Genomic DNA, 72,089 nt, shown 5'->3' with positions numbered 1-72,089 from the left:
ACACTTTATGTGCATTATATATATATATAATGCACATAAAGTGTATTTACTGTGTATACACTATATATATATATATATATATATATATGTATATATATATATATATATATATACACATACATATTAGTGTGTATACACAGTAAATACACTTTATGTGCATTATATAAATATAATGCACATAAAGTGTATTTACTGTGTATACACACTAATATATATATATAATGCACATAAAGTGTATTTACTGTGTATACACACTAATATATATATATATATTGCACATGTTTAAAAAAAAACAGTATATGAAGTGTGTGTGTGTATATATAGAGTGTATACACAGTAAATACACTTTATGTACATTATATATATATAATGCACATAACGTGTATTTACTGTGTATACACACTAATATGTATATAATGCACATAAAGTGTATTTACTGTGTATACACACTAATATATATATATATATTGCACACATTTAAAAAAAACAGTATATAAAGTTTGTGTGCAATATATTATATATAAAGTGTGTGTGTGTATATATATATAAATATATATATATATATATATATATATATATATATATAAAAATACTTGAAATCCCCAGCACTCACGTTTATCATAAGCCAATGCCGGGCGCCAGGCCAAGGCTCCAAAGAGATAAAGATCCAAATGAAATAGGCTGCTCTCCGGGCTTAAAAGTTCCAATTTTTATTTAAAGTTGATTAAAAATACGACCAACGTTTCGGTCCCCGTTCGGGACCTTCTTCAGGGTCAAATTCAACAGGACAATACATCACATTACAAATACTGACAATATATACCATTAATAATTAAGGAAATAACTCACCAGAGTGTTTGCCGCCGAGCCCGCCAACACCAAGTGTACTTCCGGGTATGCGCGCGCAACTCTAAACGTGCCCCGCCTCCCGTCACGTGATCGTGCGTGCTTAGCAACCTGGGTAGCCGGGGACTGCGGTTTCCATAGTAACAATAAACAATGTGAAATATGAATGAATCAGGATATGTTCCCATATTAAAAATAATGTAAGGGGAACATAGATCTTAAGTGCTTAAAGTGTATAGGATTCATGAGAATAAAGTTTATGCTTATCTAATATAAAGTGCTTAAACTAAAGTGTTCACCTGGTAGCCGATATTTATATATAAAGTGCCCAGTGCAAAGGAATGTTAAAAACTACAAAATCAGTGCTTAAAGTGAACCTCACTAATTAAAGTGCTACCAATTGCTATATACATCTAAAACCCAATATTCATGAATATACAAATGTTAAATACTATACATAAATACATATAAACTAAAGACATTTTGACTAAAAACATTTTGGCTAGCTGGATACTCCTACAAGAAAGAATGGTAAGTAATGTTTTCATTGAGTCCCAGAGGTGACACTGTGTTTAATTGATTGATCCAAAACAACTCTCTTTGGAGCAATAGTCTACCTCTGTTACCCCCTCTCCGGGGGGGAGGAATATGGTCTATCCCAATGAACTTTAGGGATGCCAAAGGGTGCTTTTTGTCCAAGAAGTGCTGAGCAACAGGTTTATCTGTTTGTCCATCCCTATACGCCAACCTTATACTTGATCGGTGACCCCTAATCCTCTCGCATAGGGGTGTTTCAGTCTTTCCCACGTAGTGTAAACCACATGGGCATACCAATTTATAAACCACGTAAGGAGTTTTGCAAGTAATGGTGTGTCTTATGTCATAGACCTTGTTGATGTGTGGGTGGTTAAACTTTTTTGCTGCAATCATGTGTCCACATGTCACACACCCTAAACATCGGATGCATCCCCTTATGTTGTGCTTGTCCACTTTGGAGTAACTTTCCACTGGGTCGGTGTGCACCAACATGTCCTGGAGGCTTTTACTCCTCCTGTAACATATCAGTGGTTTCTCTCTAAAGATCTTCGGTAACGTTCCATCCAAAGCGACCATTCTCCAATTCTCTATGACAATTGCTGTCAATTCACTTGAGGTATTATGAAACGTCATAGAGAATACCCTCCTCTGTGCGGGATCCTTTGTGGTAGGTACCGGAGCCATCTTAGCGTTCAACAGTGCCTGTTCCAACTCCCGACGGTCATAACCTCTATCCAGAAACTTTTCAGTCATGGCTTGCAATTGTAACTCAGCTTTGTTTTCATCCGAATTATTGCGAATAACTCTTTGGAATTGTGCCTTGGGAATGGATTTTTTCAACGGGGCTGGGTGTGCACTATCTGCATGCAGCAGAGTGTTGCGATCTGTTGGTTTTGAAAATAACGTATGTTGTATTTCCTTAGTTGCAAATGTAAGTTCCAGATCCAAATACTGTACGCCAACTTCACTGACATTGGCTGTGAATTTGATAGGTGTTTGAAGTGAATTGAGCTCCTCTATCATGGAATGTGCTTCACTACAACTGCCCCTCCAGATGATCAGCAGGTCATCTATGAAGCGGTAGTAACCAATGATCTTATCCTTGTAGGGGGTCAAAATATATGTTTGCTCGTATACGTACATGTACGCATTAGCGTACATTGGGGTCATAGCTGACCCCATCGACGTCCCCGCAACCTGCAAGTACCACCGTTCCTCAAATCTGAAGTAGTTGTTGTACAGCACCAAAGATAAAAGTTCCAATGTAAATTCAATCATAGGACCTTGGTAAACCGTAGAACCACATAACACTTGTCGCATTGCTTCAATGCCATCTGTGTGGGGGATAACCGTGTATAGGCTTTTGACGTCCATAGTGATGAATATAGGAGGTTGGTCTACAAATTCCAATGTCTTGATTTTACGCAAGAGGGTCTGTGTCTCCTTGATGCAGGTGTCTAACTCTTCCACAGGTCCCTTAAACATATGATCTAACCACTGTGCTATGGGCTCTAAGATACCCCCTATAGCAGACACTATGGGACGGCCTGGGGGTTTATGCATACTCTTGTGGATTTTTGGTATACTGTATATAATAGGAGTACGAGGGTGTTGTTTATTCAAAAATTTATGTAGATCTTGACTGATATATCCAGCTCTGAGGCCCATGTCAATAACATCAGAGATCTTCCTTTGAATTTCTACAGTAGGATCGCCTGGCAAGGGGCGATAGGTGTTAAAATCTTGGAGTTGATGATTGAGATCCTCCGCGTAATCCGTGTAATTCATAAGGACCACCCCGCCACCTTTGTCCGCTGAACGGATAACTATAGTGCGGTCTTTATATAAACTGTCAAGGAGTTGACGCTCCTTTTTGCTGATGTTATGTCTCTTATTGTGCCGTTTGGATATTACTTCTTGTGTCATCTTGGATGTAGTGGCAAGAAATGTCTTAATGGATGGTTTATTAGTTTGTGGATCGAACATGGACTTGGCTTTAAATTTCTCCAAGCCCCCTGGCGTTGGCATTGACTTATTTTTATTAATAGTGTGAAAAAACTCTTTGAGCCTCATGTTCCTGCCGAACTGTAATAATTCAGTATTCCACTTGAAGGGATTCGCCGCGTTAGTAGGGACATATGATAGTCCCTTGCTCAAGATCTTCATCTCCATGTCATTTAATTGTCTGTCCGAGAGGTTGAAAATAGGGTTTACTTCCGATAGGGGGGTTTGCCTCTTCGTGCCATGTTTGACCTTGCGCCCTCTCCTGTTTCTGTACCCTCTTCGCCTCTGACCCTGCTCCGGTTAACTGTAACCGTCTCGACCTGGCCTAAAAAAGCCGATGTTTCATTAGGGTTCTCTGTCTCCGACGTAGATTCCCCAGAGGTGACGTCTATAGTCGGAATCTTGGGGCGGACAATCTTTCTGCGGAATCGCCTTGGTCTTGATGGACGATCACCCGATAGCCATCTATATACACGATGGTCCTTGTAGTCTTGTTGGACCATCTCGAACTTTTGCTTCTTAAATCTGACCAATTCATTTTTATATTTGAGCAATTCCGATTTAAGTTGTTGCTGTAGCTTTACTCCATCCACTGAAGCCAGTAGAACCGCTTGTTCCATCTCCAATGTTACAATCTGCTGTTTGATTTCTGCAAGGTCGGCTTTAACATCCTTGATTGTTATGAGCATCAGATCTAAAGAGGCTTTATTTAAAACATGGGTCCAATCTCTGCACACTGTTGCCTTAAGTCTGCCGATTGTCGGTATATTCAATAACCTGAATCCACGCGGTATCATCTTAGCTTTAAAGTAGTCTGATAAAAATAGACCATGCAGGTCCAGATCCACACTTTTCTTGTGTAGCCGTAGCAATTTGAAATACACATCTCTAGATGTCGTGTGGTTAGGCAATTCTTGGCCAGTTTCTTCCCATAAAATTTGGGATGCTTCCTCTGGGGTAAATTGTAATACTTCTGCATGTTCTATGTAGGTGCCAGCTTGCACAAGAAATTCATCCATATTATCAAATAAAAAGTTTAAGTATACACAGAAACTTTTAAAGAATCAATTGACAATATTGTAAGAGCTTAACTTGCTCATATAGGTTAAATTGCTTTAAAAATAGCACTGCAGACGGGTGCATGAAGGGTTAGGAGGTAGAGCCCCACTCTCCCAGAAAATTACAAAAATACTTGAAATCCCCAGCACTCACGTTTATCATAAGCCAATGCCGGGCGCCAGGCCAAGGCTCCAAAGAGATAAAGATCCAAATGAAATAGGCTGCTCTCCGGGCTTAAAAGTTCCAATTTTTATTTAAAGTTGATTAAAAATACGACCAACGTTTCGGTCCCCGTTCGGGACCTTCTTCAGGGTCAAATTCAACAGGACAATACATCACATTACAAATACTGACAATATATACCATTAATAATTAAGGAAATAACTCACCAGAGTGTTTGCCGCCGAGCCCGCCAACACCAAGTGTACTTCCGGGTATGCGCGCGCAACTCTAAACGTGCCCCGCCTCCCGTCACGTGATCGTGCGTGCTTAGCAACCTGGGTAGCCGGGGACTGCGGTTTCCATAGTAACAATAAACAATGTGAAATATGAATGAATCAGGATATGTTCCCATATTAAAAATAATGTAAGGGGAACATAGATCTTAAGTGCTTAAAGTGTATAGGATTCATGAGAATAAAGTTTATGCTTATCTAATATAAAGTGCTTAAACTAAAGTGTTCACCTGGTAGCCGATATTTATATATAAAGTGCCCAGTGCAAAGGAATGTTAAAAACTACAAAATCAGTGCTTAAAGTGAACCTCACTAATTAAAGTGCTACCAACTGCTATATACATCTAAAACCCAATATTCATGAATATACAAATGTTAAATACTATACATAAATACATATAAACTAAAGACATTTTGACTAAAAACATTTTGGCTAGCTGGATACTCCTACAAGAAAGAATGGTAAGTAATGTTTTCATTGAGTCCCAGAGATGACACTGTGTTTAATTGATTGATCCAAAACGCCTCTCTTTGGAGCAATAGTCTACCTCTGTTACCCCCTCTCCGGGGGGGAGGAATATGGTCTATCCCAATGAACTTTAGGGATGCCAAAGGGTGCTTTTTGTCCAAGAAGTGCTGAGCAACAGGTTTATCTGTTTGTCCATCCCTATACGCCAACCTTATACTTGATCGGTGACCCCTAATCCTCTCGCATAGGGGTGTTTCAGTCTTTCCCACGTAGTGAAAACCACATGGGCATACCAATTTATAAACCACGTAAGGAGTTTTGCAAGTAATGGTGTGTCTTATGTCATAGACCTTGTTGGTGTGTGGGTGGTTAAACTTTTTTGCTGCAATCATGTGTCCACATGTCACTTTAAGCACTGATTTTGTAGTTTTTAACATTCCTTTGCACTGGGCACTTTATATATAAATATATATATATAAATATCGGCTACCAGGTGAACACTTTAGTTTAAGCACTTTATATTAGATAAGCATAAACTTTATTCTCATGAATCCTATACACTTTAAGCACTTAAGATCTATGTTCCCCTTACATTATTTTTAATATGGGAACATATCCTGATTCATTCATATTTCACATTGTTTATTGTTACTATGGAAACCGCAGTCCCCGGCTACCCAGGTTGCTAAGCACGCACGATCACGTGACGGGAGGCGGGGCACGTTTAGAGCTGCGCGCGCATACCCGGAAGTACACTTGGTGTTGGCGGGCTCGGCGGCAAACACTCTGGTAAGTTATTTCCTTAATTATTAATGGTATGTATTGTCAGTATTTGTAATGTGATGTATTGTCCTGTTGAATTTGACCCTGAAGAAGGTCCCGAACGGGGACCGAAACGTTGGTCGTATTTTTAATCAACTTTAAATAAAAATAGGAACTTTTAAGCCCGGAGAGCAGCCTATTTCATTTGGATCTCTCTCTCTCTCTCTCTCTCTCTCTCTCTCTCTCTCTCTCTCTCTCTCTCTCTATATATATATATATATATATATATATATATATATATATAGAAACTAAATCCTAAGCCAGGCACTCCTCCTTATAGAAAAAACTCTCAGATATAAATAAGCCTAGGTGCAATCCCGCGTTATACATATGAAAAAGCAATAAAGGGAGCACACTGGGTCTTGATTATAGTGCAAAAATATTTACTGCATTCCCAATGAATACATAGCTGTGGTTTCAGCAAAAAAAATCAACGTTTCGACCCTGCTGGGTCTTTATCAAGATCACAGTGACATATACCAAATACTTTCTTTATATACATACATGTGTAATAAGCTTACCAGTAAGGTGATCGGACAGCCGGCAGACTGAGAAAACCCGGAAGTGTGAACCGGAAATGTGAACCACCACGTGAGATCGTGCGTGTGACGTGTTACGTAAATAGCGTAGTTGCTAGGCAACTACGTAAACGGAGTAAAAACATAGCGTAGTTGCTAAGCGCCTACATAGAGGAAGTAAAAACAATCACCCGGTATATATGAAACCGGAGAGAAAGCACTACACATGCCTAGAGAAGTGTGTAGAGAGGAAGATTGAGCCAGTATCTCCAACGCTCTACATACATAGATCTGTATATGTGCCAAATGTATGTGAAATAAAGCAAGTGCACAAAAAGCATCAATGTGAAAGTAAACAGTGTGAAAAATATATATAGAACATAGATGCAGAACGGGATTAGGCTATAGCAGATACAATAAGTTAAAGAATCATTTTATATTATATATCAACATAAGTTATGTACAGCATATTTTTACTAATATGTCATAATTTAGGCATAGAGCTAGAGGCATAGATTTATGTTGTAGCTGGACATAGTGTATTTATACTAGTATGTACAACCACATCCAATATTCCCATTCATATTATGTGGACCTGGGCATCACTGTGCCCTATATATATCTGCTAGCTATATATTAGAAATTGCTTAGAGACTTTTTTTGAAAAGTTCCCACATCATTATACTTTTTACTCATTGGTTTGTTAAAAATGTGGGAACTTTTCAAAAAAAGTCTCTAAGCAATTTCTAATATATAGCTAGCAGATATATATAGGGCACAGTGATGCCCAGGTCCACATAATATGAATGGGAATATTGGATGTGGTTGTACATACTAGTATAAATACACTATGTCCAGCGACAACATAAATCTATGCCTCTAGCTCTATGCCTAAATTATGACATATTAGTAAAAATATGCTGTACATAACTTATGTTGATATATAATATAAAATGATTCTTTAACTTATTGTATCTGCTATAGCCTAATCCCGTTCTGCATCTATGTTCTATATATATTTTTCACACTGTTTACTTTCACATTGATGCTTTTTGTGCACTTGCTTTATTTCACATACATTTGGCACATATACAGATCTATGTATGTAGAGCTTTGGGGATACTGGCTCAATCTTCCTCTCTACACACTTCTCTAGGCATGTGTAGTGCTTTCTCTCCGGTTTCATATATACCGGGTGATTGTTTTTACTTCCTCTATGTAGGCGCTTAGCAACTACGCTATGTTTTTACTCCGTTTACGTAGTTGCCTAGCAACTACGCTATTTACGTAACACGTCACACGCACGATCTCACGTGGTGGTTCACATTTCCGGTTCACACTTCTGGGTTTTCTCAGTCTGCCGGCTGTCCGATCACCTTACTGGTAAGCTTATTACACATGTATGTATATAAAGAAAGTATTTGGTATATGTCACTGTGATCTTGATAAAGACCCAGCAGGGTCGAAACGTTGATTTTTTTTGCTGAAACCACAGCTATGTATTCATTGGGAATGCAGTAAATATTTTTGCACTATAATCAAGACCCAGTGTGCTCCCTTTATTGCTTTTTCATATATATATATATATATATATATATATATATATATATATATATATATACACACACACACAGCTGTGTGTGAGGGTGCCGTGTGGGCTTGGTAGTGTGCTGTGTGTATGTAAGGGTGCTGTGTGTGGGGTTAGGGGGACAGATTAGGAAATAGCCCCCCTCCCTTCTTACCTTTTGCCTGGGAGGGGGGAATCCTTGCTGCCATCCCTGATCTCTGGTGGCCCTAGTGTGAGTGAACTCTAGCCTGCGGGGCTACAGTTGGTTGCCACGGCAACGCTCCCAACTCGCAAGAGGGACCCCACGGAGCTGCTGGAAAGAGCTCCCTGGGTCCTCTCCTGCCTCCCTCCCTGCGGGCCGATGAGAGAGATCTTACACATAAATATTATGTTTTTTCTTTAATTAAACAAACATCAGTTAATGTTATTTTATTTTAATTACTACTTACAGTTTTATATCAAAATGGCAAGTGGTCAGGACCTGTACGAGGATGAGGAGACACAGAGAATGGTAAGTGAAATGGTTTTAAAAAGTTTATAGAGCTATAATATATAGTTAAAAACGTTTTATGAGGGGGCGTGGCCAGCGACTAAACCGAGCGGACGTCTTCATGCAGGGCTCCGCTCGGAATATAGACAAAACGGCAAAAACCGAGAGAAATTAAATACAAATCCGGCTGGAAAAGATATCCCCCCACAGAGAGAATATGGGGAAGAAGCACAAGAAATCTCAGGGCATGCCTACACCAAGACAACCTGATATACGGCAAGCATTTACTCCCCCCCAGAGAACCAAGATGGCGCCTGCGGCTTGCTGTACCTCAGAATCCTCAGCTGAGGAGGAGGAAATCCCCTCACCCCGATCGGAAGGGCGATCCACAACGCCAGACTCCGGGGACGACGGGACCCCAGCCACAAAGGGGGATATCAGGAGGCTGCTGGTAGAAATGCGGCAAATATGGAGAGAGGACCTCCAAAGGGTCCAAACGGAAGTGGTAGATGTGTGCCGTGCGGTCCAAGCCCTGGAACACAGAGAGGCATCCAGTAACAACAAAATCTGCGCTATGGAACAGGCTCAAAAGGATCTTACAACCCAGGTACAAGACCTAAAACGCACAGTGACCACCTTGGAGGCAAGGCACAGGATAAAAAACCTGCGCCTTAGAGGTGTACCTGAGACGGTAAATGATGCACAGCTCCTGACCTACACCCAAGACCTCATAGCAACCATGGGCATTAACCCTGCTCCGACCGGCACTCTGATCACCGCAATATTTAGGGTGCGCAAATCAGCGGCGGCACCCAAAGAGGCACCCAGAGACATCATAATAGTCACACGTGGGGGCGGGGCCGGACCGCCGAGCGGGAAGGTCGCATGTGAGACCGGCTCCTGCAACTCACTAAATCCTAAAGCAAATAAACATGGAAAACAAACTAACCATGGATCGACAGCAATGGTCCTCAGTGCTAAGGGGACGCTGGATCCAGGGCGAGGCAGGCTCCTCGAGTTACAGTCCCCTGGAGGTGAGGTCTTTGTCGTCTCAGTCGAGGCCCTTGCCGGCGGTGAGTGGGGTGGACGGCTGCTGCCACACTATCCTGCCTGAAGGCACCCAGCCAGAGGCCCAGTATCGGGCGGACCTGGCCCTGTCCCCCCCCCCTATGGACCGGCGGGGGTGATCCCGGTCCTCACCCAGTGGCTATGCAGACCAGGCCTAGCAACACCGCCGCCCCGATCGGGGGCCTGGGTGCAGCGCACAAGATGGCGGATGCCAGGTGCCACGAGGCCGATGAGAAAGGCTATTCCCTCATTGAGCTCATAACGAACAACGAGGCTGACAAACGGAGACTCAAGGGGTTGCAGGAGTCTGCGACTTCCATACCCTACATCGCAGCCAACCACAAGTGCTCTTACCCACCCCACCAACGAGCCAAGCCAACGGCGAGCAGAGGCGGCGACATAGCCGAACCATTACCGGCTGTGGCGGAGGAGGGCCGTGAAGCTGCAAAGCGACTACTCCTACCTGAAAATGAGAACAACAATTTTGCAACAAGCACGGTACTCCCACAGCGAGCCCGACCACGTACCCGTCGTCCACACGACCTGCAGCGCGACAGCCCCAGAGAGGGGTTGCACCCGGCAACAAGCTTTCCTGGACTGCAGTCGACAGCCTACTCCGGCGGACTCTACCCTCCTGTAACCCGCACCTGGCGGCTTTGGCCCAACAAGTATGTGGCACCCAAGACACCTGCGAATGGACTTTGCCCAGATGGACACTCGTACCCAGCCACACCAACGCACCAGCCTGGGCATCGGCTAACCGCAAGTTGGCTCATGTCGGCGAGGCATCATACCCGCCATACCGACGACTCCCAGAGCCTGTCCCGGAGTGTGCATGTTAAAAAAGCCAGGGTGATATATTGCATGCAGCTTACCACTAAGATCCAATATGATTACACCTCAAACTTAGGGGCACACTGCACCAGCATATCTTTTTTCTACACGCATAAGACACATAAGCAGTTGATCTGGCTACCACAAACCAGATACTAATACACCTGCCAACTATGTCACCAACTAGCCTACTCATAGAACACCCAAAGTCATGCATATCTTTAGCTTCTTGAATGGGCAAAATGTCTGCCATCACTGGCTACTCGATATACCTTGCTCTTAGTGTGTCCCACTTTATTACTTACCAGGCAGTCTCCCTCCTGATGCCCACAGCAATGTTTAGCAAGCCTACTGTATACAACCGCATAGTATAAGCTACTATATTGTACCTATCATCTAACGGAGCTCCATGTTAACATTTTATGTTACCCATCCTTATTTTAGGCCTAGCGGAACTCTTCAGTTGCAACTAAATGGTTAAAATCTGCTATATATATAAAAAATGTGCATGATCCTCAAATGTCACTTCACGTGTTAAACATATTGTACTGAAGCTTGTCCATGATGCTGTGACTTATAAAAAGCTTGTTTGTAATTTTCATCACTGCACGACCAAAATAAAGAATTTAAAAAAAAAAAAAATAGTCACACGTGACATCTCCGCAAAAGCCGCCATACTGACCCGATCCAGGGAGCTGGGAACGGTGCAACATGCAGGACACAGAGTGGCGATATTCCCAGATACACCATTCTCGGCTTTAACGGAAAAAAGAAAGTTGGCACCCATAGCCCGAAAACTGAGAGAAGCCGCTATCAAGTACCGCTGGGGTATGGACGGATCCCTAATCACAGATATTAACGGAGAAAGCAACACACTTACATCAAAGGGAGACCCAGACGGCTTTTTGAAGCTCATTGATGTGGGGAAGCCGCAACATCCAGGTACCCCACTACCCACAGAACCAACAGCAGAGACGGAGAACTCCACGCGACCCAACCGCAAACCAGACAGGCCACAAGGCAGTGTACGGAACTCTACAAATAAAACGCTGCAGATAGACAAACCGTTTAGAGACATACGAGACTAAACTGCAGAGCAAAGAGTAAGGTGCCAGTGGGTATTGGCATTAGGCACATTAATGCAGGTCGCATCTTAGTCATTTTATTCAATGCTTGTTCAAATGTTGTCGACTGTACTACTGCATTTTATATATATATTGTTGCATTTTCATTTTATACTACTATATTCACACTATATAATATGTTTCTCGATGTCATACATAAAACACCAATAAAAACATAAATTGAAAAAAAAAAACGTTTTATGACAGCAGTAAACTAATCATTTTGAAAAATTAAAAACGTATTTTATTTTGATTACAAATTGCCGATTTTTACAGAGAACGGCGAAGTGCACCAGTTGAGGCATCAAACCCACTGGACTGGGACCCTCTAGTAGAAAATTGTAACGGATCGCCTGGCACCCGACTGGGTACCTCCGTTAAAGGATGCTCCTAGCGTTCCTGAGGACTCCAAGCACTCTGGCAGACACCACAATCACCGAATCTGAGAAGCATATGAATCCTCTCAAGCCTCTGAATGCTGTAGACAGTTGAATAGGAACCATACGAATAGGTTTGCACTCCTAGCAGTCAAACTGGAACAGCATGCAATAAATCCTCCCCCAATAATGAGACGACACTTCACTTTGAGGGTTAAACAGGAACTCTGGACTGGCACATCCAGCCTGGCTTTTATTACAAGTGTACACATACAGGCCACACCCAGGGGGAGGCATAAAATAATCAATAGTATCACGGGAGCAACCCACACATCCCCTCCCCTTAGTGTGACACATAATCCCATTATTCATACAGTTTAAACATAACTTTTACACAATATTTATAACTTCTACAATATTCGTGCCACAAACATAAAACATACATTTTCTTAATCAGCAGACTTAAATTAGTAACACTCTCAAAAATCGTTCAAATCCCTCCAGTAGATCAAAAGTTACCCGGAAGTTCTTTTATGACCGACCGCAAGCACATTTTCTTGCCCTAAACAGTTCCATGGATTTGGGCTGAGTGGTCGGTCAGTTTCCTGCATAAAAACGTCCCGTTCCAACTGTTGCCTGTACTTCGACTTTAGTCGAAGTGTTGAAGTGGAGGGGATGGTAAGGGTCGGCGGTGTTCGAAGTTAAAATGGCCGCCGCCAGGTGGTCCTTTGTCCGATGCCGGCCACTTCGACGACTTCGACAACTTCGACAACTTCGACTGTGTCCGAAGTGCCCATTTAAAGTACCAATCTTTCCCCAAAGTATTTAAAGGGATAGGAACAGTATTATACAATTCACATGCCCAAAAGTAGTTCTTAAAAGGTCAGTACATTATGGTAGCAGTCCATGAGCCCCAATTCAGTCCCTTAAAGGGCAATATCTCCCAGGGACCATAATCACTGGGCAGGAGGCTAGCAACCAGGCTTCTCCAGTTCTCAGTGGCGAGGTTGGTTCCGCCACATTTCTCCCCTTTACCAACTAGACTAACAGGGTATCTGACCTCCTGCCGGTCAGTGCCCTGGTTAGTCCAGCAACCCACCCACAAAACAGAAACAGCAGTACAGCTCACCCACAATAACTGGTTACTACACCTGAGTAGAGGAGAACTTTGTCCATGCCCAGGTGCCTCACCACGGCTGTGCTGGGGGCTGGTAGACTGCCTTGGTGGGTTGCTGAGTGGGCAGAGACCAGCGGTACTCTGCCCGGATGCCAGCACTACCACGGGAGTAGTCGGGTTGAAGCCTGGTTGTTGGAGACCGACTGTCTCCCCTTTAAATACACCGCTCTGCTGCTGGAGACCGACTGTCTCCCCTTTAGTTACACAGCTCTGCTGCTGGAGACCGACTGTCTCCCCTTTAGTTACACAGCTCTGCTGCTGGAGACAGACTGTCTCCCCTTTGGCTAAACAGCCCTGTCGTGGGGGGCAGGACCGACTGTCCCTACCCCCTGTGCTGGAGGTGCAGAGACCACTGTCCCATCTGCACAGGTGTGGAGCTTACAGTCTCCCCCTGGTACATTAAGCTGCCGCTGGGGAGAGGTGGTAACAAGCTCCTCTCCTGATAGAACACTCTGCCGCTGGGGAATGGAGACTGGGCTCTCTATTCCCTGTACATTAATAATCTGCTGCTGGGGAGAGGTGGTAACAATCTCCTCTCCCATACGTACTTCCAGTCTCTGCGGAGGGAGACCGACTGTCTTTCCTCCCAACACAGAGTCCTGCTGTTGGGGAAAGGAGACTGGGCTCCCAATTCCCGGCACATCACTCGGCCGCTGGGGAATGGAGACTGGGCTCCCAATTCCCAAAAAATCATACTGCCGCTGGGGAGGGAGTACGCTGCTCTCCTCTCCCTGCCTTTCACACTGCCTTCCCGGCATATCACTCTGCTGCTGTGAGGCAGGAACAACTACCTTTCTCTGCTGGAGGGGAAAACCGACTGCCTCCCCTTCCAATACCTTGGCTTGCTGTTGGGAAACAGGACAGACGGTCCCTATCCCCGGTGGGGCAGATGCCGAGACTATGGTACCATCTACATTGTTGTGGGGCTTAACATCTCCCCCTTGGTGGGCTAGGCTGCCGCTGGGGAGAGGGGATAACAGGCTCCTCTCCCTGAACCGTAGACTGCCGCTGGGGAGCAAGGACGGCCCCTTCAGCTCCCTGTAACTTGGCCGCAGAGACCACGGTCCCATCTGCGCTGGTGAGGGGCTTACTATCTCCCCTTGGTGAGCTGCGCTGCCGCTGGGGAGAGGGAATAACAGGCTCCTCTCCCTGAACCGTAGACTGCCGCTGGGGAGGACGGACGACACCTTCAGCTCCCTTTTTGTCCAAATCTGCTAGGCGCTGCAGGAACTCTGCCGTTGATTTCCTTATGAACGGCACAATTTTCTCAGAGGGGTTGGGTCCAAAGAAAGCCAGCCGCATGGCAACCTCTCTGTCCAACCGCTCCTGAGTGTAGCCAGGCGCCATGCTTGCTCTGCTGAAGTTGCTTCTTTTGTGGATAGGGGCGCTGTACGGGTACTAGCGTTGCCCTCACTTTGTAATCCAAACGAACTGTCTCCGAGCTGCTTTACCTCACACTAGGACGCCATCCCACCGCTTGCCACCAATGTAACGGATCGCCTGGCACCCGACTGGGTACCTCCGTTAAAGGATGCTCCTAGCGCTCCTGAGGACTCCAAGCACTCTGGCAGACACCACAATCACCGAATCTGAGAAGCATATGAATCCTCTCAAGCCTCTGAATGCTGTAGACCAGCGGTTCCCAAAGTGTGGGTCGCGACCCACTGGTGGGTCGCAGATCGATTCCCAGTGGGTCGCGCTGACCCACACATCCGGGGCCGCCGGGCAGTCAGGCAGACTGACACCAGGAGGGAGCCGGGCGGTTTGCCCTCTATGCCGCAGGGCTCCCTCCAGTCAGTCTGCCCAGCAGCTCCGGTCTGCAGCTCCGCCGGGTGCAGAGCTGCAGACTGTGTGATAGAAGTCTCGCGAGCTCCCAGAGCGTTACCATGGCAACACTCAGGGAGCTCGCGAGACTTTTATTACACTGTCTGCAGCTCTGCACCCGGCGGAGCTCAGACCGGAGAGGTAGCCCACCGGACCACCAGGGAGACACTGGACCACCAGGGAATTAAATGAAGGTAGGACACAGCCCCCAGATCCTGCCACCTAATGTAAATAATTTTCTCCCTACCCCCCACCCCCAAACTGTAACCACTTCACTCCCTGCCCCCTCCCCACCCTGTAACCCCTTCACTCCCTGCCCCCTCCCCACCCTGTAACTCCTTCACTCCCTGCCCCCTCCCCACCCTGTAACTCCTTCACTCCCTGCCCCCTCCCCACCCTGTAACCCCTTCACTCCCTGCCCCCTCCCCACCCTGTAACTCCTTCACTCCCTGCCCCCTCCCCACCCTGTAACCCCTTCACTCCCTGCCCCCTCCCCACCCTGTAACTCCTTCACTCCCTGCCCCCTCCCCACCCTGTAACCCCTTCACTCCCTGCCCCCTCCCCACCCTGTAACTCCTTCACTCCCTGCCCCCTCCCCACCCTGTAACCCCTTCACTCCCTGCCCCCTCCCCACCCTGTAACCCCTTCACTCCCTGCCCCCTCCCCACCCTGTAACCCCTTTACTCCCTGCCCCCTCCCCACCCTGTAACCCCTTCACTCTCTGCCCCCTCCCCCTCCCTGTAACCCCTTCACTCCCTGCCCCCTCCCCACCCTGTAACCTCTTCACTCCCTGCCCCCTCCCCACCCTGTAACCCCTTCACTCCCTGTCCCCTCCCCACCCTGTAACCCCTTCACTCCCTGCCCCCTCCCCACACTGTAACCCCTTCACTCCCTGCCCCCTCCCCCTCCCCACCCTGTAACCCCTTCACTCCCTGCCCCCTCCCCACACTGTAACCCCTTCACTCCCTGCCCCCTCCCCACCCTGTAACCGCTTCACTCCCTGCCCCCTCCCCCTCCCCCTCCCCACCCTGTAACCCCTTCACTCCCTGCCCCCTCCCCCTCCCCACCCTGTAACCCCTTCACTCCCTGCTCCCTCCCCACCCTGTAACCCCTTCACTCCCTGCCCCCTCCCCACCCTGTAACCCCTTCACTCCCTGCCCCCCTCCCCACCCTGTAACCCCTTCACTCCCTGCCCCCCTCCCCACCCTGTAACCCCTTCACTCCCTGCCCCCTCCCCACCCTGTAACCCCTTCACTCCCTGCCCCCTCCCCCCCCTGTAACCCCTTCACTCCCTGCCCCCTCCCCCTCCCCACCCTGTAACCCCTTCACTCCCTGCCCCCTCCCCGTCCTGTAACCCCTTCACTCCCTGCCCCCCTCCCCACCCTGTAACCCCTTCACTCCCTGCCCCCTCCCCATACTGTAACCCCTTCACTCCCTGCCCCCTCCCCACACTGTAACCCCTTCACTCCCTGCCCCCTCCCCACACTGTAACCCCTTCACTCCCTGCCCCCTCCCCACACTGTAACCCCTTCACTCCCTGCCCCCCACCCCACACTGTAACCCCTTCACTCCCTGCCCCCCTCTCCCTACTGTAACCCCTGCTCTCCCTGCCCCCCCAGACTGTTATGCCTGCTCTCCCTGCTCCCCCACTGTAACCCATTTTCTTCCTGCCCCCGCACTGCAGCCTTCTCTCCCCCTGCCCCCCCCCCCCACTGTAGCCCTTTCTCCCCCTGCCCCCTACACTGTAGCCCTTTCTCACCCCTGCCCACCCACTGTAACACTTTCTCCCCCTGCTCGCCGCCCACTGTAACCCTTTTTCACCCTGCCCCCCTACACTGTTACCTGCACACACACTCCTTGCCACACGGTCACCCTCACCTGTTTCTGCGTGTATGTGTATCTGAGTCTCCTTTTGTGTCAGTGTGTGTGTATTTGTGTGTCAGTGTGTATCTGTTTACATGAGTGTATGTGTATCTGTGTGTAGGAAAATAAGTGTCATTGTGTGTGTGTATCGCTGTGTCAGTATGTGTATGTGTGTGTCTCTGTATGTGTGTATTTGTGTGTCTCTGTATGTGTATACACTGCACACATACTCCATGCAAAAAACATGCTTACATCCAAACACACATTGTGTATATGTATATTTTATATACACAATATACACACACTGCATCCACTACACACGCACTGCAATCAAACGCAAACATTACATACAAACACACCCATGTATTAAAACACTAAAATGATATACAAAAACCCCTTCATTCAAACACTGACACTACACACAAAAAGCACACCTGCATTTAAAGTCCAGCACTACATTCAAACACCCCTGCGTTCAGACGCAAACATTACAAACAAGTACACCACTACATTCCAATGGCAACAGTACATACAAACACTCCCATACATGCACACACATACTTAAAGGACCACTTCAGCTTAATGAAGTGGTCTGGGTGCCAGGTCCATCTAGGATTAACCCTGCCTGCTGTAAACATAGCAGTTTCAAATAAATTGCTTTGTTTACAAATGGGTTAATCCAGCCTCTAGTTGCTGACTCATTGACAGCTGCTAGAGGCGCTTCTTACTGTGATTTTCACAGTGAGAAGACGCCAGCGTCCATAGGAAAGCATTGAGAATGCTTTCCTATGGACTGGCTATATGCGCGCACGGCTCTTGCCGCGCATGCGCATTCAGCCGATGACGGCCAAAGGAGGAGAGTCCCCAGCGCCGAGGGAGCCTGGCGCTGGAGAAAGGTGAGTTTTTAACCCCCTTTCTCTCCCTTCAGCCTGGCGGGAATAGGACCCTGAGGGTGGGGGCACCCTCGGGGCACTTTAGTGCCAGGAAAACGAGTTTGTTTTCCTGGCACTATAGTGGTCCTTTAATACACAAACATGCTTACATTTAAACGCTCAAACACTGCTCACAAATATAACCCTGCAACGATGGGCAAATGGTAGATTCCCAGCAGGCATAGCATTGTTGAAGTTCTCCGACAGATGGAGATCTACCTTTTGGCCACACTTGCACTAGAGGGGGCCCCAGAAAGCATACTTGCACCAGGGCTCTCTCTACATTAGTTCCACCACTGGGATAATCAATGTGAGGGGCCTGGATGAGCAGGACACAACGTCTGATTCTGACTGAGTCTGTGAGTAAGCAGTTGTATGCCTCTAAAACTGATTGACATGATATGCAAGGTTTCTGCCTCTAAAACTCCATAATATCTAAATTATTCATCTAAAACTGCCATGATATGCCAAATTATGCCTCTAAAACTGCCATGATATGCCGATTTTATGCATCTAAAGCTGATTGCCATGGTGTGCCAATTGTATGCTTTTAAAGCTGATTGCCATGGAGTGCCAATTTAATGCATCTGACTGCTTGCCAATTGTATGCCTCTGAAGCTGATTGCCATGATATGCCAAGTTTATGCATCTAAAGCTGATTGCCATGGTGTGCCAAGTTTATGCATCTAAAGCTGATTGCCATGGTGTGCCAAGTTTATGTATTTAAAGCTGCCCTGATGTTCCAATTGTATGCCTCTAAACCTGGATGCCACAGTGTGCCATTTGTAAGCCTCTAAAACTGATTGCACTGGTGTGCCAATTTTATGCACCTAAAGTTGCCATGATGTGCCAAGTTTATACATGTAAAACTGATTGCCATAATGTACCAATTTTATGCATCTAAAGCTGCCATAATGTTCCAATTGTATGCCTGTAAAGCTGATTGCCGTGGTATGCCCAACTGTATGCCTCTAAAACTGATTGCCATAATGTACCAATTTTATGCATCTAAAGCTGATTGCCACGGTATGCCTATTTTATGCATCTAAAGCTGCCATAATGTTCCAATTGTATGCCTGTAAAGCTGATTGCCATGGTGTGCCAATTGTAAGCCTCTAAAGCTGATTGCCATGGTATGCCAACTGTATGCCTCTAAAGCGGATTGCTATAGTGTGCCAATTGTATGCCTCTTAAGCTGTTTGCTATGGTGTGCCAGATTTATGCCTCTAAAAGCAATTGCCATGGTGTACATCTAAAGCGGATTGCTATGGTGTGCCAATTGTATGCCTCTAAAGCGGATTGTCATGGTGTTCACTTTTTAAAATATGCATTTAAAAAAAGCAAGTGGGTCTCGAAAAATTACCATTCTGAAAAGTGGGTCTCGGGCCATAAAAGTTTGGGAAGCCCTGCTGTAGACAGTTGAATAGGAACCATACGAATAGGTTTGCACTCCTAGCAGTCAAACTGGAACAGCATGCAATAAATCCTCCCCCAATAATGAGACGACACTTCACTTTGAGGGTTAAACAGGAACTCTGGACTGGCACATCCAGCCTGGCTTTTATTACAAGTGTACACATACAGGCCACACCCAGGGGGAGGCATAAAATAACCAATAGTATCACGGGTGCAACCCACACATCCCCTCCCCTTAGTGTGACACATAATCCCATTATTCATACAGTTTAAACATAACTTTTACACAATATTTATAACTTCTACAATATTCGTGCCACAAACATAAAACATACATTTTCTTAATCAGCAGACTTCAATTAGTAACACTCTCAAAAATCTTTCAAATCCCTCCAGTAGATCAAAAGTTACCCGGAAGTTCTTTTATGACCGACCGCAAGCACATTTTCTTGCCCTAAACAGTTCCATGGATTTGGGCTGTGCGGTCGGTCAGTTTCCTGCATAAAAACGGCTAAGTCCCGTTCCAAGTGTTGCCTGTACTTCGACTTTAGTCGAAGTGTCGAAGTGGAGGGGATGGTAAGGGTCGGCGGTGTTCGAAGTTAAAATGGCTGCCGCCACGTGGTCCTTTGTCCGATGCCGGCCACTTCGACGACTTTGACAACTTCGACTGCGTCCGAAGTGCCCATTTAAAGTACCAATCTTTCCCCAAAGTATTTAAAGGGCTAAGAACAGTATTATACAATTCACATGCCCAAAAGTAGTTCTTAAAAGGTCAGTACATTATGGTAGCAGTCCATAAGCCCCAATTCAGTCCCTTAAAGAGCAATATCTCCCAGGGACCATAATCACTGGGCAGGAGGCTAGCAACCAGGCTTCTCCAGTTCTCAGTGGCGAGGTTGTTCCGCCACAAAAATGATCATGATGCATCTGTGAGCACAACAACACCCAGTGTTCCTTCAAGGATTGGAACATCTGACTGGTGCCTTTGCGGAAATTGTGTGCCAATGCCGACAGAAGAAGAAAATGTCTGCTGCAGGGAGATAGAGAAAATGCAGGAAATGATTCCTGCAGACAAGTCCTGCATTTCTCAATTAGAGTACCTGGAGCAGGATATTGTGAGTAGGGAACACATACTGTGTCTCTACCGGTTTGGTGCCAGCTTTGGGAATCGGAGGATAAAGTCACCGGAAGAAATGCTGGAAAGGTTAGTTTAAAATATTTAATTTAAAATATATATTACATAGTGTGCTTTATTGGGATACTATAGTCAACATAACCAGCGTATTCAAGTGGTTCTGGTGTCTCTGCATGCTTTTCTAATTTAAAGTGGATTTTATTTAAAATAAAAAGTGATTTTTGATTTCGAAAATGAAAATTATGATTAGTGAGAATATGGTCATAAGTTTTGTGTTGATGGTTTAGATTTTTATTAATTTTTGCTTCACAAATAGGTGACAAAAAGGTCATGTAGCGAGTACTTTTCATACATGTAGAGTACATTCAAATTTTTATTAAGAGGTGTTCCAAGCTTCCAATGTAAACACTGCATTTTCTCAGAAAATACAGTGCTTACAAGAAAAAGACTGCAGGGAGCTGTAGCACTCACCTGAACAACCTCATTAAGCTGAAGTTGTTCAGGTGACTATAGTGTCCCTTTAATAATTTTTTTAATAACAAAAAATGATTTTTTAGATGCAATTGCTGTGTAGCTTGTAAGAAAACTAAAAAGATGAATAGACATACACTGAATTTTAAATCAAGTAACAGGAGTAAAAATTACGAGATTAAGGATACTATTACGTGTATGAGTAAAAATGTTATCTATTAATTAGAATGTCCCTGTGGTCTTCAATACGTTGGGAGAACTATTAGACCCCTGAAAACTAGAATTGGAGAGCATTGTAGGAATATTGAAAAGGGCTTTAAAAATCACCTTGTTTCCTCTCACTTTGAACTACATAACAATGACCCTCATCTTTTAAAATGTATGGGTATCACGAAACTATCCCAACATTGGAGAGGTGGAGATATGGTTAAAAAATTGGGCAAAAAAGAGATGGAGTGGGTCTATTTTTAGATGCACTACATCCTAATGGCCTAAATGCAGATTTTGATCTTTTTAATTTTTTATAAAGAATTTTTTATATACAAATTTTTTATAAAATGATTTTTTCTATAGTGATTTCATTGTACATCTATTGATATTTTTTATATATATTTTTTTTAAATTTCAATACACACCTCTCCTATGTACACTTCACATTTGTATTATATATGCTCTCTTTTGGTTTTATAAGTTATGATACTGTATAGTTTCAAATATTTATTGTTGCCCTTGTCTAACAATTTAAGTATTTCTGGATAAACATATCTCTATATATAAGTATATGAGATTTCCCTTAGAAGGCCAGCTTTAAAAGAGTTTATTATGTATACTGTTGGCTATGCATATAAGGGAGCAATAGTTATATGAACAATGCCAATTAACTAAATATGATCTGCTTACTAATTTGTTTCACTTCATAGAATATATATGTGTTTTATATATATACACACTCTTATTGTGTATGGATAAATATGGGTTTCTTATAACCCTCTCTTTTTCTTTTGGAGACTGAGCGCGCACATTTGCCAAATTATACTGCTATTAGCTATTAAACTACTATTCCCAATAATCACCGTGAGCCGCGTTACGTAATTTTTTGGCGACGTATGCGACTACCGGTGCTAACAGCAGCATATGGACTACATGATCCATCACCCCTTGCGGGCTGCGCGTCACTTCCGGTTGACGTACGTGACCCGCCGGAAACAGGAAGAGTGCACACACCGGACTACATTTGAACTATTAACAAGCCCTATAAGAACCCGGACGGATGTCTACCGATATAGAAACTTCTGAAGAAGCCCCTACTCGGGCGAAACGTGTTAAGTACTGTGAGAGATTGGATGCTGGACTTTTATCTAGATTTTAATTATATTTTTTATAATAAAGTTGCAGTTTTTTTTCCTATTTCTCTCCTTGGTTCACTTTTTGTTCCTGGTGCACTTTGGATCCTGTTTATATCCCTTGGTGGGGATTATACCACATTAGCCATCATCACCAGAGCAAGTGATTGCTCTGGAAATCGTAAGTAGGATACTTACATCTTGTTTTACTATTTTATTACATACTATACCATTGGATTTTATTTGTGTTTCTGATTTATGCACGACTGTGGAGCTTCGGATACTACATTGCAGCACATTATCCCAAGACGGGGATTATACCGTCCAGGCGCTATACGGCAGAGCTCTCAGTAGCTCTGCAAAGTGTGAGTTAGCCTTCTTACCGGTTTTCCATACATATTATATACACATACATATTTATATTGACATATTGCACTATTTGTTTTATATTTGTATTCCCTCAAGGTTTACATCTACTAACATATTGTTGGAATACCCTATATGTATGTATATATCACTTTTATAATTTACTATCTTCTACTCTTCTTTGGCGCGGTCTACCACTCTGTTCTTGCACTTTTTGGTTAATAGCAGGTATTGGGAAGTCCTGCTGGTTCACTGCTGCCGTATATTTTAACTATTTTAGTGAGCGCCTATAATCTGCTTTTTCTACAAACAGAGCAAAAGTTATTAAATTAAAAAAAAAAAACACACCTCTCTTCCAGAAGCAGATGAGGTTCTTGAAGAATCTTCCAAAAAAATAAAAAAGTCTAAATTAGTGTTCAGAAAAGATTGTTCATGTGCGATAAAAAAAATAAAAAAAAAAAAAATACATGAGATCCAATTAATCAAGCAAGTATTAACTAATGAGGACTGGGAACCGGAGAGAATTAATTACCCTGTAATTAAACACTGTGTGGGTATGTTTAGCTAGATACATGTATGTATTTTACATACAATTACAAGCATTGACAGATATGAGGAAATAATACAAATGTGTTAAAAGGACACTAATTTTTTCATCTAATTGAAGTGGTTCTAGTGTAGGGAGGTCCCTGGCACTATCCTATTTAGTGTTCGAACATTTTATAATGGTTGAATACTAAAGGACAGTCCTAAATAGCCCATCCCCCCTGAGCTGCTTGGACTAATGAGGAAGCATTAGCCCGAGCAGCTGCCATTAGCTGAGCATGTCAACTAGCAACTTTCAACCCATCAAAGCACCGAGCTGGTATCAAATGGCATGTTTTAGAAGGAATAATGTAAATATTATATCTCCAGTAGGCACCAGGCTGTGGGAGGCCATGGACTCTTATTTAATGTTCAATTGCTTGAAAATTGTTTAACATTATATGGAGGGACAGCGCCAGAGGATGCCAGGCACTATGTCCATGTAACTTTAACAATGAGATGAAAGGTTTTAATGTCTACAAAGTGTCTATTTAAAGGTACACTATAGTCACCAGAACAACTACAGCTTAATGCAATTGTTTCCGTGAGTTTCGTCAGTCCCTGCAGACCTTTTTCAGAGAAAATGCAGTATTTACATAACAGCTTCGTGATTCCTCCACTGGCCGCCACTCAGATGGCTACTAGCGGTGCTTTCCTGGGGTAGTGCTGCAGTGTGCAGCAATGATACTCAGTGTCTCCAACCTCTGCATGGAGACAATGAACTTTCCTCATAGAGACGCATTAATTCAATGCAACTCAGCAGATGCTAATTGGCCAGGGCGATGTTTGACTCTGCCCCCAGCCCGCCTCCTTGGCTGAGATAATCAGAATTTCCAATCTTGGCTAATCCAATGATTTCCTAGGGTAAAGCATTGATTGTCAGAAATCATCATTTTGGATGAGGTCAGCCAAGGAGGAAGATCAGGGGCAGAGCCAGCACCAGCAGACTGTAGTAAAGGAAAGATTTTCCCAAAATCCGTGAGAAGATGCTGGATGTCCATAGGAAAGCATTGAGTAATGCTTTCATATAAGCTGTTTGAATGCGCATGCGGATCTGATGTCGGCAGGGGGTGGAGAGTTCCTCAGCACAGAGGGAGCCCGGCGCTGGAGAAAGGTCAGTGGCTAAAGGGGTCGGGGGTGGGTGGTGGGGGGAGGAGACCTTATTGCCCTATAGTGCTCCTTTAAGTATCCACGATAATGGACACGCATCTGAAAAAAGTGTCATTAAAATGGTTTGCCTAACTTATTCCCTTAATATAATAATGTAAAGTGCTGCGGTATAAGTTGGTGCTATATAAATAACAATAATAATAGAGGGATTTTCTAACAGAGAGCATAATGGATTTACACTTCTAGGGTTCTTCTTTGAATAAATATTACAAACATCATTGCAAATAGAATATTTCTCTATAATGAAACATAATCAAGGCTTTCACAAAAGCCATTATAAATTTAAACAATATAAAAAAAGTAAAGCAAAATCAAAGTAAAAAAAAAACAAATCACCAGACAGTCGCAAAACTAAGGCAAATTAAGTTTTATATTTCTGTGGACATAGACAATACAAGAACTTGCCGATTTTAGCTTTACACCTGTTCATATTGTTGTGAACAAGAAATAAACATTTAGCAGACAAAAAAAATAATCCTAAAAATATAAGTCCAGGTCCATAAGTTCGGGCTTTTGTAACGTAGTTTAACAAAATTAGTCCAGGCTGTGGAATGGAATCTTAATATACACGGTTGAATTGAATGATTTTTTTTTATTTTTCTCACAATATGGAGATGACAGTGTTTTCATAACAAAAAGAAAAAAACAAAACAAAAACCCCCCAAACAAACCCACTAATCAAGCCGGTATAAAATGTAGTCAGAAGACTGATTTCTGTTCCGTATTATAGGACTGTTTATAAGTCATTGTCCACTGTTTTAGGCAACATTTTGCTACCATTAGGAACTGCAATACATTGGCAAACTGTGGCCTTTGTGAAGATAAAACAAAGTCTTTTGCTTAAAATGAGAGTATGCACATTCAAACACCATTCTGCTTGATTGGGGTTAAGTATATCCTAAAGTCAAGCACTACTATGTCTGCCAGAATGTGCTCCCATCCTTTGAGGATCTTGAGACGGATAGTGGATGTGCCCTGGGGCACGTAGAAAAGGTGGTGGAGCCATGGAAGGAAACATATGTGGGCCATATCCTAAAAAAAAAAAAAAAAAAAAAAAAATTATGAAGCAACACATATCAAATATGTACAATAAAAAACAAAAAATAAAACCTTTAAAACCTACTTCATATTGCATTAATATGGAAGACAAGACTTGCTTTGTATATTGTATCAGAATTGCACACATGCACGATTGTAAAGATCTATTGAAAACAAGTGTAGAAAATGCCTTGTGTATGGATGACTTTCTAACTGTTCCTACTTAAGTAGAGGTTGAATACAAAGATGTTGGTACCAGTAGAAAAAATAAACAGTAAAACAACATAGGTTATTGAGTTTTGAAATGGTGCTGAAAGTCTCAAATATTCTCTGTACCCGATACAATTCATCCATAGAAAGCAACAACAACAAAAATACATACAGATAGATAAAATCATCCATGGTGTTATCCTCCCTACAAGGTTATGAATGTTATAACAAAGTAGGCCTTCACCACCCTATAACATTATTACACATGTATAAAAAGATCTATAAAGGATATCTTGGGGATTTCCCATTTTGTGCTCGGCCAGACCTGACCAGAAAAATGTCAGCACAATAAGGGAAATGTTCCTCTCACCACCTGAAATGTCAACAAGTAAGAGGACGTATTACCTTAAGCCAGGGCTCGACAAATCGCAGGCGCAAGATCGCCAGGGCGACTAGAAATTTCGCCCTGGCGTCTGTGATTTGCCAGCTCTCTAGTTGTTGTGGGAGGGAGCTTTGACAGCAGCCGTCATGGGGTATATTTGAGGTAGCCGTCCGCCCGCGGGAGCATTACACTGCCTGTAGCTCCTCTCTGCTCCCTCACGCTGTCTAATGATGTCAGGAGACGCAATATGATGTCATTCCGCCCCTGGCATCATTACAGAGCAGGAGGGAGCAACAGGCAGAGTACTGCTCCTTCGCACACAGGAAGAGAGCAGCCCCACTGGACCCCAGGAAAGACACGCTCAGCACTCCCAAAGGTAGGGAGGCTGAGTGGGTTTCAATTAAAACAAAAATGTGTGTGTGTGCTTGTGCATGCGAGTTTGTGTATGCGTGCAAGCCTGTTGTCAGCTTAAGAGTGTTTATGTGAGCCTGTCAGAGTGTGTGTGAGAGAGCGCGCGTTTAGGTACCTGCTCCCTCCGACCGCATGAGGAAGGTGTTCTTCCCATTTTCCCACGCCGTGCCAGTTTTGCCATGGCTGAGATGATCAATCTTTATGATCTCAGCTAAGGCAATGCTTTTCCTTAGGAAAGCATTGGGAGGATTTTGTGCATGCGCAGCAAATGTACCAATCCGCATCTCCTCATAGAGATGCATTACATTAATCAATCTTTATGAGGAACATTCAGCGCCTCCATGCAGAGCTTGGAGACACTGAACCTGGGTTCTGCACGTGGTGCAGTAGTGACCCAGGACTCTCTAGTGGCCATCTTAGTGACTGTCACTAGAGGTGTTACTAAGTAGCAATGTAAACTGTACATTTTCGCGGAAAAGGCAGTGTTTACACTGAAACGCCTGCAGGGAAAGGCTAAATACACCAGAACAACTACATCAAGCTGTAGTGGTTCTGGTGACTATAGTGTCCCTTTAAGAATTGCACTCTCGTTGAAAATTACTGGCTTTTAACTTTTTTTTAGCTGGCTCCTATATTCCAAACAAATTTGTCAAGCCCTGCCTTAAGTGACATTAGAATTTTGAAATTACCTGGAGGTGGGCCACTAATTCCAGGTGGAGGAGGCAAGGCTATATTAACCAAAGTCGTTGAACCATTAGGCGGGAGATTGAAGTAGTTAGCAGATGATTCCTCTTCTGTAGGTGGGGGAGGTAAAACTGCAAAAACAAAAGGAAAACATATGAATGTCAATTATTGTGCAAGAAAATATGGCGTGTCCAAAAATGCACTAGGCTAATTTAAATACGACACTACGAAATGTTCTAAATCCACAGCAAGTGAAAGCTTCAGGGTCTATATAAATTTTCTCGTAAAATGTTTGCATTTAATAAGTTGCCTTCATTAGATGCAAATTTTACAATATGTCTATTGTGGAATAACTATATCAAGAGAGATAGAAAATGTTTTACCCGTCGACCTGCACTGTAAGCACTATGCCAAGATAAGGGCCCCAACAGTGTCTCATAGCTTTTGTCACAAAGCATCAGAAGTCAGGTGCTGCTGAGGAATAACTGACTGCATCTGACATTATGCAACACTGCAATTTTGGTAATTAGGCCCAGGGAAGAGGTATTCCTTGTTCTTTTAGCGCATGTTTCATGACATCAGGTAGCAAGAGTGGATACTCTACATATGTATTCCCTTGCAACGAACAAATGATTTAAGAGACACGCGGCACTAGTCTGATAAAATATATGCACAAGCCAAATATATTTAATGCAGAAATATCAAGAATATCTTATTCAAAGTAATAAGGACAGCAATAAAACTAACCTCCAGGAAGACCAGGGACAGGCTCCAGTTTCAGTCCAGAATCACTGGTGCCTTCCCGCTCTCTTTCTTTCCCTCGGGCTGCCTGAGACCTGCGGAAAACAAAAACATACCACATTAGTTACTAGCAGAACCAAAAATATACAAACATTTGGCGGCAAATCAAAAGGAATTCTTTGCCAACCGCGTAGTATAAATCAGGAACCTTTTGCTTTTCTCAATCACCATGAGTTATTGGGCAATGGTTCAGCCCTTGTTGGATCTTTGTCAAGACTAATACTCCTCTTATAAAGATGTTGTAGAACCTATAGAGGAGATGGTGACCCAAAAGGTGTACACTTCTTTGAATTGTTATGTACTGTGCCACAACATAGCAGCAATTATAGGTTTTGGAAACATTAGCATTAGCAAACAAGATTAATGATTTCAGTTGGTGTACTACTAACACAGGGGAAAAAAATGCAACTCTAAAGTAATCCTCCACAGTGGGCCAAAACTAGATTTATACACAGTTTGTCTTAAGGAATAATGTTAAAAACTACATTAATACTGTAAGTACACATACGTAATCTATAAGATACTACATGAGTGACAGGTTATTCTAAATGTATGATTATTACATTGCATGAGGGCAGAGGTTTCATAAGGAATAAATAATCCAAATAGATCGGTAATAGTATTCAAATAGGAATGAGAAATCCTACACATACTATGATGTCGCCTGTGAGATTGATGGAAACAGTATATCACTTAGTTGTTAAGGACAAAAATACCAATTATTGGGGAACACAAAACTAATGTGCAAATAGTGCAAAGAACTTACATATATTTCTGAAAGTGCAAATAGAGCACCTTGGGCTAGATCTGTACGTCTCAAAAATGGTGCTCCTCCTACTGATGTACACAGGTAAATAAAAACAAAGACAACAGGCAGAATTCAGAAAAAAGGGAGAAAATGAGGGGCCTGCTGACTAAGCAGTGAGTTGGTAAAAGGATTATTGCAGTAAAAAAAATAAAAATAAAAAAAATCCACCCACATAAAGACTGAGAAATAGTACTATTAAAAGTGGAGTGTTATAATGAATATTATCCAGTAAAGAGGTACAATTCAAAGCCTATTAGCAATAATGTTACAGCTAACAAAATACACTACGGTTATAGAGGAGTAACAGTGGCTGTATTGTATCTAGAGCTGCTATACTATAACCAAAATATGGTATGTGATCTGGTACGGAAATTTCTGGTTTCCCAAAGTGTAATGGTATGAAAATCACTATTGGATCACAGATACAGATCTATAGTGATAGGATCTTCTCTGATCTGCAATATAGAATGAACAGCCATAGTGCTCTCCATTTAAAATATAGACATTTATTGAAAGCAAGATAAAATACACTCACAAAAGTGCAGTGGAGTGGAGCAAATATAGGGTCCTTAGGTATTCACAGGACCGATTGATAGCTGGCGGTATAGTGGTAGACACCAGGCTCTGATGAAGTGACCCTGCCGAGTCACGAAACGCGTAAGGCTTTACGGCAGTTGCCGCACGAGCATCAAGATACTGGGTCCCAGTGGAACGCAGGTCGGGGGGAAACAAACGCGAAGGGTAATTCATCTCTTCCATAACATCGAGACCTCCCAGACGGCCAGAGGGAGGTTTACCACTATACCACCAGCGACCACTCTATCCTGTGGATTCCAAAGGACCCATCTATTTGCTCCACTCCACTTTTGTGAGTATTTTATCTTGCTTTCAATAAATTTCTATATTTTAAATGGAGAGCACTAGGGCTGTTCATTCTATATTGCAGATCACAGAGAAGATCCTATCACTATAGATCTGTATATGTGATCCAATAGTGATTTTCATACCATTACACTTTGGGAAACCAGAAATTTCCGTACCAGATCTCATACCATATTTTAGTTATAGTATAGCAGCTCTAGATACAACAAAGCCACTGTTACTCCTCTACAACCGTAGTGTATTTTGTTAGCTGTAACATTATTGCTAATAGACTTTGCTGAATTGTACCTCTTTACTGATAACTCCACTTTTAATAGTACTATCTCTCAGACTTTATACGGGTGGATTTTTTGTTGCAATAATCCTTATAACAACTCACTGCTTAGTCAGCAGGCCCCTCGTTTTCTCCAATCATTTCTGATTTCTGCCTGTTGTCTTTGTTTTTATTTACCTGTGTACATCAGTAGGGGGGGGGCACCATTTTTGAGACGTACAGATCTAGCCCAAGGTGCTCTATTTGCACTTTCAGAAATATATGTAAGTTCTTTGCACTATTTGCACATTAGTTTTGTGTTGACCAATAATTGGTATTTTTGTCCTTAACAACTAAGTGATAAATATACTGTTTCAAACAATCTCACGACATCCTAGTACGTGTCTCATTCCTATTTGTATACATTTATTTTCTGTGGGCTTATTTTTACTAGTAGAGATCATCTGTGTGATAGCCCATTATTTTACGGGGTAGAACCCCACAGAACAAACCTCTGTTAACTATCCATTTTTTCCCACTCCATCAGGCCAGACTAGTCTGTCCATTCTAGCTTTTGTGTTCATTTCTCAGATCGTTAATAGTGTTTTAATTCAGAGCAAAACATTTTATAAAAATATCAGAAGGCCATAAACCTGCTTTCATGATATGCTGTGTCAGTGGTTACATTGAAATTCATCTTACCTTCCCCATTTGACATTAAGCCTTCTTCCATTAACAATTAATTTGTTGAAAGACTTTTCTGCTGCCATCTCAGATGCTTGTCTGGTTGCAAACTGAATGAAGGCGCATTGCTGTCTCTGAACAACTGTAATCGTTCGTATTTCACCAAACTGGTAGAAGTGACTCCTGTTGAAATAAGAACAAATGTAATTAATAAAGAAAATCAGCTACATCATACTTTTCTACTCAAGAGGGCAGGAAGTTGCAGTCATTTGTGAACACCATATACAGATGCTGCAACAACTGGCTGAGCTCTCACACCAGTTATAAAAAATAATCTAGAAAATCATGTGTAGTGATCCCCTTCTCCAAAATAAGTCTTTGTTCTATTTCATAGCATTGACTCAAGGCTACAACACAAATTGTAAATTTAGTTATAAGCTTACCTGAGCTCTGCCTCATTTATTGTGTCACCCAACCCTCCAACATATAACGTTGTAATGCTCTTGTCTTCGGGAGGGTCCAGACGAGGCATAGTGGATGCTCTTTTTAAGAGCTTGTCTGCCACAGGATCATTGATACCATAGTAACGGTCTTTAATATTCTGATCTGCCAGGGGGTCATCTGGATCAGTAGGCTTTTCATGCCTTTAAAAAAAAAAAAAAAGTCCATGAATGAATAACAAAAACAGAACACAAGACGTACATGTCCAACTGAAAAGAACGCAGCGATTTAAATAAAACAAAAATCTTAGGACTTGTCATACTGTGTGTTTTGTGTTGCATTACCATCATAAGTTCTAAGCTTGCAATATAATTTGTAATTAGATGGCACTTGTATTACAAAAGTCTCTTGCAAAGAGTCATCACTAGGATCTTCTGACACACATGTAAGAAATGTAACATCTGAAGTACAGCAGCACACCTGCAGTAAGTTGTGAACATGTTATTGATGTGAAATGTAGAATACAATTTTGGTTTGCATAATTACAGATATTGCAAGTAGCTTGAAGCTGACAGTGAAAGGTCAAATGTATGCCAAGAGTCATACTCTTAAGTGTAGGTCAGCACCTTCACCAAGCACTGTAATTACAAGATGCACACAACTGTTGTTTGCTAACTGTTCTACATATTCAGCTTTAATTGTCATACCATTCCTGGTTAAGATTATTACCTGTACGGACATTCCTCCCCTCTTTTGCACTCTCCTTTCACCCAGAAAGAACAAATGTGTGGCCGGTTACGCTTGTAGTAAGGAGTGGTACGAGCAAGTTTTAGCAGCATGTCACTGCTAGATGTGGCTTTGCCAAGAGCACCAACTGCACGCGTTCCATCAGAGTTTCCAATCTGTAATAAAAAAATATGTTTTTTGATTGCGGGATAGGTTTTTTACTACACAAGTTAAAAAACAGTAAACAAAAAAACAAAAACTTGGCAACTCACCTCTCGCTCCATATTCTGTGTGTAATATTCTTTATTTACATCCGATCTTGGCATGTCATCCTTAAGGGACACACCGGCATCTCGCACTTGAATAGGCAATCCTAAACAAAACAATAAAAGGTAGCTTTATACACTTGGTCTACTACAGGAGATTGAGCTCTTTTTTTTTTTTAAACCTAAAACCACTATAGTAACGGGGACTTTCAACAGTGATATTTGCTTGACATTACCTATTTTTCACTGCATTCAATGATTATTGTGGATCATAACATTAAGTAAAGCACGCAATAACAATGAAAGGCTCCACTCACCATATTCTAAATCCAGAAGACAGGTCTGGCAGACATTCTTCAGCTTACTACAAGTCTGGCACACCTCTGTCTTCTTGAAGCGCATACGTACACCAGGACACCAGCGGAACACTGTAAATGGACGAGCACAAATCTGAAAAGAAAGCATGACATTAGGAATTACATTCTGCATATAATGTTCCCCATACATCTAATATACTTGCCAAACAGGCAAAAAAAAAAAAAAAAAAATTAGTCCACTTCAGTTAGTATATATTGTCACTTGCTTACAGGAACAAAGCAATAATCCCAGGCAGCACTTCTATTTGCAGTTCATATTTGTAATGTGCCAGCTGTCCTTGGCATATGCATCCTACTTCTGTGTGATATTATTAAAAAGGGTTCAAGCCAGTTACTTTGCCCATTTATGTTTAAAGACTAACTACATATTTATGCATATTCCCCCTTTTCTGTTCATCCGCACAATCCCAATCATGAATTCACTTACCTTGCACTCTTTGCCATATTTTTCTTTTGTCTGTAAACAAGCAGAAATACATGTTACTCTTCCATGCAACACATAAACATGTCTTTCATTAGAGAGATAGAGAACCTCATAATGTAATCTAGATTCTCTACATAGTTCTTAGAGAGACACTCTGGGCACCAAAAAAAAAAAAAAATGTCAATGAATCTTGTAGCTATGCACCTAAATGTGTGCTGTCTTTGAGTGTGCTTCATCTGCCATTTATCTTTTGTATGTAATAAAATAAAGTGATTTCTTACATTTATAGTCCACAGAGTGTGCTTCATCTGTTATTATTTATAGTATAACCAGAGGTTTGTACCATGGCATTATTGTATATAAACATACGATTTAAGTATATAAATAATAAAAATAAGATAGAGTGAGTGAGTGCTTAGTTTAAGCCTGGATTGTCTTTTTAAAATAAAACACATCACAACAGTGATTGTTAAAGGGACACTATAGTTACCAGAACAACTACCAGCTCTCCTGGTGTCTACAGCCTGTCCCTGCAGGCCTTTTAATGTTAACACTTCCTTTTCAGAGAATGTTACCGCCTAGTAACACCTCTAGTTGAAGTCACTCAGACGGCCGCTAGAGGCGCTTCCTGGGTACGTTGCTCATAGAGATGCATTGATTTAATACAGCTCAATGAGGAGAATTTTGTCGCCTATAGCAATGGTCTCCCAATGCTTTACTATGGTATCAGGCTTGATGATCAGACTGAAATGGGCATGCCCTACAATTATTCCTGTAATTTTCCAAAACAGCACACAACCTGTACATGGAGGACATCGTTGTACTTGTGAGATATCACAGCATACAAATATGTGTAATATTATATAGCAGTAAAAGCGAACCATATAAGGCCATTCACAGTTGAAAATCTATGTAGAACTTGAAAAATAATTTTGTAATATCTCACACTTTAAGATTAAAGAAGTTACTTTACCATACCAAAACTGGAAATTGAGCACATTTCTTAAATAAACACATTTATGCGAACATCAAAAACATGCCAGGTATCATTTAGTATGGATAAAATAAAAAGACTTACCATCCTAATATATGGATTTTCCCCCAAACATGTCTGACACAAAATTGGAAAATCCTGTATTAAAAATAAAACACACAAGTTATATTACAATAATGCACATGCTTACTTTTATATTTAAACAATCTTTGCAAGTTTTTTATAAAAACATATCTTATCTTTAATGCAAAAGTGACAGTACTGCTTTAATATCACCAACTGCCTTATGTATTTTAATAGTCACTAGACTGTTACAAGAACACCCATAAAATAAAACTATTTCAAATGGAAAAAAAAAAAAGGGCACACATCTATAATTCTAAAAAATGCAAATATCAAAATCTTTTGTTTCTATGATAACCTCATTTATATAGCTCATTTTTAAAAGAATAAAGCAACTGACAAAACAAAATATCTAACATAGCATTTTCAAACGTCACTGTCCAAAATCATACAAATTGATATGGTTTTGAAGAGACAATAATTAGTACATGTACGTGGCATCCAAAACGTGCAGCAGGGCTTGACAAAACCCAGGCGCCAGGTTGCCATGGAGACCAAGAATTTTGTCCTGATGTCTGGAATTGGTTGGTCCGTTCCCGCTTCCGGTCACAATCCCGCAGGGGAATTGCAAGCCAGGTAAAGACTGTTCTGCTTGCCGCCCGCCCTATTCCACAGAGCCGGCCTCCAGCCCATCCCATTCTGCAGCGCCAGCTGCCCGCCCAATCCTTTGCGAGGCCTCAACGCCGGGAGGAAGTATTTACAGTTCCCGCCACTTCCTCCCGACGCACAGAGATCTGCACAAGGCTGGAGAAAAAGGAGGAGGTGTTCAGGAACTGTGGAAGCCTACTCCGATCAGCCACAGGCAACCCCTACAAACCTAATGTCACTTGCTGCAGCCCAGTGCCACAGGCCCCCAGGGAGGCCAAAGGTAAGAAACAGGAGAGTTGCTAAAAAATATGTATTTGTTATTTTTAATTTCTGTGTGTAACTATTTGAGTGTATCAAATAAATACTTTGTGAGTGTGTGAGAGTAGGTCTGTGCGTCAGTGTATGTGTGTTTCTGTCAGTGTGTGCAACTGTCTATGAGTGTATGTGTATGCTGAGGTCGCCAGCCACCTCTGATTCATGGGAATGGTGTTATCCCTCACCTTTTTTCCCCCAAAGCTGTGCCAGTCTTGCCACAGCTAACCTGACTCCATTGCTGAGATTATCAATTAGCAATCAGCATCTGCTCATTGAGATGCAATAATTCAATGCATTTCTATGTGGAAAGTTCAGGGCCTCTTTGCAGAGCGTGGATACGGTGACTGTAGGTGCTGCACATTGTGTAGCACTGAGATAGGAGACACATTAGTGGCTGTTTGAGTGACTACCGCTAGAGGTGTTACTAGGCAGCAACATAAACACCGTCTTTTCTTTGAAAAGACAGTTTACGTTGAAAAGCCTGCAGGGACAATCTATAGACACCAGAGCCACTACATTAAGCTGTAGTAGTTCTGGTGACTATAGTGTTCTTTTTAATAATAGATTTTTTGGTCGTTGGGGAAATAAAAATAACTAGCAAGTTTTTTTAGCTGGCTCCCCTACTGAAACCAAATTAGTCAAGCCCTGACGTACACCATCTTTGGGTGTTGTGCAAAAAGTTGGAAAAGCAGTAGAACTAATATAATACAGAATATATTATACTAATATAAAACAGTGTTTTACCTTATCACTGTGACCAAGGGACACCAAAACCATGTTTCGGCATTAGTAGCCTATCAAGGACTTTGCTGTTTTTGTTGTGTGTCCCAAATATTAATTCAGTATTATGAGATCAAGTCTTCTGTATATAGCTGATTTACATTGATCCATTCATTAATCTGGTTTCTGTGATTTGTATATTATTGTGTGAATATATCAAATTAGATTTTTTTTCTTCTCTTCATTAAACAAGACTTATTTGTTTTACTCTATAAAGGTGTGCAGTAGGTTTGTGTAGAACGCACAGGATTTTCATTTAAGAATGATGAAAGAAACTGTTGCAATACCTCGTAGACTGGATATATGAACCATATTCTAAAGTACTAGTTCAGATCACCAATGTGTTTTTATTAGCATACAGTTTCTAGAAGACCACTGCTTACCCAGTGCTAGTTTGAGTTTTGGAAGCCACATGTACATTGTACATATTGTAATTGTGATGGTGCAAAAAGTCTCTGGGGTCCACCAGTCTTATTCTTTCACCTGTAACCACTGCAATGCACTAATGATTATGATGCAAAGAGTGTTTGGGATACATTGCTATTCTCTGTCAAACTTAGCAGCTCTCAATAAATAACATGAAAACTGATTGACAAGAAACACAGGAAGGCACACGATTACTCCTTGTGCAATAATCACTACAATTTTGAGCTAGAGTACTCATTTAATATGCCTTACATCTTACATATATATTTCTAACAAAAATAGGTTTTATTTAAACTTAAAGGTTCACTATAGCGTTCGGAATACAAATATGTATTCCTATTGCAATAAAGCCCTAGTCACCTAAATGGTGACTAGAGCCCCGTTCCGCAGTGAATAAATGGTTAATTAACCATTTATTTGCATACCTCGGCACTGGTGACCTCTCCTCCTCCTCCTCAGTCGATGTCAGCTCCCGAGTGGAACCAAACGCGCATTTAAACCTACCCATAGGAAAGCATTACTCAATGCTTTCCTATGGGGATCTTTTTTGACGCTGGAGGTCCATGAGGACGTCCAGCATCAAATAAGTGTGATTTACTCAGTGTAAACTGCGGAAGCACCTCTAGTGGATGTCAGAGAGACAGCCACTAGAGGCTGGATTCACCCAGTGCAGTGTACACATAGCAGTTTAAAACTAGGGGAACCTGGCACCCAGACCACTTCATTGAGCTGAAGTGGTCTGGGTGCCTATAGTGGTCTTATCCTGTTGAGGCAAGCTTGAAAGTTCTAACCTAAAGTATGTGGAAATAAAGGTCCCTCTTATGTGAAGTAAATAATGGAGATGATCACAAAGGACAACAGTAATTAGTCATGTAACATCTAATTCCGGGCATGGAGCACTTTCCTACGTGTCCCAGCCAAAAGCAGGATATATGAGTTTTCAGCAAATGCAGTGATCTGGTAACCCTAATTAGACATAACAACAAAAGCAAAATTACTTTCTGATCAGTAAACTAGTTTACAACAAAGCACAATATTCTGCCCTGCTATATAGCAATGTACCAGCCCAGCTCCATTACACAGTATGGATAAAGCCATGCCAGATATACAGAGCATGCTCCATGAGGGATGGGAAATGGACATTTAGTTCATACTGTGCACAAGGCATCCAACATGTTCCGCTAATATAACGAGTTTATAGAGTGTCAGCTCTATGGGTGGAGTGATACACCAGGGATAAAGGCTCTCTCTGTACACACACACACTCTCCCAATAAGGGCCAATAAGGGCCATGCAGGGTTTAGTGTGAGCGGTGTGTCCATGTGTTGCTCTCACTCCCGGTATGCTGGGCCCGGTCTCCCCGGGGCGGTGAAGGCCTGGCTGCCCTAATGGCGGGAATGTCGCACGGAATCGATGATTAAACCTTGCCACAGGCCGCCCCCGGGTGCCCGCCGCCGGTACACTCACCGCATCCTCCCAGTTCTGCCGGTTGTAGGTGTTGGAGCCCAGTGAGGTCGCCATTGTGACTCAGTCGGCCGCCAGGAAGCTGCACAGTCCGGGGAGCCGCAGCACTGCGCAGCCGCAAAGCGTAATGAGGAAGAGAGGCCGCCCACAGCGAGCGCGTCACCGCGCACGGGGGGGGGGCAGGGCGGAACAGCCTGGCACATGCGCAGTGCGCGGTTTCCAAAGGCTGCAGCTCTCTGGTGGCGCATGCGCAGTGCGCGGTTTGGGTGCAGCGCTCTGTGGCGCATGCGCGGTGCGCAGTTTGGCTGCAGCGCTCTCTGGTGGCGAGTGAGGGGCAGTGCTGCTCCTATTCAATAAAGTGATAATTCGGAGTGAATATCGCAGTGAAGGAGGCAGTGCCCAAAGTGAACACAGAGCGGGCTAGGACAGTGCTTCCAGTTCGGCTGCTGTCGAATTACACCCGAAATTCACTTTAAATTCTCACTTTAGTGAATATCCCGGGCAGACAGTGTGTTTGGTGCCAGAGGGTGGAGCAATGCATGGTGTCTGTCCGGCTGGGCCATTAATAGCCTGCAGCATTATCATGGGGCTCTCACACCCCTTCAGACTGATGGGAGTAGCAGTCCGTGACGGATAGCCGGTCTGTGTGCCGGACTCCCACCCACAGGGGGCGTGCTGACTCCATAACATCACAAGATGGCGGCCCCCCCGGCACACATGGAGAGGTGAGCAGTCCGGGCCGCGCTGTGCTGGCTGTGTGGGGCGGCCTGGCTGGCTGAGGGTTGTGAGACTCGGGCCTGGGTGGATTGTCCGGTTATTCTCTTTAGAGGTGGCAGTCTGTGTGATATAATGCACAGGCTAGGCCGCAGCCGGGCTCTGGAGTAAGCCTGCTGCCCGGGTTAGAGTTCATTGTTATCCCGGCTCAGACCGTGTGACTGCCGCGCTCTGTGTATTGTATGGAAGCCGTGTGGGAGAGATGGGTTATAGTGTCTACACCGAGTCCCCCAGAAAGCGCAATCCAATACTGTGTTTCAGTGAGCTGTTAGCCGACATACTGATCTAGTTTAATCTTCCCATCAAATCCTAGAGCCACACATGGGCTCCATTAACTAAATCTAAACTTTCCAGAAGTGCTGTGTGGGTGTACTGCTGTCTGGAATTTCCTGATTGTCAGGCACACCTCTACCAGTTGAAAATGATGGGAGCATTCTGAAGAGTGGTCCACTTACACCATAAATCTTTTATAATCTTGCCGTAATTATGCATGATTGCTGAATACGTTATACTGATTAACAACTCACTGATTTTCTCATTGGGAGGTAGTGTGCATGCCCTAAGGGCTGCCTGTAGGGGAGAGGAACCGCCTACATATGTCCCTGTCCCCCATAATCCTGTAATGTAAAACATTTCAGCTTTTGAGAAACTGCAATGTTTACATTGTACTAGTAAGATAGGCACTTACAGGAGTTTACCAAACTCTGGAATTCTTAACCCCTTAAGGACCAAACTCCTGGAATAAAAGGGAATTATGACATGTCACACAAGTCGTGTCCTTAAGGGGTTAAAGGACCACTATAGGCACCCAGACCACTTCAGCTTAATGAAGTGGTCTGGGTGCCAGGTCCATCTAGGGTTAACCCTTCAGCTGTAAACAGCAGTTTCACAGAAACTGCTAGAGGCGCTTCTCACTGTGATTTTGACAGTGCGAAGACGCTGCCTTCCATATCAAAGCACTGAGAAATGCTTTCCTATGGACTGATTAAATGCGCACATGGCTCTTGCCGCGCATGTGCATTCGGCGGATGACATCGGAAGAGGAAGGAGAGTAAGTGTTTAACCCCTGGCACTATATAATCCCTTTAAGAATGTGTATGAGACACTCAGCTCTCCCCTCTGCCAAGTCCTCCCTTATGCAAGCACTGGTGGTCAGAGCATTTCTGTGGGATTTCACTGCAATGGTCTGATTCCACACAGTATCGGGGCTCGAGAGAAGAGTCTCTAGAGTACCCCCAGACCAGGGCCGTCTTTAATCTTGCTTGGACTTTGGGCAAGCATTTGCTTGGGCACCCTGCCACCTCCCCCTCACTCCCTGGCATGCAATCAAGCCCTCTACCCCAACGCAGTGACCAACTAGAGTAGAAAAAGCCCTGGTGCAAGAATTTTTCTGGGCCCCCCAATTGGAAGGGTGTCCAGAAGGTAGATCCCTATCTATCGTGCAACTCCAACAATGCTTTGACGGCTGGGGCTATACCATTTTACCATGCTTGCAAGGTTGTACTTAGCACTGAGCCATATTGGTGTGTTTGAATGTAAGCATGTTTTTGTATGGACTGTATGGGTGTGTTTGAATGCAAGCAGTTATGTGTAGTCTTGGTTTTTGAATGTAGGGGTGTGTTTATATATTATTGGTGTATGATAGAGTCCTAACCTCAACATCTGAGGAAAGGGATTTAGGGGTGATTATTTCTGATGACTTAAAGGTAGGCAGACAATGTAATAGAGCAGCAGGAAATGCTAGCAGAATGCTTGGTTGTATAGGGAGAGGTATTAGCAGTAGAAAGAGGGAAGTGCTCATGCCATTGTACAGAACACTGGTGAGACCTCACTTGGAGTACTGTACACAGTACTGGAGACCCTATCTTCAGAAGGATATTGATACCTTGGAGAGAGTTCAAAGAAGGGCTACTAAACTGGTTCATGGATTGCAGGATAAAACTTACCAGGAAAGGTTAAAGGATCTTAACATGTATAGCATGGAGGAAAGACGAGACAGGGGGGATATGATAGAAACATTTAAATACATAAAGGGAATCAACACAGTAAAGGAGGAGACTATATTTAAAAGAAGAAAAACTACCACAACAAGAGGACATAGTCTTAAATTAGAGGGACAAAGGTTTAAAAATAATATCAGGAAGTATTACTTTACTGAGAGGGTAGTGGATGCATGGAATAGCCTTCCAGCTGAAGTGGTAGAGGTTAACACAGTAAAGGAGTTTAAGCATGCGTGGGATAGGCATAAGGCTATCCTAACTATAAGATAAGGCCAGGGACTAATGAAAGTATTTAGAAAACTGGGCAGACTAGATGGGCCGAATGGTTCTTATCTGCCGTCACATTCTATGTTTCTATGTGTGTTGTGTTGATGATGTTTCAATGCAGGAGTGTGTTTATATGTAGTGTTGAAGTTTGAATGCAGTGGTGTATTTGTATGTAGTGTTGGTGTATCAATGCTGAGATGTATGTACATACACACTGAAACACATGCAGATACAAGCACAAACTGACGCAGATACAGACAAACAGATACACAACTTGACACACATGCAGATGCTCAGACACACAGGTATACACACTGACTACATGCAGATACATACACACACACACACACACACACACATACACTGGTAGACATACTGATATATACACTGACAGACATACGGACACACACATACACTGACAGACATACCGTCTGTCAGTGTATGTGTATTTGACACACATGCAGATACACTGACACATATACTGTCAGACATACTGACCCTCACACACTTTCACATATACTGACCTAAATACTAAACACACATTGATACACAGGCAGACATACTGAGACAGACATACATGTAAAATTTACATTTTTAAACCCACCCTCCAGTTTCCTACCTTTTTCTGGGGGGGTGTCTTCCCAGGGGTCCAGTGTGGTGCCTGAGGCTGATAGGAGTGAGGAGCCCCCCTCCTCAAAGCCTCCTTCTCTTCCTCCCTCCTGCGTGGCTCCTTCTGCCCTCTCCCGCACCACTTTTCTATTTATGGGAGGAAGTGACTCGCTGCTGTCACTTCCTCCCAGGCGGCTGCCGAAAAGCAGGGGGCTCGGTTGCGCTTTTAACCCCTTAAGGACCAAACTTCTGGAATAAAAGGGAATCATGACATGTCACACACGTCATGTGTCCTTAAGGGGTTAAAGGGCCACAGAGCGCGACCGTGCCCCTGCTAAAATCAAGCCCACCGGGTGGCCATAAGTGCGTGGGCCCCTCGCTGGCGGCAATAGCAGGGAAATAAATTCTTGAGGGCAGCTGCTTTGGGCCGCCTGAAGTGCCCCGTTTGCCCCTCGTTAAAGATGGCCCTGCCCCAGACCACCAGGGAATGTTGGGGGGGGGGGGGGAGGGGGGGGATTTTTAATTGAAAATAAAGTATAAAACTGTTCCCTCTCTTACCCACCACAGAACATAGGCTCTTTCTTACCCCATAAATTTTGCATACATGCATAATTAATCCCTTAAACACACACTACAACCCCTATTCTCAAACAGGCCTTGAGCTGTGCAAGGAGCCCCAAAATTTCTGATTGCAGCCCTGTCAGCATCATTGGTGCTGGAGTTCTAAAAGCTTGCCCTGGCTAATGATAATTCTTTGCAAGTATGGCATTTGTTATCAGCATGCTGGTGACAGACAGCCAATGGCGGCACAGCCTGGTGTCCTGTTCTTAGAAATGGCCCATTGTTTGACAGGCTATTTGACCGGCTGTTTGACAAGCTGTACAGAATTCTGGCCCTTATCCAACTCCTGTCTGAGAAATTTACCCAGAATTATATCTCAGGCCAAAACATTTGTATTGATGAATCCCTGATGACATTTAAAGTTAGACTGCTTTTTACACAATATATCCCAACAAAGTGGTCACGATCTGTAATTAAATTCTATAAATTATGCAAATACACTATTGACTACACATGGGCATTTCAGATTTATCAAGGAAATAATAGCCATCTGCACCCACCAGCATGCTCTCATTCTGTGGGCACAAATAGCAAGATTGTGTGAAAATTATATTATACAATAAACAAATACACAAGATCCAGCGCACTCTCCTATCTACTAAACAGCAACTTCAATGTTGACAGATTTTATTAGGTTATAAAAGTTTTTTTTTAAAAACACCTAATCTAGGCAAAAAAATGGGGATTTAGTTACATTATATGATCATACATTGCATAAGCCTGCCACAACGTCAATGTACCCCATCTTTGGCAGGTCCTACTCTCACAGTCTGTCTGCTCTTATGAGATTAACCACTTACTTGGGAAAAAATTCCATCTGAGGCTCTCTGCAGTACAAGGCTAAATAGGGACCTGAGATGAGGCACCTGTAACAGGGAGGGGTGCAAAACCAAGGAGTTGGCTAGACTCCCAAATATATATAGGAAACATGGGGGGGTGGTTGCACTCACCTAAACATGCTTAAATGGGGTGCTGCTGGGGGCCATATTATACAATAAACAATACACAAGATCCAGCGCACTCTCCTATCTACTAAACAGCAACTTCAATGTTGACAGATTTTATTAGTTTATAAAAGTTTTTTTTTAAAACACCTAATCTAGGCAAAAAAAATGGGGATTTAGTTACATTATATGATCATACATTGCATAAGATCATATAATGTAACTAAATCCCCATTTTTTTGCCTAGATTAGGTGTTTTAAAAAAAAAAAAAACTTGTATAAACTAATAAAATCTGTCAACATTGAAGTTGCTGTTTAGTAGATAGGAGAGTGCGCTGGATCTTGTGTATTGTTTATTATATATATTATATATATACGTGTATAATTTAATTATAAGTGTATTTTTATATTAATATATGTACATATTAATATAAAAATACACTTAGCATGACATATATATATTATATAGGTATAATATATGTCTATATATATATATATATATATATATATACACACACACACATATATAATTTTTTTTTTTATGATTTTACACATGCAGGGAGACTGCCTGTCAACACAGACAGTCCCCCTGCAGGCAGACACATGGACACCTATTGTGACCATGTGGTCGCCCTGTTGAGCAATCACATGGCCCCAGGGGTCCTAATCCGCCATGGGGAGACTGTCTGGGCTGCAGGCAGTCTCCCCACAACGGGAGCACCACCGATCGGGTAAGTACATCTTAAAGTTAGGATGGTTCAGGACCGTCATCGGTCGGCAATGGAAAAATGCCGATGACGGTCCTGAACCGTCCTCCGTCCTTAAGGGGTTAAATAAAGGTTATCAACTACGGGTTGATTTTTTTTATACCAGTATTGATTTATTTAAAATATATATTTTGTTTTCAAACCTTAGTATGTGGCAGTGTGTAAAACACACACAGGTTTTCCCCAAACCCTGACCATGGCAAAAACAGTAGAGGCTCCTCTTTAGCTCTACACGAGGATGAGGTGCTGGCTCTTCGCTACACAGATGAGAAAAATTGGGTGGTGTGTGTGTGTATATGTATATGTATATGTGTGTGTATATATATATATATATGTATGTATGTATGTATGTGTGTGTGTGTGTGTGTGTACAGGCTATTGACACCAGAACAACTATGATTAAGCCGTAGTGGTTCTGGTGACTATAGTGTCCCTTTAATAATTGCATTTTCTCGTTGAAAATTAAACTTTGTTAAAACAAAATGGAAATGCTAACTTTTTTTAGCCGGCTCCTAGATTCCAAACAAATTTGTAAAGCCCTGTTAATAAAAAAATATTTAATAATGCCCCCTATACATGTATGGCCAGGGCATACTTGGAAACTAAAGAAATCTCAATGTATCTTTCCTGGTAATATATTTCATAAATAATTTAAACACTACACTCCTAGGCGGAGTGAAGAGTTTTCGCACAGGGCGGGTAAATGGCGAATAAATAAACAACTGATGTTATTTCATGTCAATAAGCTCCTGTGTTTATTTACTTTTTCTGGCTATTCTCAACCAATCTACACCTTTCACTTTCAGGCACATATTCTGCTATTTATGACACTCCACTCACCCCTCTCCCTCTCCTTCTCTAACATCAGTTGTTTTAAGTGTTAAACTATTTCAGATTGATCAGTATTTCTTCAGACCTAAGAAAGAGAGGAAAACCCTTGAAAGTTTTCTTTTAAATATTGTTTGTCTAATAAAAAAAGTATCATTGCATACTGCAATACTCTGGTATTTGGCATATTAAGTTTTTTTTATATATATATGTATATATTAATACAATATACAATTATGCTACGTGTATATGTTTTAAGCATAATTATATGGTTTTACATATTATGTTTTGGGAAATTGCCGACAACCCAGTCAGCTCCCTTGCAGGGAATCTGACAATCATGGTGTCATCGCGATCACATGACACACATGGGTGCGATTGGCTGGGATGTCAGGCAGTCTCCATGATCGCCGTGGAGGCTAAATATCTGAATGGGAGGAGGTGTGCCTTGTTGGCATATGTCGTTATAGCCCTCCTTTTGTAGGACCGCACAGCACGCCCTTTGATGGGTAGGGGTTAATGAGCCAAGTGTAAAGTAAGTTAAGATCTAAATTTAAAATGGGGAGTTGTGACTAGTGCTACATAAACAGAAACAAAAGTGATTTAATGCCTAAATGGCAGAGAATTAAACAGTGAGAATGCAGGGGCATGATCTATAGTATACACTGTAAGAGCAGGGCCCTCACCCCCTCTTCCTTTGCATCCAACTTGTCTGGTTACAATTATTATTATTATTATTATTTTATTATTTATATAGCGCCAACAAATTCTGTAGCGCTGTACAATGGGTGGACTAACAGACACATCATTGAGATCAGACCACTGGACGTACAGGAACAGAGGGGGTTGAGGGCCCTGCTCGATGAGCTTACATGCGTGTCTGTTAGTACACCCATTGTACAGCGCTACGGAATTTGCTGGCGCTCTATAAAATAGTAATAATATAACTGCTTTATATAACACTATAGTCACCTAAATTACTTTAGCTAAATAAAGCAGTTTTAGTGTATAGATCATTCCCCTGCAATTTCACTGCTCAATTCACTGTCATTTAGGAGTTAAATTACTTTGTTTCTGTTTATGCAGCCCTAGCCACACCTCCCCTGGCTATGATTGACAGAGCCTGCATGAAAAAAAAAACTGGTTTCACTTTCAAACAGATGTAATTTACTTTAAATAATTGTATCTCAATCTCTAAATTGAACTTTAATCACATACAGGAGGTTCTTGCAGGGTCCAGCAAGCTATTAACATAGCAGGGGATAAGAAAATCTTAATTAAACAGAATTTGCAATAAAGAAAGCCTAAATAGGGCTCTCTTTACAGGAAGTGTTTATGGAAGGCTGTGCAAGTCACATGCAGGGAGGTGTGACTAGGGTTCATAAACAAAGGGATTTAACTCCTAAATGGCAGAGGATTGAGCAGTGAGGCTGCAGGGGCATGTTCTATACACCAAAACTGCTTCATTAAGCTAAAGTTGTTCAGGTGAATATAGTGTCCCTTTAAGCTAAAGTTGCTTTGATGCCTATAGTGTCCCTAAAATATTCAATTTGATTTATTATGCACTATATTTTTTTTATAGTGATCTCAATGAAAGTTTTGAAGGCTTCATTGTAAGAAAACAGGAGCTGTCCCCCCATAAATGTAACGAACTTGAGGAAGATAGTGACGAAAGAGAACTGGATGAAGAAGATGATTGGTACTGGGATGAAACCAGCACAAATCTTACCAAATGCTATTCAGCCACAAGAGGGTGCAATCCACAGGTACCCAATGTTTTCTTAGTAAAGCAGGAAATACCTGAAGCAACATGGTTTTAATAAGGGAAAAAGTATATCTCTACAAACTGAAGTGCTTTGTGTGACTGGTGCGTTCCTTTTAATATGGATAAATGTAACAAATGTCTACCCAATGTCTCCCTAGCCATTGGTAAGTGACCAGTGCATGTACTGAACATAATTCAGCTATATATTTTTCTATGCAAATCTAAAATAGGTTTATTTTTCTTACTTTTGTTCACTGGTTGCGTCAAGTGAATAGAACGCTTAGAAAATCTAACCCAAATAGGACTTTATTACAAAAAAGATTCAGTAGGTTTTTGATGACAGTGTTTGTTTAATGTTTGTTTAACAGAGCAATAAAGTGTGACTTGTCAGGATATTAAACTGAATTTAAAATTCTAAACCAAAATAGTCGAACTGCAGGTAAAGTTGAATTGGAGAATATTTCCAATTCAGCTAGTTTGATTTTTAGATAAAATTCAGTAAAATTATTTTTACTGCTGCTATGTTCCATGCTGACATTATATACAAACTTACCTTCATCTTATCCAATTTTAGCAATGTATTTTTTTTTTTTCAGGCTAATCGTCAGGGAATGCATGGTGCTTCCACCAAAGCCTATACAATGACAGACAAAGTGTTGCAAAAATATGAACATAAAATTAATTTAGGTGAGTTTAAATTGTAAAGGATTTTATCATGGCACAGATTTTCTTTTTTTTTTTTTTTTTTTTTTTTTTTATATAATTCTTTGTTTTATTTGTGGTTAGCGTGAACAATCATGTTTGCACTGCCACGATAGCTGGTGCAAGCAGGTACGGAAACATACATTAACATAGGTATGGCATTAAAATACATAGCACAGTTTTGTTTTTTTTATATTCAGGAGGGGAAACATGTTAGAGGTTATTGAATCATGGTTGCACAAAAGATCCGCCTGTCTCAATATTTAGTAATCAAGTAAACTGGTCAATCATGCAGCCTATGGGGATTAACATGCTAGCTGGACATAGCTGAGACTTGCTTGGTACATAAGGCCACATCACTGCACTATCTGAGCATATTATTAGCATTTTGCGTCAAGAGCTAACAGATTGTATACATGCAGTACAGTTATATTTGTCTGAGTAGGTTAATTGTAAATCTGTTTAGACATATTAGCTAAATTAACAGGCTGGAGAGATGGAAGTGCAGGCTAAAACTGAAATCATAATTAATATAGATTGAGTGAGAGAGACAGGTTTGCTAGGCAAGATGGCATGGTTAGTGTTGCTTGGGGGGAAAAAAAAGGAAAATTTATGCCACCGTGTTTAAAGAACCCTGGGTCCCCGGACAGAGACTCTCCTCCCTGAGGAGAGGTGGACGTGATCCTGATTGTGGTTATTCAGGAGGCAGAAAGTAGGCAGCCCCAGCCCCAGTCCCTGTACAGAGAGCAGCCAACTCCCATCACTGGCAGGCCACAGTTCTGTGTTTCTCAGCTCAATCTGTGAATAATTAAGCTGTGGTCGGTTGCAGTTGGGAGCTGGGTATGTGTGAGGTCTTCATAGTAAACCGCAGCCGTTGTGTGTGTGTGGCTCGGCTTCACCGTATCGTGCCAGCTTGCAGCCTGAGTACCCCTGGATCTGCTTTGCCAGTCAATTGGTCTCCGCTCAAGGTCCTCGGTGTCGATTGGAGCACTCCAGGTCCGGTCTCAGGTTAGGTAGGTTGCTCAAATGATTTCTCTCTGAGTAGCCCGCAGTGAGCGCCAAGAGCCCCAAGGAGAAGCCTCTTCCTCCATAGCGTGTCTTTCAGGCCCAGCCGCCATCTTAGGTGAAGTCTCCGCTCGGGTAAGAGCCCCAGGGTAGGCTGGGATGACCCCCACCGGCCCAAAGGGGGGGGAAGCAGGGCCATCACCCCACTGAATTAGGGGACCCCCATGCTGCAGCCAGGCCGTCCACCCTACTCACCGCCTGTATAGGCTTGACTAGGCCTCGGTCTTAGGGTTCAGTGTTCCCCCCCCCAAAAGGGGGCCCAGAATTAGGTCGCTGATTTGTTCTCCAGTACTGGCACTTCTCAGTGCAGTTGCCTGTTGTGACTCAGCTCCAGAAGTTGCGTTTTTGGGACCAAATTGCTGAAAATAGCAGGAGCTATAGTGCCATGCGTCTGCTCTGCTTGGCGGTCCGGCCCCGCCCCCCCAGATTTTCTCTTTTAAACTCAAGAATAACCTGGTGATTAAGGAAATTTTCAAAACGTTACTTAATTTTACAAATTATTCTTTATAGAATTTTGAATTCCTTGAGATGTTAATCATCTGCAAATCAGATGACAAGCTTTTCTCTATAATTTACTAGTTGTGACACTTAATTCCAGTTCATTTGCAGTTAGCTTATCTGTCTCCAGCTTGTCGCCTTTAACATCATTCTTGGTCAGATTGCTTCTTAGTGATGTGTTCAAACCACCCAAGCCTTGCCTACCTGTGCTCTATAAATCAGTGGTACTCTAATATGGTCAGTTTTCGTGTTATTCCAATAACTGTTGGAATTCTTTGACTACCTCTGCTTTTCTTTTTCTTTTTTAACCCCTTAAGACCGGAGGGCGTACTATTACGTCCTTTTAAAAGCGGCTCTAAACGCCGCCGGACGTAATAGTACGCCCTCCGGTTTTTAGTAACTTACCCGGTCGCTGGCGGTCCCACGCCAGCGATCGCGGTTCGGGGGACTCCCAGGGAGCCCCCCGCGGCACGTCCGCCCTCCAGGAGCCCTCCCGGCCATGTGAGAATGAGGTCCTTGCGAGGACCTCACAATCACATGGCCGGTATAGCTGCCTGCTGCATTGCCAGCAGGGGGACCAACTGTAATGACAGTTGGTCCCCCTGCTGGCTGAAAATAAAATAAAATTAAGTTAAAAGTGTAAAAAAAAAAATATATATATATACTTAGATCATATATATATGTTATATATATGATCTAAGTATATATATACACACATACACATACACCGTCTAGGTGTATTTTAATATTAATATATATATATATTAATATCAAATTACACGTAGACTGATACTGATTAAATATATATATAATTATGGTTATATATATATATTTATAAATAATATAAAAAAAAATAATACGTAAAAAAATTAAAAAAAAAAATAATTAAAAATAAAATATTAAATATATAGATGTGTTTTATTTCGTTCTAACTGTATTCTGATATTAATATATATATATATTTATATCAAAATACACTTATAACGAAATAATATATATATCTATATACATAAATATATACGTATATATCACTATATATACCTATATATAAATAAAAATATTAAAAAATATATATATATATATATATATATAAACGTGTATATATACACATATGTATATATATACACATATATTAATTCTACACATATATTTATGTAATAATTTTACATAATTAGGTATCCTAATTAATTACAATTAGCGGGACCTGCCTGACCACCCATGCCGAAAGTATAGGGAATTTAATTTGCTAGCACTATATTTAACCCTATAACTTTCCAAGACACCATAAAACCTGTACATGGGGGGTACTGTTTTACTCGGGAGACTTCGCTGAACACAAATATTAGTGTTTCAAAACAGTAAAATGTATTACAACCATGATATCGCCAGTAAAAGTGACGTTTTTTGCATTTTTCACGCACAAACAGCACTTACAGGGACGATATTATTGCTGCAATACTTTTTACTGTTTTGAAACACAAATATTTGTGTTCAGCGAAGTCTCCTGAGTACAACAGTACCCCTCATGTACAGGTTTTATGGTGTTTTCAAAAATTACAGCGTCAAATATAAGGCTTGTGTTTAATTTTTTTCACATTAAAATTCGCCAGATTGCTTACGTTGCCTTTATGACCCTATGGTAGCCCAAGAATGAAAATTACCCCTATGATGGCATACCATTTGCAATAGTAGACAACCAAAGGTATTGCAAATGGGGTATGTCCAGTCTTTTTTAGTAGCCACTTAGTCACAAACACTGGCCAAAATTGGCGTTTTTTGCATTTTTCACACACAAACAAATACAAACGCTAACTTTGGCCAGTGTTTGTGACCAAATGGCTACTAAAAAAGACTGGACATCGCTTATTTGCAATACCTTGGGTCGTCTACTATTGCAAATGGTATGCCATTATGGGTGTAAATTTATTTCTTGGGCTACTATACAGTCTCAAAGGCAACGTAACCAATCTGGCGAATTTCAATTTCAAATGTAACACGCTATATTTGACCCTGTAACTTCCCAAAACACCATAAAACCTGTACATAGGGGGTACTGTTTTACACGTGAGACTTTGCTGAATACAAATATGTGTATTTTATTGCAGTAAAAGCAAACAGTATTATGACATTGACAGTTAAAATGTCATGAAGAACGAAAAAAATCAAAAAAAATCTTATTTTCTCCCATTTTTTTCATATTAAATTATGTTTCATATCTAAATATTTGATATTAAATGAAAGCCCTGTTTCCCCTGAATAAAATGATATATAATAAGGGGGGGTGCATTTAATATGAAAGAGGTGAATTACGGTTGGACAGACATATAGCGCAAATGCCAGGTTTTGTTTACGTTTTGTTTCGTTCACAACTTGTACATTTGGCTGCGGTGTTAAGGGGTTAAAAGACCACTCAATCATCTTGAATTACTAAATCTATGGTTTATATCCATGAAGACTGGTCTATAGTGGTGTTAGGGCAGCCCCCTCTTTTTCTGCCATATGTGGATTACATTTAAAGACACAATACCAACTAAGCATTGTTTGTCTATTGTGCTGCTATGTCAATTGTGACTCTAAATGGCACTGTAGAATTACATTTGAGGTTCCATATTATGCACTAAACTCCAAACTGCAGAGAATTGAAATAGAAATTGCTAAATTTAGGCAAAAGTAGCTGGTTTGGAGACCTTGTTAACTTTACTATAATCATAGCTTGGTTATTTGTCTTAAGCTTTGCCATTCAACTTTCAATTGCAGTTCTGATTTTAATGAATTAATGCATATGTTATATATAAGCTTATTATTATTGTTTTGTGCAATGCAACCATAAGCCAATCAGGTTGAAAAGGACATGGTGTCTCTCATTGGTCAGGGGTGTACAGTACATCTAAGTGGGTCAGAATCCAATAGGTGGGGACAGTCAATTTCAAGGGGTAGCGTTTAATGAAATACCAGCATTAAACTTCACCAGCCTTCACTAGTTTATTTCGCAGCCCTAAAGTAAGCAGTTAAGTTCGGGAAAAATGTATTTAAAATACAAATAAATTTAGTCATGTAACTAAGATGCCAGAATAGCCTGAATTACGGATTTGTTTTCCTTTATATCAACAGATTAATTAAAAGAGGAAAACGTATTCTTTAGTATTTTACTATGCAATACAACCTTTTTTTAAATTTTTTTTTTTACCCAATTCTTTTGAAACCATATGGATAATGGGCAGTTTTTAACAGTTTTTTTTTTTACTCCCCAAATACCGGTAAGTGGGTTTTCCCAGCAAGACTCTATAAAGATTTTTTTTTTTTTCCTAAAGACATTTTGTTGTTTTAATAATATAGAATAACATGGCAGGTGTTGGAGTTGCTTTTCCAAAAACCCTATTGAATTTGCATTTAAAAAATAACATGTAAGAATAAATAACTAAAATATTGCTAGAATATTGGCAATATTGGCAATTGCTAGAAGTATGTATGAAATTCATTTGTGAGATGGACTTCAGGACAGAGTTGCTGTGTCAAAAAATAATTGGAGAACATATCATGTTCTGAAGTCAAGTCAAAAAGCATGGTGATATCTCACAGCTAAGTTATATTAAACATGAAGAGAATGTTATGACCCAGACTGAATCTGGGTTGCTGCAACTGTCAGAGCCACACACACTCTTTTTCTGTGGCATATCGGTGTTTTCTTAATATATAAATATGTATGTTTATATTTTATGCAATTTAATGAATTCTGTGTCTATTTTCAGAAGTTTGTTAATGTGAATTGTTCACTAGTATTGTACAACTATTAGTTCTATGGAACTTGGCAAAATGTATAAAAAAAACAAACAAATTTTTTATCTATACAACATTGAGCTAAATTACTGTGTTCTGTCTTTCAGGTAAACTAAATCTTTCGGATTCTGTGATGAATAAAGTCACTGAAAAATCTAGGCACAACGATGCAGATACGTGAGTCTACCCTTTTACTACTTACACCTATAATATTGTTCTCAAGGATTAGACCCCTTTTAATGTTGCACATTTAGGGTTAAATTGTCACAAGAAATGATTGAATAGAAACAGTGAGCGCACCATATTGCGTTGATTGAAATAGATTACTTGGATTGAAAAATAGGTATTGAGCACACCTTGAATGCTAGAATGCACAGTGCAGAAAAAACATCTATAAGGTGTGCAAGTATCTGTTTCTATTCAATTAATCATCCAAACATGAAATTATTGACGGTACAGTCCTTATTCTTTTTGTGTAGCAGGGCACAAATGCACAAATGCACTGTAAGTAGTAAAACTGTTGAGCTGGACTTGCACTAGTAGGTGCTTCTAGCTCTCAGAGCTACAAGTGGTAGACCCCAGGGTAGGAGTTTAAATCATTGTAAAAAGATTTAACTGCTTAAATTTTGTAGGCATTCCTTGAACCATGATCACTACAGCATGCTTGGAGTATTCCTTTAAAACAATACTAAGCAGGGTGCTGGAGGCGGTTCTAGTTTGTACAAGTTGCATTATCTGCATCAAGATACACCATCCATGACTCTCTTCTCTTTACTATTTGTGTAGTCATTTCTCATCATCATTTGCTTGAGAACTTGTGCAGATCCTGAGAAGGGGCTCTCGGACCTTCCAACCCTCTCAGCTGAGCACAATATCGTAGTGTTGAACTGTTTTTTTTTTGGTTTTATGTTTTCCTCTCAAATAGACTATTTTGGCCTAAATTCATTTTATTTAACTATCACCTCATCAAAGATTCATTTTCTTAAGGCTCTTATTTTCTTTAGTAAGAGAGGTTTTTGATGAAATGAAATTGTTTACATAATCTTTTTCTCTTGTTCATTATCAGATATCGAGTTAAAGATAAATCTGACAGAGCAACTGTGGAACAGGTTTGTCTGGTTTTATTTTATACTAATAAGGTGTATTCTATTGCTCTCCTTGTGCTAATGGTTCATTTTCACTCCATGAATTTTCAATTTATTGTTGTTACCTCCATATTTCTATGGAGGTTTGGCGTTGCAGTAGTTTCTTAATGGGGCAGAATGTTCAAAGTGAGCAATCGGCATGGGGCAGTTTGGATCAGCTGGTACGTTCTTTTTCTGATTACGTTACTTATACAACATTGCACTACTGGATAATTTTTAGTCCTTAGTAAAATGCTGACTTGCCAGTAACCTATGTATTAGGCAGCCATTTTACAACTTCATATGTGAGGATATCCCTTTTTTTTTTTGCTTTTGTTTCCAGGTTTGAAATATAAATGCTGGATCTTTGTTTAGTTAAACTGTGCAAATGCTTTAAATACGGTGTTTAACGTTCTATTTGTTTGTAAGGTTTTGGATCCAAGGACTCGAATGATTCTCTTCAAGATGCTTACAAGAGGTGTTATATCAGAAATTAATGGTTGTATCAGCACAGGAAAAGAGGCAAGTTACTCATCAAGTTGTGTTTGACTTTCATTTTCCCCATGGTTTGAAGCATGAAATACAAAGTCGGCAAGGTTGGGAATTTTAGAGAATTAGCAGGGAATGAAATTTGTTTGACCAAAATAGCAGAGCTTGAGAATGTTTCCTGTATGTCCATTTTGGTCAAAAATTGTGCAATTCCCCTATCTAGTTCTTTTGAATTCCTTTGCTCACTATGTTCCCCAAAAGTCTTAAATACACACACGTAAAGCACTAGTTTTTTTAATTTAATTTTATACTAATAGTACAGATTTCAATAGATATTGCACTTTTATAAATTAACCTTGTTACACCCCCTGACTGTCAATCAGACAACCAGTTATGTAACTTCCAAGTAGTTTAGCTCCATGGAGATAACTCAAGAGACAGGCAAGTGCCCAGAGCACCTGCCTTGCAAAAAACTATCAATGAGCTGCATTGGGAAGTCTGTGATTAGACAGCCACAGAAATCCTGGGCTTGGGTAGAATGAGAAGGCTTGCAAATGCTGAAGACTAGAGACCTGCATCTTTTGCAATCTGTTTTTAGATACACCCAATGAAAAAATGTATAATTAAATGCATGCATGTTTTCCCTTTAGGTGTATCTACTAAATTGTTAAATTTAAATAGTTTTATTTCCTTTTGAGATTCCATTAATGGTGCTTCACAGAACTCCTGTTCTTCTCTTGCATTTTTATCGCTCAAAGTTTATTGAAAGTACGTGTAATATTTCTTACGTGAACAATTTTCATTACTTCTACAAGTATAAAAATGTGTAATAAATATCAGTAATAGGATTTATATTTAAAAAAAAAATTCTCACTTGAAGCTATAAGTAATTGATTTGTTTAATTTATCGTTCTGTGCCAATACGATTTGTTTTGCGGAGCTGCTATGCCAACATGAGATTTTCTGCTTTTTCAACATCATTATCCTGAAACCACACTGCTTCCTCCAAATGAGTCGGACATGCAAAGTCAGCTATTTAAAGACCTGATTCATGTAACACACAGTCACAGTCCTTAAGAGATATATTTAATTGTTCATTAAAAAATAAATTCTAAAACCTAGAGAGGGCAAAATGAAGCAACCTATCCTAGTCTGTAATGTATTAGTTCTGTATGTTTTGTGTTAAATGTTTCTGTTCATTTTTGTTTTAGGCCAATGTTTACCATGCAAGCACTTCCAGTGGTGAAAGCAGAGCAATCAAGATATACAAAACTTCAATTTTGATGTTTAAAGATCGTGATAAATATGTTAGTGGGGAGTTCAGGTAAGAAGGCACCCCCAGTCATGTGAATTGACCATAATGGGAGTAATCAGTTTTTGTTTGGTTATGACTGATTTTATTACTATTATGATGCACTAAGAGGTGAAAGGTTAATTTGGTATTTATGCAATGCTATTTAAAGAACCACTATAGGCACCCAGACCACTTCAGCTTAATGAAGTGGTCTGGGTGCCTCGTCCAGCTAGGTTTAACCCTTTTTTCTGTAAACATAGCAGTTTCAGAGAAACTGCTATGTTTACATATGGGTTAATCCAGCCTCTAGTGACTGTCTCATTGATTTTCACAGTGAGAAGACTCCAGCATCCATAGGAAAGCATTGATAATGCTTTCCTATGGACAGGCTGAATGCGCGCGAGGCTCTTGCCGCGCATGCGCATTCAGCCGGTGACGGAAGAAGAGGGAGGAGAGTCTCCAGCGCCGAGGGAGCCCGGCGCTGGAAAAAAGGTAAGCGATTAACCCCTTCCTCCCCCCTCAGCACCACGGGAGTGGGACCCTGAGGGTGAGGGCAGCCTCAGGGCACTATAATGCCAGGAAAACGAGTATGTTTTCCTGGCACTATAGTGGTCCTTTAACCATACATTTGTGTCTAGGTAAGTTTCATGCCATCATCTGATTTCCTCCTTGTTTTGCAACCAAAATAAAACACGTTATGCCATATTATTATATTATATTAGTTTACCTGTCTGCTATGCAGTGAACATCCACAGAGTTTCTTAGTACTATGGCAATCAAAGATGACTTAAGTGTACAGATATACCAGCAAAGTCCTACTTCTGATTAGACACTTGTTTTGCTTGTTTTAGATTTCGGCATGGCTACTGCAAGGGAAACCCCAGAAAAATGGTGAAAACTTGGGCAGAAAAAGAAATGAGAAATTTAATAAGGTAAGAAGTGTCCTCTAAATTTTCATTGTTCTTTTTTGTAATTCATTTTATTAAATGTTTATTATGAAATTAGGATTAAGCAATAAAGAGTACAATATTCGTTATTTCTCTAAAGAGACCAAAAAACTAACTGTAACACTCAATAATAAAAAGAAATATGCATGTAAGGTTGAACAAACTGGATTTACATTTGCTGTAAACATTTATTTAGTAATAGCAAATTACAGTTCTAGAAATGAGTCAACCAGCACGGAAAACAACAGACTAATTGCTTAATTTCCAGAGCATTAACAATATTGTTCCACACTTCATGCATTCATTCCATATGATCGATGAGGCTGTTAATTTTGGATTGATCCAGCTGTATGTGTCAGTGATGATCTGTAATGCACATGTGCAAATACGTCAAATCCTTTCTAGTAACCGTAATGTAATTTTGTATAATATAAAGATACATCTCCAGATTTTCTTTATTTTTCTTCCAGTCTGGATATCTTTTCTTGATTAATTTCTTTACAGGCTGAACACAGCGGGAATTCCGTGCCCAGAGCCTATCATGCTAAGAAGCCATGTGCTCCTCATGGATTTCATTGGTAAAAAAGACACGTGAGTCACTTTTAAAAAAATAATACCAGATTCCATTTTTGCTTCATCTCAGCTTGAGTCAAAGCTTACAGAGTTAGTAAAGCTTTCTGGCAAATCCTGCCTCACGTCAACCACTTATTCATCTGTATCTATTAGTTTGTGCAAACATTTAGGTCTGCTCATACGTCAAGCTAATGCAAAGTACTGAACCCCTAGGCAGCGGTTTATGGCATATGATAATTCAATAATTTACAATTCACTTCCTTGTGATAATCCAATATTAACATAATACACTTAACCTACTTATCCACAGTTTTAAGTGGTTTTCTGTCCTGTAATCTTTGACAGTTTGGGGACTAGGCTTTGCTCTGTCGGCATGCCACTTGGGTTCCAAGATGCTGTTTGACAGCACGGGATGCCAGGCTCATTAAGTTCTGGAACATCATGCAACCCTTTTATTCAGAATTCAAAAAAACAATACAGTAATCGGGTGATTCCACCTAAATAAAAGTGTGAGTGGAGCGTTATAAGTGACTATAACTCCCTCCAAAGAGAAAAATAAAAAGCAACCTTGTGCAGTATGCTTAGGCATGCAATTGTAGAATCTTATAATACCTTGCTCACAGTTGCAGGAGGCTAAATGTACCACGCTCCAGGTAAAAAGTGTTAGTGCCAATCAGGTTGACACATCCTTATTGGATATATATCTGTTATACAGGAATCAGGGTGCTACGGTATAGGTTCCCAACTTAACAATATTTTTAATAAAATATAATTAAAAACAAAGTTACAAGAATAAAAAAAGGAAAATACTATAGAGTCTGTGAATCCCCCGGAAACATGTTTCACCTGAACAGGATTTAAAAAAAAATTAAAAATAAATACATTTTTATTGCATTACTCTGTTTGTGGATCACATGGAGATTGTCCACGAGTGTTGCATCTGCTCACACACAAAGCAATTTTTGTTTCGATGGTACATTCCGGTTTAGGTAAATATTCCGGCCTGAGGGAAACATGTTGTCATGATATCATGCACAGTCATTAAGCCTTAAGGTGTTAAAATTCTAAGTGACTTCAGTAAAGCTCCTCTGACTAGTTTGGTAGTATAGCATGTTATCAATCTAAAGTATTTATGCTATCACATATGGACTGGTTCTAGAGCAAAGATTTTGCAAATTTACTATCCACATGGGGACATATTTTCTAATCACACATATATATATATTGTGTGTGTGTGTGTGTGTGTGTGTGTGTGTTTTAGGGGCAAAAAAGCCTGTATAGAGTGATAGTGAGAAAGTTAGGAATAGCGTAATTTAAAGAAAGGAAAAAGTCGGTTGTGGTGTGCCTGAACCGATAATGCAGTAGGCCTGTAAATATAGAGGGCCCACACAAAAAGTGTGATTAAAGGTATATAGTGACTAGAGGGAGTGGAGGGAGGGGACATGCAAATCACTAGACCAGAAACGGTGCCGAGGAAGGTGGAGTCCCCTTAACCCCTTAAGGACACATGACATGTGTGACATGTCATGATTCCCTTTTATTCCAGAAGTTTGGTCCTTAAGGGGTTAAAAAGGTAATTTAAGACCCTCCCACAACGCCAGGCAAAGCCTTAACATATATCTCCAAGAAATGCCTTGCACTGCAATTGTAGAAAAATATGTATTACCCGGTGCTCTGCCATAAAATTAATACTGCGCCAAGATAGGTAAGCACATACTTCTTATGTAATTCAATTTATTCAATATACACGCAAAAAGTCGACATTTCAGTTCTTCCTGATGAATTCAGCCTGGCTTTCAGGTTTGGGTTAGGAATAGCTAAGCTGAGAGCATGGCTTACTTTTTACCCAGTTTGGCTGTTTTGTAATGTCTCAACTTTTAGGGTTATGTTGTTGAAGTAATTCAGTCAGCAGTCCCATCAGATGTGTATGGTATACTTTATGATTCAGGAGCAATAATCCATGGGTTCCTGTATTGTAAGTTTTCTAGGTGAAATTGTCTTCCTGCCCTTTGTCATAGCTTGTTACATCCCATTTGTGATGACTGACACTTAAATGTATTATACTTTTCTAGCAACCTATTTCATTACCCCTACTTATACCCTTCGTATCACTATACCCCACTCCCTCTAGCATGTAAGCTCATTGAGCAGGGCCCTCAACCCCTCTGTTCCTGTGCGTCCATTTGTCTGGTTACAATTATGTGTCTGTTAGTCCACCCATTGTACAGCGCTATGGAATTTGCTGGCACTATATAAATAATATTAATATATTCAGCAATTTACCAATGGGTAGTCTCAATATAATTGTAATATATATTTAAAAAAACGTTAAAACTAATATAATGTTTAGATAAGTAATTTGCTGAAGAGAACAAAAGTGACTTGGAAATAATCTCATCGGGTAACATTTATTACCCAAAAATGTTAACATATGTATGTAATTGCCCATGGAATATTTGTGTCAAAAATGCATTTTGTTAAAGTTAATATCTGGGTTACATCCAATTCCTGTTTCTTACTTCAGTCCTGCTCCACTTCTGAAGAATGCTCAGATATCTGAATCCAAAGCCCGGGAGCTCTATTTGGATGTTATACATTACATGAGAAGAATGTACCAAGATGCGAGACTTGTGCATGCCGATCTTAGTGAATTCAATATGCTGTAAGTAACATGCCATCAGAAATGTATTAATGGACCTGCAAATGTTTTGACACTTCATCTTGCTGTTTTCACTATTTGTTCAGGAGTCTCCTGCTCTTAGGCAGCATTTATTGCTATATTTGTGCTCCAGTCAAGTATTTCTAAAGATCTTTGAGAAAAGTAAGGTGATAGCGCACAACTGTTAAGGGAAAAATAAAAATAGCAGCAGTAGTTGAGGTTAAAGAACAACTTGGATACAGCTCAATCTGGTACACTAAGGAAGAGGGGGAGTAAGCCCTAGTGAAAATAGGTAAAGAAGAAGTAAAGGTAGTGTACCAGTGTAAAAGGTACTGGGGATACCTTAAAAGGTATTGAAAATAGGCTGAAATATCAGTAAGAGGCTTAGAGAAATTGAAAACAAAAAAATAATTTATTATATATTGTATTAAAAATTGCAAAAATAGCAATCACCCTGAGTGTAAACACACAAACTAAATAAATGGTGGAAACCTAAGATGAAAATAAATAACAAATATAGTAAATAAAAAAACATGGCTTGATTGCTAATAGTAAGAGGATTCTAAGTTGCACTATATATATGTCTTATGCACTGGAGCACACGTCTGTGCTCACCAGGAGGTAATGTCTAGTACACATTATAGGAGGAAGGCTGAAATAGTATCAAAGAAAGCCTAAAAAAAGGAGATATTATGTCATGCCTAAGAATAAAGAGCCTAACTAACAATGCAATAGCATAGGCTCAGTAATAGGTATAGCTGAAAGAATGTATCGGATCAACTGAGCTGTTAGGTAACACTTAGTATCAAAATAGGAACTAACCGTAAACTGAGCTGTTAGGAAGTGCTTGGTATCAAATTGAAGCTAACAGTAAACCTCAGTGATCTCAAAGTAGTTCAAGCTAATCCTGACAATAGGCTTAATGAGAAAAAGCACGTTAGTATATTGTGCTCAAAGAGTAGGGCAGAGATATAATGATTGCGAATAGTAGAAAAATATAGTTAAGAATGATAATAATGAATTCGCTATGTTTAGATAGCCCTCCCGGTTAACCCAGTGCAAGGAAAGAAATAAAGTGCAAGCTTAAATAATTATGGTCATATTAATAAGTCAAGCGGCATGATAAATCCCTTGACGCGCGCGTTTCACCCGACCAGGCTCGTCAGAAGGGAGAGGTTAAACCTGTTAATAAAAGCATAAAAATGACAGCCCAGACTGTATAAAGTGGTATCTGTGCAAAGGATACTCACATATTTCAGAGCCTTTAGGTTGGCTCTGAACTCGGTAGATATGATATCCCCACTCAGACTAGTGTTGTGTAGATGGTCCCAGTGAAGTAATTCTCCACAATTGAAGTTTCAGGAACTAGTAGACAAATAAAAATATACTTTATTGTAATATATAAAAACACAACAAACACAATATATTATTTCCACTTAGGGGTGTACTCACTTTTGGTTGCCAACGGTTTTAGACATTAATGGCTATGTGTTGAGTTATTTTGTGGGGTCAGCAAATTTACACTTTGATACAGGCTGTACACTTACTACTTTACATGGTAGCAGAGTGTCATTTCTTCAGTGTTGTGACAAGAAAAGAAATAATAAAATATTTACAAAAAATGTGAGGGGTGTACTCACTCTTGTGAGATACTGCAAATCTCCCCCTTTAGAATATTACGTAACACTGTGGAATAAGTTTGCGCTAGATAAATGCCAATAAAAATCCCTAGATATGATCGTAATCATTGTTTCTGTGATTGTATATTGCATTTACTCATTAGTCTGTTTTTTTGTTTGTTTGTTTTTTCTCAATTCATTAATTCCATTTTTAAAATTTTTTTTATTTTTTTTTTAGGTATAACAATGGAAAAGTGTATATAATTGATGTCTCACAGTCTGTGGAGCATGATCACCCACATGCTCTAGAGTTCCTTCGGAAAGACTGTGCCAATGTAAATGGTAAAACTGGAACTTTTTTTCTTTTTGCTATAAAATAAATAAAACTGACCTGTCATTAATGCATTGCCATTGTGTACAAAATTAATTTGGGACCAAAGTTTTTTTTTTTTTTAAAGCAGCAAGAGGTAGGGCTGACCAATATAGGCCCAGTGTATTTATTTTAAACTTCAACTCCTGTAATCTTTTGCCAATTGTTGGTTGTCGTTAGAAGGTAATATGTTCTCCAAAAGCAGCATAAGCCCTGGCACAATTATTTAGCTATTTACAGATTATTGTGTAATATATCCATTTACCTTTTAATATCTAGACTCCGTTTAACTAGGCACTAGTTTGCCACAATTATGTTGTATGTTATTGTATTGCAGTGACGGATGCTCAGCATTGAGTTAGACATTGTAAGACAACCCATCATCACAGGGAGATAGAGCAGTAACTGCTGATAGCCTTAGATATTGCCATCTAAAGTCTTAGCTGATCAAACACAACACTAAAAAATCAACCTGTTTTTAATTGTAATATTATCTAACTAACAATTAGCAACATAGCTAGAGGGTGATATCTAGAATAGGTAAAATATATACCTAAAATTGTATATTTTCATTCTCCCATATCACTATATTGAGGATCTGCTACTCTTATCTATAAATAATAGTACTATAAAATGAAGCAAGAACGTCTGACTGTTACAACATTAATATCTTGTTGTAACATTGTTGCAACATTATTCCGATCCTAACTGACACATTTGTTTTGAATCTTATTTTTTTACTTTAGGGTTTTGCTATCTGGGACATTTATTTTTAAATCGTTTTCCAGGCACTCTCCTGAAGGGAGAGGAAAGGGTTAATCTCTTACCTTTTTTACTCCCTCTTCTTCCGTCACCGGCTGCATGCGCGGCAAGAGCTGCGTGCGCATTCAGCCAGTCTCATAGGAAAGCATTATCAATGCTTTCCTATGGACGCTGGCGTCTTCTCACTGTGAAAATCACAGTGAGAAGCGCGGAAGCGCCTCTAGCGGCTGTCATTGAGACAGCCACTAGAGGCTGGATTAACCCTATTATAAACATAGCAGTTTCTCTGAAACTGCTATGTTTACAGCAAAAAGGGTTAAACCTAGATGGACCTGGCACCCAGTCCACTTCATTAAGCTCATTAAGCTGAAGTGGTCTGGGTGCCTATAGTGGTCCTTTAAGTTCATTTTTAAGTGTTGTCAGTAGTACAAACTATATTTATTATATTAGCTATATTATTTTTCGTGGTGTATATTTTACCTATTCTAGCTGCTGCTGGCTAACTTGCTTATTTTTAGTTAGATATTAATATTATTGTACATTTAGGGGTTGATATACCCTGATCCAGTTTAAGCAATATAATAAACCCCTGCTCCACCTGTTTCTTCAGGTGATACTTTGATTGCAGATTCTTACAAGTCTTTTTATTTCCTGATTATTATTATTATATGTTTTTTTTATTTCTATTGGATGTGGTGAGGGAGGAGTTTGTGACCCTTAAAATAAGTTAGTGTTGTTCCCCAGAATCCTGTAGTAACTGTGGAGAGTGTAGTAAGGCGGTCTTACCCCTGAAAGCCATCATGATCAGGCGCACAGAGTTAACAGAGAAGATTTAAAGTATGGCAATCAAAATCTTAGAAATAAAAACATATTTTTTTTTTTTTTTTTTAAACTGCATATAGCTCTTAGTTTTTGACTGTTATGTTTTAAACAATAAACGTTATGTGTTAAAACCTGTGCTCAGTAATAATATAAAATCCTAAATTTGTTTGCAGCTGCTACCACACTGAATGTGCAATCCTCCAAAAACTCACAAAATAGTGAAATGTCAATAAAAAACAGTGGAGCGCTGTATGCCTTTAAAGTGCAACAATAGTACAAATTTGTGTGTGCAAAAAATAAAAATAGATATGGACACTTAACTGTCTTAGATTGTAATCTTTGATGGACATGTAAATGTACATTTAAGTTAAGTGTCCATATCTCATTTTGAATTTATTTTTTGCACACAAATTTCTACTATTGTTGCACTATAGGTATACAGCGCTCCACTGTTTTTTTATTGACAGCATTATGTTTTTACCTGTGATGTGAGATTTAAATCTGCAGTCTCTCTCCCCCTTTTCTTTTTTTTTTAATATATAGTAATTTATTAATTTTTCCATTATTCGGAAAGACATTACATACAAAGATGAGAATTACATATATTGTCTATAGCATGTTAACAATTATAGCATCTCGCATGTCCTTTTAGCTACTTGTATATCGTTCATTTAAGTAATGCTAATGGTTGTTTCTTTGGTAACAGATTTCTTTGTGAAGTATGGTGTTGCAGTAATGACTGTGCGAGAGCTGTTTGAGTTTATCATTGATCCTTCAATTACAGAGGACAACATGGATGCATATTTAGATAAGGTAATATTGGCTTACGATTTGCTTTACACGTATACAGGAATATATTTCAGTCACTGATATGACTAGGTTCTCAAAAATTGTATATTTTAATGGCATCAGTCCTGGGTGGAAAATAAGGCAGTAGCTGCTTGTTGTTGGTTCTAGGATCAAACTGTTGCGGGTAGGAATCAAAAGCGTGCATTATGTAGTGCTCTGTGCTGCCCACACTGTAATTATATGTGGGGTGACATCCTGCACAGAACTGTATGGATTGAGACTTCATGCAGCGCATTAATGTGTTTGCACTAACACCGTTTTGCACCACAATGAGGCCTTCTTACTCACTGGGAAACAGGAAGAGAACTCCTAAACAATCAGAAAACAGAACTTTGAAAAGAGGATGAATGGGCTACCAGGATTAGGAGGTGTATGAGCTGCAACTGGCAAATAATTTTTAAAACAAAATAAATATATATTATTTATAAAGCGCCAACAAATTCAACAGCGTAGTGCAATATGTAATATATTATATTATCAACCTCATGCTTGATCGTCTGTTTGCTGTATATGGTAACTTAGTGCCTCCTGACTCCAGATTGGTAGCAGCATTTGAGATGTGGTTGTATGTTCGGTATGTAGTACTGCTTGCAAATGGGGATTAGATTGGGAACAGTGCAGCCTCATACTTTTACTAACTTACTCAAACTGTCGGAGTCTGTGGTGATTCCTGACTACACCCTTAATACCATCCAGGGAAGATGCTAATGTTTTACCTCTAGTCTAGACTGTACAGCTGTGGGCATTTGCTTGTGACTCACAATCAGTAGGAGGCAAGGGAAAAAAGATGCATTGTACTGTAGTGGGTGGAATGGAATTGCTGTGAAATTTTCAGAGGAAGATATTGTGGTACTCACATTCACATGTTAAGTTTGTATAGTTAAATATAAAAACGCAAGACATGGTACTGCATTCATTGGCCACTAGATGTCACTATATGCTTATTTTTATCAACCCTGCCACTAAACAATTTTAAAATGTTGTTATGGTATTTGATTTAGAATATTAACAACCTTCACATATGTATTTGTTTTTATATTTGTTTTGCAAATTAATATTTTACAGGCAATTGAACGAGCGGCCCAGAGAACAGAGGAAGAGAAATCGAGTCAAGATAAGGTTGATGAAGAGGTGGGTAAAGCGGATCTATGACGTAATGTTTGGACTATCGCGTCTAGACAAGCAATTAGGGTGTGGTTCAAACTGATACACTGAAACTTCATGGAGATTTTCCAAACTGTAATATAAGGAAAATAGCCTGGAATCTTAATATAAATCACAATGTACTTCACATATTTGTATACCTCGGACTCACTGCTCCAGTCCTTACATAGCGTCATGTACACATATTCCAAGCCATGAGTGGGGAAGCAAATGTCCTAGTTAAACTTGAGTTGTTATAAAGTAATGCCCCCTGTAGTTGTAATATATATCAAACTCTTCCTCTGCTTGCTACTCTAGTCTCTTTCCATGAGAACATGGAACTCTGTGTTCTATGCAGTATTTGTTTGTTTTTCTCCAGTGGATATTCTCTAAACCGGTACCTGACAAATCCTACATGTAACTATGTCCAGGACCTATTGTGAAATCTCTGTTTTGCAACTATAATAATGGCGAGGTGAAACAGACCTTTATTGGTTAGCGGCAAGACCTATTTTGTTAAGACTTGTATTATGTATTTGCTTACTTGGGACAAAATTGTATGCCAGTTAAAAATGGTAATTGTGTCTCTGATTACTGCTTTCTCTTGTTTTCTTAGGTGTTTAAGAAAGCCTATATTCCCAGAACACTAAATGAGGTTAAGCACTATGAGAGAGATGTAGATTTAATGCATAAGCTGAAAGAAGAGGACATGGCCTTAAACACCCAACAAGATAACGTGAGTTTTTAGTCTTCTCAGTTCTCTCATATTGATCAGTTGTTACCAATCAAATCTGTTTTGTTTATTTAGTAAACACAAAACAAAAAATGATACAGAAGATGTGGGATCTTATTCTCCTCTAAGATGCATGAATTAAAAATAACCTTTTATAGTGGCTGTTCAAAGTTGCATTTGTAACAGAGTAATCTGACCAGAAAAATGGGCCCCATTTGTATTTTCGTAAAAATGCCTGTTGACTATTATTAAGTTTTGCGTATAATCACATCTTTGCCAATGCAAGGGTTAAAGGACCACTATAGGCACCCAGACCACTTCAGCTTAATGAAGTGGTCTGGGTGCCTGGTCCAGCTAGGTTTAACCCTTTTTGCTGTAAACATATGTTTATAAATGGGTTAATCCAGCCTCTAGTGGCTGTCTTATTGACAGCCGCTAGAGGCGCTTCTGCGCTTCTCACGGTTATTTTCATAGTGAGAAAACGCCAGCGTCCACAGGAAAGCATTGAGAATGCTTTCCTATGAGACTGGCTGAATGCGCATTCAGGAGAGGAGGAGGAGAGTTCCCCGCCCAGCGCTGGAGAAAGAGGTACGTTTAACTTCTTCCTCCCCCAAGAGCCCGGCAGGAGGGGGACCCGGAGGGTGGGGGCACCCTCAGGGCACTATAGTGCCAGGAAAACAAGTATGTTTTCCTGGCACTATAGTGGTCCTTTAAGGTCTTCAAGCAGGGGCCAACACTCAGAGCTGCCTGTGGACAGGAGCATTAAAGCATATACAGTTTTATGTTGTGAAGCCTTGTAAACATGCCTGATCTGAGTTGCTTGCATCAATTTTTGCGTCTTTATTAGTATAATTATATGAGTCTATATCAGATGTCCAACTTTCCTGTCCTTTCACTGTTGGATCATATTCTCTCTCTCTATATATATATATATATATATATATATATATATATATATATATATATTACATGTACATACTACATAAACCAAGGTCATTGCAACGGTTAACTGACTAAATGGCTATTACAGTGAAATCATTGAAGCTTCTCTATTAGAAAGCTCTTTGACAAACCATTCATTATGAGTGATACGAACTTTGTGTTTTGTTTTTTTTCTTATAGATTTTATATCAGACTGTAACAGGACTGAAGAAAGACCTTTCTGGTGTTGAAACGGTAAGGTTGGCTGGCCTTTATACTTAGTTACAGGAGATTCGCAGCACTATAATTTCTACAGCTTCAGTGTCAATTGGTTCTTCCCCATTTGTTTATAACTTTTTTGGAGTGGATTTACAACAAACAGCATTTTTTCACATCAACCACAGCCTGCACATTCTTCGATTAATAGCCCATTCATCCTCTTTTCAAAGTTCTGTTTTCTGATTGTTTAGGAGATTTCCTGTTTCCCAGTGAGTAGGAAGGTCTCTTTGTGGTGCAGCATGGTGTTAGTGCAAACACATTAGTGTGCTGCATTTATAATCCTGAATATAAGCTTCTATATTACAAGCATTAATCTCATTCAGCCTGAGAGGCACTGGTGGCTTAGGTGTAGAAATGATGCATGTCCCCTTTTCGTGTGTTGAACTTTTTACGCAGGCGTGTTTCCTGTATTGGATTCCAGATAACTAATGTGTAATGCATGTGCAGGTACCAACTTTACTGCAGGATAGTGATCATACACAAGAGATTGGATCAGAATCTGATAGTGACAGTGATGATGGGTCGGCAACTGACTCTGATGCGGACATTCATCCTAAAGATCGGAGCTCTGAGCCAGTCATGGATAAAAAGGTTAGTACAGTTACATGCTGGAAGATAAATGATAGTTTGCTAATGGGATGGCACCCAAAATCTAAGTAATGTTATTTGTCATTATGGCTTAAACCATTTGGCCTACACATAAAGCCATGATCAGGGGCCACTTCATTAAGGCTGCAGGAAAAGACTACACAATTCTAGCTCAACTCCGACACGAAGGCAACTAGAAACCATAAAACCAGACTGAATATGTGTTATTGTGTTATTACTAATTTCTCTGTATGCATTCTAACACAATCTTGGTTTCTAAAGCTGTTGTTTCTTTTAATTAAAGCCAATAAAATTAATTTGTAAAACCAAGTTGTAAATCCAAAGTTTGTTTTAAGTTGTATATTAGAAATTGTCCTGTCTGATCCAGTGTACTGCTTTTTCTCATGCACTTCCAAAAGTTTCCTCCTCTTTTTGCTTGGGCATAGTTATTTATAAATTCCAACTCTGTTCCCTGTTGTCTTAGATTCCTGCCATCAGTTTTTGTAATACTTTCCATTCACCTTCCTTTTAATAGGAAAGAAAAAAGATTGCTAAAGAAACCCAGAGGGAGAAGAGGAAAAACAAGATCCCCAAGCATGTGAAAAAAAGAAAAGAAAGGACCGCAAAAACGAAGAAAGGCAAATAAAGTATAGTTTTAAAAATGCAGCAAAATTCTGGTGATATACAAACTTGCTGTGCAAAATGTGGTATGCCCAACCTATTCATCCTGGAGATGAAACAACATTTACACTATGTGTAGCCTTCTGCAAGGTTTACAGTCCTTCAAAGGTAAAAGTAGTCTGCAAAATGAACTAATTGTATGAATCCCTTCTATGCCAGGGGTCAGTCACAGAAAGGTATATTGTTGAGCTCAAATAAATTATTTTGTTGCAAGACCACATCCACCCCTTTAAAAAGTGATGTGTCAAAATAAAAGAATATTTTTAACTTTGGTTAACCATTAAACGAGTTATGTCATTTATTCTGAATTCATCCATTATGTTAAATGTGTACAATTGCTGGGATAACATTGGTGCATAATCTTAAAATCAAGTCTGCAGAGAGTATTTCACACAAAAGAATGTCAGAATATCAGACATTAGGAGGCGGGCCATACCGCCGACCTGAGCGGCAGCCATCTCCCGTGGCTCCGGACTCGAGCCTCTTCAAAGGGTAACTTTTACGATCATTAACCAAGTCTGCAACTCACTGATTCGGGTGGGGGAACACCTAAGCTCCCTTACGATACCTGCACTGCCGCTGGGTGCACCAGACGGATGGAGCCGCACTACTCTTGGGCCTACTCGGGCACATGGCCCTGAAGCCCGCGACTAGCGTTCCCGGAAGGGCTGATCGCATTCACACTGCCATGAAAAGCAGTATTATGTGCCCGGCCCCTCGTTGGCGGGGTTGATCCAGGCCCTTGCTGTGGAGGTTTGGACTGAGATGCAGTTAGAGATGATGGCACATCCACAAGGTGGTCCCTACCCAGCTCACCTGCTCTGAGTGCCGCACACATTTGCCTGGGGGACAGAAAATTAATGCATACCCGCAGTGAAAACCTGCCGCATGCTGAAATGCCCTCAGGGGTGGCTGTCCTGCCACTGGGCCCATGGGCTGCCGGGCCCTGGGGTGGTGGAGGCCTCGCATTGAGTAGTGGCCTGGAGCGAATAGTCCCTGGTTCTGAGAGCCCTTTGGGGCCAGTCTGCACAATCCTTCGGAGTACCAGTGACTGGAGGTGAAGCCCACCGGCAACAAGTGTGTGGCCAGAGCTGAGCTGAAGTGGCACAGGGGAGGTGCAGGAGCTGAGCGGTCTGCGGATTCTTGGTGGTGGGGATCCAGTAGACTGTGACTAACTCTGAGTGCCCACAGTGCCATGGACTGCACTGGCAGGGATAGGGACTGGCTTAGGGGTACCACATTCGTTTCAGTCCCCTGAGTGGCATTGGGCTTGCTGCAGAGGAAGGAAAGGAGGAGATCTACACTTGTGTCCTGCAGCTAAGATGTGCCTCAGTTTGGGGGGGAGGGGAGACTTTGGTGGGCAATAGAATGAGGGAATTGAAATGTGCTGTTTTATTTAAAAAAAATGTTATATATTTACATTTTCCAAATGTCTGGCCAAACGTGCCTGGTTCAAGATCCCTGAAGGAACTTGGATATAGTCCCGTAGATGCTAAGGCATGGATCCTCACGTAATGGGCCTTTTTTAACTGTTTATTTTGTAAAAAAATTTTTTAAATAGGGTTGTGTTTTAGCCATTACGCTAATTATGCAATGACACACTCTCTATGAATGTGAATGCTCCTATATTTTGTTGGCTCTTTGTTACCTGGAAGTGCAAAGCCCCACTTATCAATTATGCTTCAGCACAATGTCATACCTCGCCTACTCAGGCTATGTTTTACTATTCTCTGAAGTGTTTTATGTTTTAATCCCACATTAGTTTAATGCTATCACATGACTGCGTTCCGTGCCATAATGTGCTGAGTTTCGCATTTACCCATGTTTAATTTATATATGTTCTATATTTGCTTACAAAAAGGCTTCGTTGGCACAGTAATTTTGGTTTATAAAAATGCCTGTTGATTTCAGTTAAGTGATACTTCTGAAAGTGGCCATGCTCCTTAACGATCACCCAATGATGCTTACTTATACTTCACCTGAGGAATGTGCCTTTACTGGACAATGTATTGTTCTTGTATGCTTCATGCTACTGAAATGGGATATTGCTCTCAGCTGCCTCATTAGGCCTCTGTGTAGGCTCATGTAAAACCGTTTTACTATATCGCTGTTTGACTTGACTATGACTAAAATAAAAAAAAAAATGTAAAACAAAATATCAGACATTAATCCAAAGGGGCCATTTAATTTTTAAATGGATAAATGTATTATTACACAAACCACCCAGGTGCCAAAGGCACTAGGTATGACCCTGGACATATGCATAACGCTTTAGAGCAAGACTCAAAATTCTACTTTCTATTCTAAAAGTGAATTGCCACTGTAATATGACAGAAATAGACAGACGTGGCAAGCACAGACTCCCTAAAATACTCAGTTACAGACCTTTCTTCAGCATGTAGGTGCCTTTGGACAACATAAATGTATTTACAGCTCTATAACTTTTGTTATACATTTACAGGAAAGTTGTATAGCTCAGTGCATATGTTTTTTATTAAACAATTTTTATTCAGACGTGCATGACACATTGCTTTAAGTAAGACATTCTCATATTGCAATACTTTGTAAACAATAGCATGAGTCATCTTAACGGTACATCAGATTTCTTTGGTGTTTAGGAGCTGAACATGGTTTCACACTTTAGATGTCAGCAATGTACTGTGAGTTTTATCAAAACTGAACTGGGAGGGGACAGGTAGAAGAAGGGGGGTCCTTGGGATGGAGAGATTTTTGTGAACTGAGCTCTCGTGTACTGCCATAGTCTTGTCAAGTATAGTGCTTGAGTGCTGGACATTATTGTCCTGGGTATGTGCATTACAGGTTGACGGGTAGGCGCTCTAGCGTAGGTTAAGGAATCCAGGCCAGTTGATGTTTCCGTATAGGTAGAGTGGCCTTATCAGAAGCTCAGGAGTGGCCAGATTGTGCAGAAGGCAAACACCTAGTATCATCTTTCCACATTATACATTGTCTGTCTGACAGAACTTCCTTTTATGAATTTCCCACATGATTTACTTATATGAGCGCGGCTGTCGACCCTTCAGGTGGGTCTGCCCCATGTCGCCCCTTCACAAATCCCACTTGGTCATCATGTACTATGGTTGGGATTATAGTTGCCAAAATGTTTTGCTAAAAGTTTTATGTCTGTGTTCAGTAATGATATGGGTCTGAGGTTTTGCATATGTTCCATTTTAATAATACAGTACAAGACTTAAATGTTAATCACAGACTAACATTCCTTTTTTTTATGTCTCTGCACATCTATGAGTACTTACTCTTGACTTTTTTTTTCTCTCCTTATAACGATACCAGCCTATCTGAGGGGCATGCAGGCTATTTTTCTGGCATGAAAGTGCTTCATATATGTTTGGTGCCTGTGTCAAGTGCTGGTAGCTGACTAATAGATTTTTATCTGAACAGTCCAAATGTGCAAATATATGATAGATTTCTACACTCTTTGAAGAATTTTAAACTGATCGTGCCCTCTTTTTATGTTCAACCAACACAATGCTAGGACGTTATATTTAATGCCTATTCGTTCTCCTGAGCAGGACATATTTTGCAGCATGTATTGAGACAGTGACTGTTGGGGTGGCAGAAGAGGAAGCCAGTGGTGGGCCTAACACTCTTACCTATTGGCTGCTGCTTTGAAAGACCACAACAGACCCTCACAGGCGTTGGTGGGCCCATGGCACACTACCAGGGCTGCAGTTTGATTTCACACTGACAAGTGGTCAAGTAGAGATTTTGAACCCTGCCTTAGAGGTAGAATTTATTCACCTCTTTAAAGTTACCATTCTGACGTTGGCCAGGAAAAGTGATATTTTTACAGTTCTGGGACATTTTTTTTATTTATTTATAATTTCTTTATTTTTGTAGAGTATGACATGTAAGTTCACAGTAACATTTCACATGAGTAGAAAGAACAATAGTAGAATGAAATGTAGAAGATACTGCACTATTTTTATATATGTAGAGAAGACAAGAGCGTAATGCTAGTAGATTGAATACAGAAAAAATATAAGATACTAAAGAATAAAACTGTAGGGACGTTCAAGCTGCATATACCACTGTGTAATTAATTTTAACAGTT

At 40.8% G+C, this 72,089-nt stretch overlaps 2 protein-coding genes across 2 annotated transcripts; one reads left to right on the top strand and one right to left on the bottom strand.

Annotated features, from left to right (window-relative positions):
• Positions 1-24,804: 24,804 nt before the first annotated feature.
• On the bottom strand, positions 24,805-37,640 carry RBM22 (RNA binding motif protein 22). Its single transcript, XM_063450531.1, has 11 exons — positions 37,533-37,640; positions 33,918-33,971; positions 32,843-32,872; positions 32,356-32,488; positions 32,045-32,145; positions 31,776-31,948; positions 31,049-31,249; positions 30,624-30,788; positions 27,925-28,013; positions 27,183-27,308; positions 24,805-25,484 (listed from the first exon to the last, which is right to left on the bottom strand). Exons 1-11 carry the CDS (start codon positions 37,584-37,586, stop codon positions 25,357-25,359), a joined length of 1,254 nt encoding a protein of 417 aa, XP_063306601.1. The 5' UTR covers positions 37,587-37,640; the 3' UTR covers positions 24,805-25,356.
• Positions 37,641-37,947: 307 nt separating this feature from the next.
• RIOK1 (RIO kinase 1) lies at positions 37,948-68,300 on the top strand. The gene is made up of 17 exons (XM_063450530.1): positions 37,948-38,254; positions 45,922-46,105; positions 46,701-46,791; positions 52,254-52,323; positions 53,213-53,255; positions 53,700-53,792; positions 54,971-55,083; positions 55,905-55,985; positions 56,505-56,591; positions 59,098-59,235; positions 61,090-61,193; positions 63,512-63,618; positions 64,720-64,785; positions 65,414-65,533; positions 66,653-66,706; positions 67,178-67,321; positions 67,854-68,300. The coding sequence occupies exons 1-17, from the start codon at positions 38,226-38,228 to the stop codon at positions 67,962-67,964; spliced, it is 1,635 nt and encodes a 544-aa protein (XP_063306600.1). The 5' UTR covers positions 37,948-38,225; the 3' UTR covers positions 67,965-68,300.
• The last annotated feature ends 3,789 nt before the right edge of the window (positions 68,301-72,089 follow it).

Source organism: Pelobates fuscus, chromosome 4, assembly GCF_036172605.1.
Source record: "Pelobates fuscus isolate aPelFus1 chromosome 4, aPelFus1.pri, whole genome shotgun sequence".
Classification (NCBI taxonomy): Eukaryota; Metazoa; Chordata; class Amphibia; order Anura; family Pelobatidae; genus Pelobates; species Pelobates fuscus.
Note: the sequence above shows the minus strand (reverse complement) of the source record. Positions and strands in the feature narration are given on the sequence as shown.

Bases quoted from the DNA above. Each gene is read 5' to 3' on its own strand.
- RBM22 (XM_063450531.1), bottom strand. From the start codon at position 37,586: ATGGCGACCTCACTGGGCTCCAACACCTACAACCGGCAGAACTGGGAG. The intron at 28,014-30,623 runs GTAAGATGAATT...TGTTTTCCGCAG, and splicing joins CTTAATGTCAAATGGGGAAG to GTCTCAGGCAGCCCGAGGGA. The intron at 25,485-27,182 runs GTAATTTCAAAA...TTTTTTTTTTAG, and splicing joins AATTAGTGGCCCACCTCCAG to GATATGGCCCACATATGTTT.
- RIOK1 (XM_063450530.1), top strand. From the start codon at position 38,226: ATGGCGGCCCCCCCGGCACACATGGAGAG. The intron at 52,324-53,212 runs GTGAGTCTACCC...GTTCATTATCAG, and splicing joins AGGCACAACGATGCAGATAC to ATATCGAGTTAAAGATAAAT. The intron at 59,236-61,089 runs GTAAGTAACATG...TTTTTTTTTTAG, and splicing joins CTTAGTGAATTCAATATGCT to GTATAACAATGGAAAAGTGT.